Here is a 72,089-nt window from a genome sequence, read left to right as displayed (position 1 = left end):
GCAGTTTCAGGATGAAATGTCAAATCTACCTGGAACTTGCAGATCATTTTGTGCGGACCAAAGTAGTGTGGAGGGAGGGTTAAACTCTCTGTCTTGAGTTTATACAGAAAGACTGATGGGAGGGTTAAGGCTTTGTGCCGACTTTGAATACTTTTGATGTTGGATAGCAAACTCTAGGTTGGGCAGCAAATACTCTTCTCTTGCTTCACTTAGATTTTTATGTGTGTCCATGTGACTTGAAATATAGCTTTTTTTTTTTCGGTGAATTTATCCTTCTCTTTGTTCTCTTCCTTAATTAATCTGGCGTCACTTGCAAAATGTTCCCTTCTCAAGAAAAAAATGAATTCTTTAAATTCAGAATCTAATTCTGTCTTCTGACTCGCTTCAAGACTCTCTTCAAGAAATTTTGAAATTTGTTTCTTACAATCCGTTTCAGTGGTTTCAATCTTCCTCTTCAGAAGCTCCATGTAGCTTCTGAGCTTCTTTCTTTGACTAACTGCAGCTCTCTCAGCAGGGAGGAGGTAGTGATCCTGGTGGTAAGGGGCGGTCCTGCACTGGGGACACAAGAGCTCAGAGTCTTCCTCACAGAACATGTCCACGACCTCCTGGTGCTTCTCACATAGTTTCTGTTCCTGCCGTTTCCTTTTATTCCCTCTGATGGGGAGCTGATTAACGATGTCAGTGATGTGACACAATTGGTTGTTTCTCTTCAAGTTCCTGTCAGGGCAGTGGTGGAGGCAGACAGGACAGGGGAAGAGGTCCTGTAGATCAACCCAGCGCTGTTGAATGCAGGAGACACAGAAGTTGTGGCCACAGGCTAGAGTCACTGGGTCTCTCAGGTTATCTAGACAGAGAGGGCAGCTGGCTTCTGATTGGAGTTCGGCCAGGAATCAGAAAAAGCCATTCTTGGAAGAAGGATGTCTGGAGATAAGTCTTTTAAAATATAAGTATTCTGAAGATAGATCTTTTATAATGTTTTTTTTCTTTTCTTTTTGGCTTTTTCTTTTTGTTTGTTTTGGGTCACACCCGGCATTGCTCAGGGGTTACTTTTGGCTCTGCACTCAGGAATTACTCCTGGCAGTGCTGGGGGACCACATGAGATGCTGGGGGTCGGCTGTATGCAAGGCAAACGCTCTATCTGCTATACTATCACTCTGGCCCTAGAATATAAGTTTTCTGAAGATAAGTCTTTCAGAATATAGTTCAGTCCTCCAGTAACCGAGCTGTAAGAAGAAAATATGTGCTCATTACTCACTTCCCTTAAAGAATCTGAACACTCTTTCCAATTTTCTACCAAGCTCTGACAAATACTTGTTTAATTCATTTTCCTGATACAAATGCATTTATTCTGACAGAAAAAGTATTATAAGGCCATGTATCTTTGAGCATCTAATTGTTACAAGCCTTCGTTTTAATAATTATATTATGATTTATTGATATCAAAACAGGTTCTATCCATTAATTATCAAAAATTAGAATTTACACATGAACTAATGTGTGGTCTGAGTTTTGCTTGAAAAGGCTGAGAAAAAGAAAGCTAGAATTACATTTTTATTGGAAGATTTGTTATGGTTATCATAATAGTTTTGTTTCACCTGCCTAAAATGCTGTCTAGTAATATATTAGAGCTCACCATTATTGTGTTGCCCCTCTTCTAACCAAATCAAATTTTATCTTACTCTTTTCTGTCTTTTCTCCTACATCTCAAATATCTGAGATTTCTTTTCTTTTTTTCCCTACATTTCAAATACCTGAGGTATCAAAATTTCTGAGTCTACAATGTTACTTCAGGGATTACTCCAAACATCCCTAACCTCTTATCATTGTTTTCACTCTTTCCACTCATGATTCCTGCTTCTTAGACCCCATATCAAACTTCAAATGAAGAGGAATTCATTTTGGTTAGGACCATGAGGTGACAGTCAGGGCTGGACCTCTCTCTTACACATCACTGACTGCATTCTCCCCAGAATCTGCCTACATTCACCAATCTCTAAGATCTCTAAGATCAAAGATGCTTTTTATTTTTTTTAATTTTTAATTTTTTGCTTTTTGGGTCACACCAGGCAATGCACAGGGGTTACTCCTGGCTCATGTACTCAGGAATTAAAGATAGGGTGTACTGTCTATTCAGATTTTTTGTCTATGTGGAAATGTCTGCCACTAGTTAAATATCATACTTACATATTCTTCCAAAAAATTGGAAATCTTTTATCATTCTTCCTTTCATAAAAGTAATGTTTTTGGTGTTATTAAAATTAGTGAACATTGATTCTGTAACATCAAAATTGGTGAAAGTCAAATCTTCCAACCTCACAGATAATGTGTTATATTAAAACAATTATGAAGTTTTGCAATACTTTCAAAATACTTTACTGTTGCACAGAAGACCTGAAATATCTTTTACATTATAAAATTTTTTTGTTTTATTTACAACAAATAATGGTTCAATTATTTCTATATACGACTTATTACAAAAGAGAACGTTTCTCCTTCATTGTCCCTAAATATGAATATCTATGCAACCGTTTCATCATGTTTACATCAACAGTTTTCCACTTAGAGTGGGAAAATAAACACAAGGGATTATCCTTCCTTTAAACTCTCCCCACACCCACGGAGAGAGGGGCACAGTCGGGCCCCAGGAGGAAGTAGGGCTTGAGCTCTTGAGCAAAGGGCTCTGTGAAGGAGTGCAGGTGAGACCTGTGGCAGCGTTGTAGAAGGAAAGCTGGCCCAGCTCCCATACCAGGTAAACGCGGATGGCCGCGGGCTGGTCCCTGAGAGCCAGAGGCACGGCCCCCGCTCCCACGGCTAGGTAGTCGCCATCCTGCAGCTGCAGCATCCAGCATCTCTTGGGAGACGCCAGGGGACCCGTGGCCTGGGCCGAAGGCGCGACGCTGCACACCCCCACGGCCCACTTGGGCTTGGTGCCCACCTGCACCGCCCAGTAGTGGCGGCCAGAGGCAAAGCCCTCCCGGCCCAGGATCACCAACGGGGCAGTGTAGTCCCAGGGCCGGGGTCCCCATCCCCTTTGGGCCTCTCCCTCACGCAGGTCACTGACATGAGGTCCTGGAACACGCGCAGGCTGGGGTGTGCCATGTAGGGGTCCAGGCTGATGCGCTCTCGGAATCTCCGGATGATGCTGCTGAGCGCCGAGCACAGAGGAGGGAGGTTGTAGGCTACCAGCCTGAAGAGCAGGGGCTGCATGACCGGGGACTGCAGGCCCGCCCAGCGCTGCTGCAGGCCCCTCACGCCCCTCAGCACCATCTCCTCGGACATCACACCCCGCTCGGCCACCCCCCTTCTGAGTTCTTTCAGCATTGAGATATGGTCTGAATAAAGAGCGACATTGGCCCTGAACTGCTGCTGCAGGCGTTTGTCCTCTTCGGCCAACCTGCAGAGCGCCGCCTCTTGCTCACGCTCCACAAACTGGATGAGCTGCTCAAATTCTGAGGCCAACTGACTGTTATGCATTCTTACCTCCTCTCTCAGCTGCAGGAGCTTTTTCTCATGGATGACTAAGAGCTTCTCCACCGTTGCCCGCTGTGTCTTCAGGGACTCGATGAAGCCGCCAAGCCTCTGTCTGTACTGATGTGCAACCTCCTCCACGGGCCTGATGTTGGGTCCCTGGCGGACAGGGCCCTGAGGGTACAGGGGACACACCGGCTCCTGGTCATCTTCACAGAAGAGGCTCACCACCTGCCTGTGCTCCTCACACCTGCGCTCCTCTGCCTGCGCCATCTCGCTGCTCCCAGAGTTGTGCAGGAGCTTGACCAGGTCCACCAGCCTGCCCAGCTGGGCGTTGCTAGTGACGCGCATCTCCTGGCGGGCCGCTGTCACATGGGACAAGGGAATCTGTCCTGCAGGTACTTCCATGACGTGCGGATGCAGGAGGTGCAGAAGTTGTGGCTGCAGTCAATGGTGATGGGGTTATTGAGATAGTCCAGGCAGACGGGACAGATGAGCACTGGCTGCCTTTTGGCCAGGACTGCCGACACCTCCTCCATCATCGGGTGTGGGAAGGGCAGGTAAGGGTCAACGGGTAATCCTTATAGAAAGGGATCACAATAAAATAGAACAAAAAGAAATGGACATACTAAACTTAGACCTAAACTGACTGGTCATTCTCTCTCCAGGGATGGGAACCTAGTGTATCATTTTCTCCTTAGATTCTGCAGTGACATCATTTTTTCTCTAACATGTTAAAATTGTTCCCGACTGTCAGCTAATGTATGTGCTTTTTCAAAAATAGCACTGATTCGCCTCCACAGCTCAGTGATGATGCCACCATTTTTTTGTTTGTCTTTCTCACCACATCTGACAGTGCTCAAGACTTAGCTTCTGATTCTATGCTCAGGGATCATTCCTAGTGGACCCTGGGGACCATATGAGGTGTTCAGAATTGAAACCGGATCAGCCGCGTGCAAGGCAAGTGACCAACCCGCTTCAACCTTAGCCCTTCTCAGAGTCTGTCATACTTCCTGGACATTTTTTTTTCTTTAACATATAAAAGTTTCCTCCTGAGAGATCAAAGTTCAAATGCTTGTCTTGCATCCTGCTGACCCTGGTTCAATTGCCCAGAACCACTTACGGTTCTTCAAATTGCAGCTAGGGGTCACTCCTGAGTACAAAGGAATAACCTCTGAGCATAGCAGAATAAGGTCCAAAACCACTTCCCCTAATTATCTCCCGTTTGGTATCCAACAAATGATTGGATTATTAATAATTACTAAACATTAATAATTATTAATATTAATACACTAATGATTATTTTTCACTCGTCTGTAATGATACCACCACATATCTAATTAATTCTATATGCAGACATTCCTGGAATCATCTCAGAATTCCCATTCCAAAGCCCCAGCCATTTCACTCATGGCAAATTTTGGGTTTATTACTATGAAATGATGTTACTGCTTTCCCATAACCCTTGCCTGGGATAATCCTCCAAGCTAGAGAGTACATTATCATCATTTTGAGGGACAGGGAGGACGCCTGGTGATGTTCAGGGACTATTTCTGACTCAGCACTCAGGAATTGCTCCTGGAGGTGCTCAGAGAACCTTATGAGATGCCTTAGATTGAATCCAGGTTCCCAGCATGCAGAGCAAGCGCCTTACCCGCTGTACAATTTCTCTGGTCCCAAGCACATTATCGTTATTTTAACACAAGGCTGCCCTCTAGTGGTTGTTTTATTTGAGGGTCCAGGTCCCTCCCAGCCCTTCACCAGTATAAAATCATCTGTCTCTCTCTTTTTTTTTTTTTTTTTTTTTTTTTGCTTTTTGGGTTACACCCAACACATGCTCAGGGGTTACTCCTGGTTCTGCACGCAAGAATTACTCCTGGCGGTGCTTGGGGAACCATATGGGATGCTGGAAATCGAACCCGGGTCGGCCGCGTGCAAGGCAAACTCCCTACCCGCTGTGCTATTGCTCCAGCCCCAAATCATCTATCTCTTTATCCTGCATCAAACCCACCATAGACTGCTCAGTGTCAGTTCTACATTCACTTTCTCCAGTTTGACATCTATCAAACATCATGATATTTGAAAGCATTTTTAAATTTTTTTAATTGAATCACTATGAGATGCAGTTACAAAGTTGTTCATGATTGATTGGGTTTCAGTCATACAATGTTCCAACATCCCTCGCTTCACCATTGTACATTTCCCACCAGCAACGTCCCAGTTTCCCTCCTGCCCCTCCCTGCCCTGCCTCTATATTGCTTTATCTATAATTTCCAACGAACTCCCTCTGACATTCATCTCCTTCCTTAGGTCTTTCTCTTCTTTCTCTTCTTTCTTATCTTACACTTTCCATCACTATAATCTCTCTAAATTCAGACTTTCTCCCCTCTGTACACATCTGTGGGCTGGAGCGATAGCATGGTGGCTAGGGGCATTTGCCTTGCACGCAGCCAACATGACTGACCCAAGTTCGATTCCTCTGCCCCTCTCGGAGAGCCCGGCAAGCTACTGAGAGTATCTTGCCTGCACGGCAAAGCCTGACAAGCTACCCGTGACGTATTCAATATGCCAAACACAGTAACAAGTGTCACAATATTACTGGGCCCGCTCGAGCAAATCCATGAACAACGGGAGAACAGTGACAGTGACAGTGACACTCCGAGAGGGGTGGAGAAATCGAAGGTGGAGGAATCGAACTCAGGATGGCCCGGTCAGCCGCGTGCAAGGCAAACACCCCACCCACTGTGCTATGGATCCAGTCCTGTACACATCATCACAGTGAAAATTTTCTTTCATATCAATCACTTTCTGTACAATGAATTACAAACCAGGATATATATATATATATATATATGGCTGGAGTGATAGCACAGCAGTAGGGCGTTTGCCTTGCATGCAGCCAACATGGCCGACCTGAGTTCGATTTCTCCGCCCCTCTCGGAGAGCCCGGCAAGCTACCAAGAGTATCTTGCCCGCACGGCAGAGCCTGGCAAGCTACCCGTGATGTATTCGATATGCCAAACACAGTAACAACAAAATTCTCCAATGGAGACATTACTGGGCCCGCTCGAGCAAATCGATGAACAATGGGAGGACAGTGACAGTGACAGATATGTATATAATGAAGGAACACCTAATTTTAACCTGAAATAAATCTGCATGATATTGAAGTATGGCCAGATGTTTTCTCATGAGGTGGGAAAATCAGAGGCAGGATTTCTAGGTTGTAAATCAAACAGGTACAACAAGAATAGAGCAAGAGAGCAAGTTTGATCAGGTTGCTGGAGCAGTAATAGTATAGGGTCATAGAAGCAATTAGTAAATACCAATAGTAACTTTTTAAAAAATGCATTAACCACTGATTATACCAATCAATATAAATTTTAGAAGAAAAATATTTGTATCGAATCTATATATCCTGTATCTGGCCTATTTTTGTGAACTGTTTGCTGCCCACCAGGCCATGGAGAAGATGGGGAGATTGTGCAGAGGTCAGGGAGGGACCCTCTGTGCTGTGCTGTATGTCTGTCGTGCTGAAGGACACTATGGACCACCTGTGGTCTAGAGATCACTCAGGCTTTCTGTTCTCTTCGCTTCAAGAGCATCTTCCATACTGCTACAGGAACCGGCACATCTGTCCTCTCTTGCTTGATTTTCTGCCATTTCTCTATGCTCACTCTTACACCATCCTTTTCCATTCGGGAGAAGTTTCAGACGTTCCTACAATCTGGATTATCCAGGCATTTCCTACTGACTCTGAGCAGTTATTAGATCTAGATACAGGTTACTTCTGCTGCTCCCCCCAGATCTGGCTCCTCTCCCCCTCCAGTGTCTGGGTCCTGAGCATTCATATCTTTTTTATGACAAAGTGGAGCCAATTTCTCACTTCTAAGCATACTGGAACACATAGTCTCCCAAGAACTGCTCTGAGAACAGAAAAAGGAGAAGGGGGGAGGAGGACGAGGACGAGGACGAGGACGAGGACGAGGACGAGGACGAGGAGGAACAGGAGAAAAGAAGAAAACTGGATGGCTATTGTTAGATAACTTGATGTAACAGTAAGATCAAAGTAGGAATAAAATCAAATAAAACAACCAGTAGAGGGCAGCCTTGTGTTAAAATAACGATAATGAGCTTGGGACCAGAGAAATTGTACAGCGGGTAAGGTGCTTGCTCTGCATGTTGGGAACCTGGATTCGATCCAAGGCATCTCATAAGGTTCCAGGAGCAATTCCTGAGTGCTGAGTCAGAAATAGCCACTGAACATCACCAGGTGTCCTCCCTGCCCCTCAAACTGATGATAATGTACTTAAGCTGAGAAGAGAAACTCAATAAACTATTTCAAAGTTCCCGGTTCCCATATCCTACAATTTCACTTCATTATACTTTCACATTTTCAAAACTACTATACGGGCATGAGAAAAAGGACAGGCACATATTTTATATGCTCTTTCCATCATGTGGTTCCACAAACACCAACGATGGCCCCCCTTTCCCCCAACATCACCACTGGATGTGCATTAAAAGCCTGTGTCGGGGCTGGAGCCATAGCACAGCAGGTAGGGCATTTGCCTTGCACGCAGCCAACATGGCCAGCACAGGTTCGATTCCCAGCATCCCGTATGGTACCCCGAGCACCGCCAGGAGCAGTTCCTGAGTGCATGAGCCAGGAGTAACCCCTGAGCATCGCTGGGTGTGACCCAAAAAAGAAAAAAAAAGCCTGTGTCATATTGTACATAGCTGTGACTTTTTCCTTCACCCAAATTTTCCCTTCACATTTTTAAGTTATGTAAAAGAGTCTGCACACATATTTCCCTAGAAAGTGTGCAACTGTTCTCACAATCCTTTCTAAATAGATCTGAGGAGACTCTTTAATTTTCATTATTATTAGGAGGGAAATTTGTGATGAGTTAGTGATATCACCGGATTACTGCTGAGGGTAGTCACTGTATGTCTGCTCAGAAATTTGTATTTCTGTTGTGTGAAGAGCCTCGTGGTATATCATTAGCTTTTTTCAATCTATTAAATTGGGGGACAGAGGAGTGCTTTGGAATGCCATCTCACCATTGAAGACTGGCCATAGGAAATATTGCCTAGTGTTAGGAGCAGTGGTATTTGTTAAAATAGCTGGAACTTCAAAACAGTTCAACTCTTTTATAAAATTTCTGTCCAGGCTCAATGAAATTGGAGCTGTGTGTACATAGCACCCATCAGGGTTTTACACAGAAAATGAAAATAATCCGATTTGCTTCTGAAACTGATGATTCAGGAGCCGGGGGAAGGGGCTATGCAGGTGGTCAGGGCTTATACCCTAAACCAGATTCCCCCATCACTACAGCAGAGACTCTTGAGGAACTCCACGTCGCCCAAATAAACAAAGCAAAGGAAAATTAAAATAAGGGTTGGAATGTAGTTCATTTGGAAGAGCACTGGCTGTGCATGTGTGAGGCCTGCGTTTGATTCCAGGCTTGTTATCCCTATTGTTGAGCTGAACGTGGCTCATAAAGCAAAACACATATACACAAACACACACACACACACACACATATACACGCACACACACATATACATATATATGTATATATGATTATAGTGTGTACTGAGATGAGAAATAATGGAAAGGTGGCATGAAATGAGGAGCGAACTCTAATGAAGATGTTAAAAAACAATCAGAATTCTCTGATTGTTATGTTATGTGCTTAGAAGAGGAGATAGAACCACATAAACTGTATGTGTTTTTTTATTCTATACTTTATTACAGTGTTTTATTTCTGTACTCCTGGACCAATAAGAACATGCAGTTGGGCTGAACCATTGTAAGGCGTTTAAGGTGTTTGTTTTATATGTAAATGACCAAGGTTTACTCACTGGCATCACATATGGTCTCTGGAACACCACCAAGAGTATCCCTCAATACAGTCAGGAGTAAACCCTGACACACTGAGTGTAACCTCCCCCACTGCACCCCAAACTGCAATAACCAGTCTTAGTACCGCTCTGGTAAGGAAAACACATCTTGTCTGTATATTATTACTAAAAGGGATCCTAATGGTGCTTGTACAATTATTTTTACCCAGAATTAGTTTTTTTTACAGAACCTCTATTTTAATACAAAAATGTTAGTAACGTGCTCAGACTTCTTAACATCTCTTAGAAATACATCAAATTTATAAATTTATTTGGAGAAACCCAATCCCCTTCATATAAGTTTCCCTTTGCTGGGCAGTAAATGACCTGATTCCGTGCTTTGAGGCCTAGCGTAGGCTGCTGAGAGCAGCCATCTCCCAGCCCAGCTCCTGTGAGCAACAGTCAGCGCTGTGGGTCCAAAGAGCAAGCTGGACTGAGCACTGGCCCCATCTGAAGAACATGTTCTTCAGTAAAGTTACTGAATTTCCTCGAAGAGTCATTGTGCTTTAAGTAAGACTATCAGGAGATAAGACTACCAGGGGATACCAGCAATGCAAAGGATGGAGAAAGTTACTGGATTCTCACCCCCATGTTTTCAACTAAATGCTGAGTGAAATGCAGACCCTGAATAAGGATTGCATGGCTAGAGGAACAGCGCCTCACAGGGAGAGACAGGAGGGAGGTGATAGAGAGGGTTGGGCCCACTGTTAACAAGATCCCCTGGGGGCCCTACAGTCTGTAAGAGCATTTGCCTTGCACAAGGCACACTGGGTTCGATTCCCAGCATCCCATATGTTCTCCAGGGCATCTTTGAGAGTAATTCCTGAGTACAGAGCCAGGGGTAACCCCTGGCTTGTGCAAAAAACAGGAGCTTTTCCTCTATAGAAGAGTGGGACAGGGTTACATGGCCAAATGATGGAGAAGCAGGTGAGAGGTGGATGCTGGGTGTGTATAAAACAACTGGCTGTGTATCAAACTGAGGAGGGAAAAGTCTGTACCTGGTTCTTTCAGCCACCAGATACCCTGTGACTGGCTAAGGGGAGGACTGGCTGCTGAACCTCTGAGCACTGGAGTTCTAGCCACGGGAGATAGAATGTGGGACATGATGGTAACTGAACATGCACTACTTGTGCCAGAGTTTCCTCTCTGTGTTGCGGGGGATCCAGGAGATGTGTGTTCTACCCACACCTGCAAACATCCCTGGGATTCTGGAAACATCTGGAAATATCCCTGCATTCTGGCTGCCTCTAATCAGAGCAGGTTCCTTAAAATTTTTCTGTTCATCACAGGGGATTGCCATGCCACAGAGACAGGGGGGGATGGGGGGATGGGGGTGGGAGGGATATTATCCATGGTGGTGGAAAATGGGCACTGGTGGAGGGATGGGTATCTGATCATTGTATAATTGAAACCAAAGCACAAAAAATTGTAAATCTACAACTGTAAAAAAAAAATAAAATAAAATAAAGGGAAAAAAAATTTTTTCTGTTCATGACTCCCCTCCCCTTTTTCTTCTCTTTTTATTTTTCTTTAATTTTTATTTATTTATTTATTTATTTTGGTTCTTGGGGTCAGCCCGGCAATGCTCAGGGGTTACTCCTGGCTCTGCACTCAGGAATTACTTCTGGCAGTACTCAGGGAACCATAGGGGATGCCAGGGATCAAATCCAGGTCGGCCACGTGCAAGGCAAATGCCCAAGCTATATCTCCAGCCTTCCTTTTTTCCTTTTCAGTTTTGAGTTATACCCAGCTTTGCTCAGGGCTTATTCCTCTCGGTCTCAGAGATCATTCCTTGAAGTGCTGGAGGACCACAAATAGTGCTGGGGATTGAATCTAGTTCAGCCGTGGGCAAAGTAGATGCCTTACCTGCTGTACCAGTTGTCTGGCCTTCACCACCACCTTCACTCAATATGTTTTGGGGTATTTTGTTTTTACTTTTTGGCCACACTTGGCAGTGTTACTCTTGGTTCTGTGATCAGGGGTCACTCCTGCAGTGCTTGGGCACCATGGGGTGCCAGAAATTGAACCACCCAGGTCTGACATATGCAAGGCAAGCTTTTCAAAAAAAATTATTTTATAAAGTAGTTCACAATATCTTATTACATTTAATATTCAAACACCAGTCCCATCATCATTACATCTTCCCATCATCATATTTTGATGATCTTCCCATCATCCCATCCTGAACCCCAATCCCTGCCCCAAAGCAGAACCAAAATAATCTAATATTTCACTCTAAGGTTTTTAAGGCAAGCTTCAACTACCACTCTAGTCCCTCTATCCGATAAGTTTTTATGCAACTTGAGTAATATGTATATACAATTCAAGTATACAGGTGTACATGTATATGCATATGTACACAATTCAAACATTTCCAGAAAATAATCACAAATAATTTGGAATGGGTACATCCAGTGGTGCTCAGGGGTTATTCCTAGATCTGTGCTGGGCACTAATCTAACAGTGCTCAGGAACCATATGGTGCCACGAATCAACACTCAATTTTCCTCCGTGTAAAGCATCAATCCATTGATCTCCAGAACTAAGAAATGTATTTTAAAACAGTTTTTTATTTAATTTGCTGTAGGCAGGAGGGTTGAGCCGTACCTGGCTGTGCTTAGGGCTTGCTCCTGTCTTTGTGCTTGGGAATCACTCCCTAAGGTATTCCTGGAACCAAAATACAAGAACTGTCCCTGATGTACCGACTCTCTGATCCTAAAACAATTTTTTTAAAGATTTTTGGAGTGAAGCAATAGTACAGCAACTAAGGGATTTGCCTTGTCCCCACAGCCAGCCCCAGTTTGATCCACAGCACCCCACATGGTCCCTCAAGCGTGCCCGGTGTAATTCCTGAGTACAGACCCAGGCATAAATTCTGAGTACCACTGGATATAAAACCCAAAAACAAACGAGAAAAACAAATGCAAAAAGATTCTTTAGCACCACCTATTCAAATACGTGACTGCACATGGGGTCACAAGCTCCAGTTTAGTTATTCTTTTTCCCAGTAACAATTATTTCTAACAGTGTTAAAATTGGGATGGTATACAAAACCATCCCAAGGCCGTTGCCTCCCGGTCCTGGGAAGACCCCGGAAATCTGGCGGATGCGGTCTCCTGGGCCAGTTGCATCTGAACCCTCTGTTCAACTCCCGGGGAAGGAAGGACATGCTTTTGTTTCCCGCGGTCTGTTTGAGTTCTTTGGCTGCGATGAATTTCTTGCCAGCTACGATCTGCTTTCCGGGGTCAAACTGGGAGGCCGCTTGGGACTTGCTGTTTCCAGCAAACGCCTGGACGTTTGGCTTGCGGTAGTCAAAGGAAGTAGAAGCTTTCTCCCGCGCCTCCCTGGGTTCCTGGGGCTTCTCAGCCAGTTTGGACCATTTCTTCTCTTGTCTCTGTTCAGGGGCTCTGGGGTCACTTGTTCGCTCTCTCTTCTTGGCAGCGTTTTCCAGGGCGATCTGCTGGCTGAGCGACAGAGCCGGCTGGGCAGGGGTCTGCGACCCTTCCTTGGCCTCGTCTTGGGCGGCTGTCGCCTGGGCTGCCCTCTTCCTGGCGGTGTCCTTAGAGTCCTTCTGTCCCTGCGCCTGGCTGGCCAGCTCCCAGCGCTCGCTGATTTCATTGATGCTGGAGGAAGGGTCGGCCTTGGCTGCCTGGGCGTGGGCGTGGTGTTGGAGCATCTGCGGAAGCATCCCGAATGGGTTCTCCAAGTACTGCATCACTGGCTGGACTTTCTTCTGGGTTTTGTCCTTTTGCTCTGCACTTGCCTCATTAAACAAGGTGTCCGCGGCCGTGGCAACGAAGCGGCTGGTGGCCACCAGGGTCTTCTCTTCGTGCTGGGCTGGGAAGAGGCCGGCCTGCGTCTGGTCCGGGACAGGCCTATTGGTGGGGACGGCAGGGTAGTCACCAGACCAAGCGTGGGAGCGGTCGTGAGGTCCAACGAGAACATTTTCCAGCCTCTCGGGATGGGGCAGCAGTGCTCTCCTCACTCCGGTGGAAACTTCCGACTGGCACAGAGGGGTTCCTCGCGCCTTCTGGATGAGAAGATGCAGCTCATGAAGTTGTTGCCATACCAGAGGCGGGACGGGGGTGCAGCAGGCAATGATGCCCTGGGGCTCCTCGGGCAGCTCTTCTGAGATCTTCAGCATCATGCGGTTGGGCAAGACATAGCAGCAACTCTCATCCTCCCTCCTTGCCAGGTGATCCCTCCAGGCGAACAGCAGCCGGAAGGCTGTCAGCTGCTGTGCGTTAAGAGGCGTCTTCAGCTTCTCATACAGCTTCAGGTAGGACTCATCCGTGAAGAGCGGTTTGGCGAACTTCCGGAGGCAGATGTCCCTACTGCGCTGCCACACCACCCGGGCCTTCGTGGGCTGCTCGCTGGCAGCAGCCCACAGCTCCAGCCTCATGCAGTCGTAGATGTAGAGCAGGTAGTGGGTGTCCTCGCGGGCATAGTGGAGCATTTCCTCCGGCAAAGGGCGCATCCTCCAGTCGGCCAGCTGATACTGCTTGTTCGCCTGCACGTTGCAGTAGCGTTTCAGCAAGTGGTCCAGGGAGTGCCGGCCCAGCTGAAGAAGGCGCGCTGCCTGCTGCGTGTCGAACATGTTCACCACGTACAGCCCGAAGTCCTTCTGCAGCCATTCTATGTCTGAGTTAGCGCCGTGGAAGACCTTCACGATGGCAGGGTCTGTGAAGCTCTCGTTGAGGAGGTACATGTCACTGCGCAGCTCCAGCGTGTCGATGATGAAGTCTTCGGTGCGCGTGGAAATCTGCATCAGGCAGGTCAGGCCCAGGAAGCTCCGGTAAAAGTGATGCTCCAAGTCCACCGCAAATTCCCAACAGGCCAGGAGCGTCGCGTTGAGTTGCACGAGTTGGTCCAGCGAGGTCACCAAGTGGCAGGCAGTGTCCTCCAGGGGCTTGTAGGCTTGGGGCTGCGGTTTCTGAAGCGCCCACTCTGGGGGCGTAAAGTGATCCAGTTCGTACTGATAGGGGTGTGCGAACACGTCCTACTCTACCTGCTGGGTCCGCTGCTGGTGGAGGAAGTGGACCAGGGCCGGTGGCACATCCGGGTCCTCTGATTGGTTCTTGGTGTGCTCCCGACTCTCCTTAGACAGCGCCCGAGGGAGAGGTTTCAGGGCGTTGGGCTTGATGAAGATCTTTGGAACAAATGGAGTGTTGGAATTGTCGATCTTCTCTCGGAATTTAAGCTGCGGTCGGATGATGTTCTTCACGTGAAGCAACCGGAAGGGTTCCGATTTTGTTTTTTTGCCTGATTCTCCTACCTTCCGGTTCCAGCTGGACATGATCATTTGGCGGGCTTGTGATCCTATGGGGAGGACGGGCAGCTGATGCTTCTTCATGCCTGAAGCTTCATCCAGTAAAATGTCCACTCCGTCCAGAATAGCATCATTGGCGTCAACCAATAAATCAAATTTGTCTTCCAAGTCCGTCACTTTCCTGCAGTCCTTGATGTAGCTCTGACACCCGTAGTACTGCATCATTCTGCTCATGCCCTCACGTATTCTGTCTCCTTGAGTCTCACACAATGCTTGGAAGCCAGGAAAACTTTGGTAAAAATCATATTCTGGGCCAGATTGTGGCAGGCTCCCAGATGCCTTAATGACTGCCTCCACTGACCTGAGAGCAAACTTCATGAAGCTGTCGATGTCCGGGAAGCCAGGCAGCACCATCTCCTCCTCAGGCTGAGGAACGCTTGCAGCTGATGAGCCCTTGAGGCCTGGGAACTCGGAAATGGCCTGGGAGGTGCCATTTTTCCAGCCAGGATGGTCTCTTCTCCAAGATAGAATCCCAAGATAGAACCCAAGAGTTAGAGCACTTAAAGTTAAGGCTGCTTATATAGGAGAGGTCAATTTGTGTTTGTTTTTGTTTCAGGGCCACACCCTACTGTGCCTCAGCATCTGCCAGGGGTAATCCTAGACACACAGGGTAGGGTGTGGCCGAACACACCCACACTACAGCAGCTGCTGTACCAATTGTGTGGTACCAATCTGGATGTGACCCTCTGTCACACATTTGGCTTCCTGATCAGGATGACTGCCCTCCAACGTCCTGATGGATCCATCACATCCTCCAGAACGGCAATGGAGAAGATTATCCATGACTTCTACTCAAATCTCTTCGATAGCCATGTCCACTTGCCGACATATCAAATTCCACAGGATGGATATGTCGTTCCCAACGTTCTCCCTTCCGAAATCAGACACGCCATTTTGTCGGTAAAGAAACAAACAGCACCCGGCCCAGACAAGGTCAGACCTGAACACTCGAAGAACCTGCCGTCAGTACTCATCAATACACTGGCTCGGCTCTTCACTCGCTACCTGTCTGAATGCAAGGTTCCGTCCCAATGGAAAACCAGCAGGACCGTACTACTGTTCAAGAAGGGAGACATCCATGACATTGGCAACTATCGCCCGATCTGCCTATTGTCTGTCATCTACAAGTTGTTCACTCGAGTCATCCTAAATAGGATTGGCAGAACACTAGATGAAGGACAACCATGCGAGCAAGCCGGGTCCCACAAAGGATTCAGCACAATCGACCATATCCACACGGTAACCAAGCTCACTGAGGTTTCTCAGGAGTTCAAGATGCCGCTCTGTTTAACGTTCATTGATTTAAAGAAGGCCTTTGATTCTGTTGAGACGGAAGCGGTCATTGAAGCCCTAGCCAATCAGGGCATTCAAGCCCAATACATCAGGATCCTCCGTGAGCTGTATTGCGGATTCACTACCAGGATCTCACCATTCTACAAAGAAGTGATCATTGATCAAGAGAGGGGTGCGACAGGGTGATACCATTTCACCGAAACTCTTCAGTGCCACCCTCGAGAACATCATGCAACGACTGGAATGGGAAGGAATGGGAGTGAAGATAGATGGTCAGCAACTACACCACCTCCGCTTTGCTGATGACATTGTTTTAATAACACCAAACATCAGCCAAGCGGCACAAATGCTGGCCGACTTTGACCGTGAGTGTGGAAAGGTAGGACTACAGCTGAATCTTACGAAGACAATGTTTATGAGAAACAGCCTTGTTCCTGACGCCCCATTCGCTCTCAATGGAACGACCATCTCCGAATGCAACAGCTATGTGTACCTAGGTCGAGAGGTCAACATGACAAATGACCTGGCACCCGAGCTGCGCAGGAGGAAGAGAGCGGCTTGGAACGCCTTCAAGAACGTCGAAGAAATAGCTAAGAGGACGAAGAACCTCCGGCTCCGGGCACATCTCTTTGATTCCACTGTTCTTCCTGCATTAACATATATAAAGACGACCGTTGGACTAGAGCTGTTACTGATTGGATTCCACAGGATGTCAAAAGACCGCGTGGCCGCCCACCTACCAGATGGTCAGACATCTTCGTCAAGATCATGAACGATCGGTTTGAGGCCCTTCATGTTCCTGGAGCGAACAGATGCCATTGGGCTACACTAGCACGCGACAGGGACAAATGGAAACATTACTGGTGCCCGCTCGAGCAAATCGACGACTAACGGGAAGTTAAGTGATTAAGTGATTAAGTGATCATCAACAGGAGTGATCCCAGAGCACAGAACTAGGAGCATGCCCTAAGAACCTCTGGGTGTGATCCAAAGCAAAAAAAAAAAAAAAATCAATCATGAGCAGAGTTATAGTATAGTGGATAGCATGTTTTGTGGTACGAGGCTGACATGGTTTACCTGGTATAATCTCTGGCACCACAGATAGTCCCTCGATCACAGCAAGGAATGGCTTCTGAACACAAAGCCAGGAGAAGGTACTGAGCACTGCCAGTGTAGTCCAAAATCAAAACCAGAAACAGAAACCTAAACAAACAAAAAATAATTGTAAAATGTGAAAGCACTCTAACAGCCCTGATATATATATATATATATATATATATATATATACATATATATATTCAAGAAAAGAGTATCTGTCATATCTTTTATGATAAGGATACCCAGGAATGACTCAGGGATGATGCAGGGTAGCAGGGATAGAATCCAGATTGGCACCATGCAAGGCAAGTACCCTACCCACTGTACTATCGCTTTGGTCCCATCTTTGATTTTCTTTTACATTTGAGTTGCATGAATTCTTCATATACCATGGGTATTAAACTGTGGTATATATGCAAATATTTTTCCCAACCAGTACAAAAGCAATAGTAAGAAAGCCTTTTTGCTTTCTTACTATTCTCTTTTGTTGTGGGCTGGAGCAATAGCACAGTAGGTAGGGCATTAGGCTTGAACGCGGCCGACCCGGGTTCAATTCCTCCACCCCTCTTGGAGAGCCCGGCAAGCTACCGAGAGTATCTCGCCTGCACAGCAAAGCCTGGTAAGCTACCTGTGACATATTCGATATGCCCAAAACTATAACAACAAAGCTCACAATTTGTTTTGAGACATTACTGGTGCCCACTCGAGCAACTCGATAAACAACAGGAGGACAGTGCTACCATGCTACAGTGCTCTTTTGTTGTGTAAAGTCTTTAAAATTTGATGTAGAGGCAATTGTTTGCTTTTTCTTTTATTTCCTTTTCTTCTTTTGGCTTTTGGGTCACATCCAGTGGTGTTCAGGGGCTACCCCTGAATCTGCACTCAGGAATTACTCCTGGCAGGCTTGGAATGCCAGGAATCAAACCTGAGTCAGTTTTATGCAAGGCAAACACCCTACCCACTGTTCTATTTCTCTGGCCCTCTTTCATTTTTCTTGCTATTGGGGTGAAGTCCTCCAAGACTTGGATGTCAAGAAATAAATAACTAAGATGTTTTCTATTTATTTTATGGCCACTGGTTCTTCGGATTCTGAAAATAGAACTGAATTTGCCATGGGTAGTTGGTGTGGGCTAAGGTTCAATGGGCTCTGGTGGAGGATATTAGCATTTTTGTGGTTGACAGGGTATGGTAACATTATGCTCCTAAAGTATATAAACATTTGCATTGTGCAAACCAGTGTTTCAGCTTTGACTTAAAACAAAAACAAAAATCAAAGAAACCAATGAGGGGCTGGACCAGTAATACAGTGGGTAGGGCTTTTGCCTTGCACAATGCTGACCTGGGTTTGATTCCCAACATCCCATATGTCCCCTGATCCAGTAGTAATTCCTCAGAGCACGAGCCAGGAGTAATCCCTATACATTGCCGGATGTGACCCAAAAGGGGGAAAAAAAAGAAAAGAAAAAAGAACAATGAAATGAAAATATCATCAGTAAATCTGAATATACATTTCCCAAATAAGACTGACCAACAGGCCCCTGAAATATATACTCCTCATCATTTATTATGACAAAAACATAAACCAAGATAGGTATAAGTCAGCACCTCAAACCTGTTAGAGCTACTGCTTATAGTAGATCCAATAACACAATTTTGATATCTCCCCGATGAACAAAAATGTTATTATCCATCAGTATTTACTGTTGCATTCATTATTCACTATAGTTAACAGATGAAAGAAAATGGCATGCCCTTCCAGTGATCACTGTATGAAGAAAATGTGGCAGACTTTTGTAACTGATAGACAAACCAGTTAGCACTGTAGCACTGTCCTCCCATTGTTCATCGATTTGCTTGAGGGGGCACAAGTAATGTCTACATTGTGAGACTTGTTGTGACTGTTTTTGGCATATCGAATATGCCACAGGGAGCTTGCCAAACTCTGCTGTGCAGGCGGGATACCCTCAGTAGGGCTCTCCGAGAGGGACAGAAAAATCAAACCCAGGTCAGCTGCGTGCAAGGCAGACGCTCTAACCCCTTGTGGTATCACTCCAGCTCCTAATCTGTTGGGGGGGGGGGTGAAAGGGAAGGGGAAGGAGAGATAACTCAATGCACTGAGCTCAAGCTTTGCCTGTAGGAGACCCAGAAATTTTTGTTTGTTCATTATGGGGCTACACCTCGGTTCATTTATTTTGAAACAGAAGGTAAAAGTTTGTAATCCCCAAGAAAACTGAAGAAATTGAAAGTAAATATGTGAAGTGACCTAACTAAAAAGAAAAATACAAGCATTGGATGATATATATGAATGATATATATATATATTATACGTAGATACATGTGTGTACATATATGCAATATAGCACTGTAGCAGTGTCCTCTCATTGTTCATTGATTTGCGCAAGCAGACCCAGTAACATCTCACAACAAATTGTGAGACTTGTTGTTACTGTTTTTGGCATATTGAATACGTCACGGGGAGCTTGCCAGTCTTTGCTGTGCGGGTGAGATACTCTTGGTAGCTTGCTGGGCTCTCCGAGAAGGGTGAAGGAATCAAACCCAGGTCGGCCATGTCAGCCGTGTGCAAGGCAAATGTCTTACCCACTGTGCTATCGCTCCTAAGGATGTAAAATTGAAGAACAAGTGAAGCAAGCTGAAAGAACTGGACAATCAGGGGTCAAAGAGATAGTGCAGCAGATAAGGGCTTTTGTCTTGCAAGTGGCCCACCTGGGCCAATTGAATTGAATTGAGTTCAATTCTCAGCATCCTATATGGTATCTGAGTACAACCAGGAGTAATTTTTGAGTGCAGAGAGAGGAATAATACTTGCATATCACCCGCATGGCCCAAAAACAATCAAACAAAACTGTGGACAATCTTAATAGAGCTAAGTTCCCAGGAATGGAGAGATAGCTCAAAGGACTGAACTTATATCTTGCATGTGGAAGCTTGATCTCAATTTCAGGCATGGAATGGTTCCCAGAGCATGGCAAGAGAGAACCCCTATTATCTAGTGGTCTATGAGCATTGCTAAGTGTACCTCCCCTGAAAATAAAACCAAGAAACAACAGTGCAAAAACCCATTTCTTAGTAATTTATAGATCATAGCATAGAATAAAGTAATTTAAGATTTGCACTATACAGGACTGTTAATCTTGTCACGTGTCCCTTTCATTTTTTGGGCACAATGATTCAGGGAACCGGAACTACACAATTGTCTCAGTGGCTCCGACTCTCTGATTAACCTACCTGAATGACAAGCAGGTCCAGAGTAATTTCTAGGAACCGTGCCTCTTCAGTGAGAAATTCTATGATCACGGGGAATTTTACAGCCAGATGTAAACTTGCAGGGAACCAAAAATTTTTTTTTTAAATCTTTGGGTCACACCCAGCGATGCACAGGGGTTACTCCTGGCTCAACACTCAGGAGTTAACCCTTGAGGTTCTCAGGGGACCATATGGGGTGCTGGGAATCGAACCCGGGTCGGCCGTGTGCAAGGCAAACGCCCTACTCGCTGTGCTATTTCCCCACTCCCCCAGTTTCTCTTTCCTTCTGCACAGTACTGGAGACTAGAGACCACTGACCCGTTTGAAACCGGGTCCAAAGCCAGCATCACTGAGGAGAGATGACACCGCCCCAACCCATGCCCATATTCAGATTTGTTTCTTCCTCTGACAAAAATGGTATTAAGTGGCATTTAGAAATACAAGGGAGGATGATTAAGGTGCAAATGCATGTAAACATTGTTCCTAGTCTGCCTAGCTGGACTCGGGTTGGACCCTCTCCTTCTAAACCAGATAATCTCAGCATCCTCTTGGCTCCTCCCTAGTTCCACTAATCTTCTCCCTCCCAACCCCTCCCTGTCCCTTCCTGCCCCCTCTCTGCCCCTCCCCACCCCATCCTGCCCTTCCCTGCCTGCCCCTGCCCCCACTTCCTGCCTAGTGAAGAAGTCAGTAGTCTCTGCTGGGCGGGGCCTAATAGCCACAACCATCTAAGGTATATTATTTCACATTAGAGCTCTGCTGCTAGTTGACTTCGGCTACACTTGGCAGAGATCCTAATGCACAGACACAGACACACCTAGAGTCAACGGGCCAGGTAAACAGAGAGACAGCAAGATGTGGGTAATGGAGGTTGGAGCCTGGAAGAGCCTCAGTTTCATTCAAGGCTCCGGATTGCTGCTCCAAAGAGCATCTACTCTCAAATGGCTGGTGAGCCATGTCGGAGCACTGAGCTCCATCCTTGGTAATCCAGACTTAACCAGGGATTCTCTGGGAGTGTCCTGGATTAGAACTTGGTATACCTCTCTGAAAAAAAGGGGAAGTGACTTTTATTATAATTCCCAGTCCCTCAAGGAGTTTGTCCTACTAATTTACTTATATTATTTACTCTTCCTTTTGTGCGGGTCCACACCTGGTGGTGCTAAAGGGACCATACAGTGCTGGTATTCCCTATGCATGGAATCGATCAAGTCTTCTCTCCCACTCAACATTTGAGAGGCAGGGGATATTGGACCACATACGGTAGTACTCCAAGCTCTGCAGAGGATCAACCAGTCAGCTGCACACCAAATATGTACCGTTCCCTTGGTTCCTTTACTATCACAGGACTTTTCTAGTCTTGATAAAATGCCAGTTCCTACTCTCCCCTAAGGTCAGAAAAGATGGGAGTTAGAGACTAGAGAAATAGTACCTTACCAGACTTAAGAGCATGCTCACAGATGACACTTGATCAATCTAAAATACTGCATGTGGTCCCTTAAACTCTACCAGGTGTGATCCCCGAGCACAGAGTCAGGTGGGTAAGCCCTGAACAACATCTATTATGGCCAGCCCCTCCACTGCCCAACAATAAGAATGGGCTTTGGGATGGTGATGATAAAAATCTGAAAGGTTCAAATTTTCCAGATGTGCTATTCTGAATCCACATGTGAACATGTTGCACAATGTCTCCATGAGAAATGGTTGTAGACAAGTAGGGAGAACTAGTTAATTCAAACTATTGGCTAAGTGTTCCTGTTTCCTAAGAATACCAAATTTCATCTTGGCCTAATCCAAGCACCTACCTGCTTACAGACACAACTTAAATATGTTGTCCAAGGGAACCTAATCTTTATAGGGGCCATTTTTTAGTACTGGGGTCTGGGGTGGTGTGAGGAGCAGTCACTCACAGCCAGTGAAACTCAACTCTGATGTGCCAGTTCACTGCTTGGGTCATACCCAGCAGTATAAGGAGAGTAGTCACCAGGGCTACACTGGCAATGTGGTTGAGATTTATTGGGAGTTGGGAATGGAATCAGCTTATCAACTTATGGGCCTGGTCACAGTATTTTTTTTTTTTGAGAAATGGGCAGTTCTTGGAGCTTCTGGCTTTGTAGTCGTGGTATCATATGCATTGCTGGGAATCAGACCTGTGTCTGTCACTACTTAACCTCTGTATTATCTTTGATTGTTCACTCCACTTCATCCAAAGTAACTTAGTTTCAAGGGAAAAAACAGAAATCAAGCCAATATTTATATAAGGAATGAGGAGATATATGAGGATATAGTTTATATCAGGGATCATATGGAGATTAAACTTCTGTAGGATTTTCAGCATAACCTTTGTATAAATTTATAAGCACACAAATGAATAGATGGAGCCAGGAAGACATCTCAAAGGGCTGGAGCATATGCTGTGCCCTAAGAAGCCTAGGGCTTTGTCTCTAGTAGCAATGGCCCATGTACACCAGAGCAACATTCAGGGAGCAGTGTCAAACCCTGCACAATGACCCAAAACCAAAGAAGAGTTAAAATAATAATGCTGGCTTTACTGTTTATTGAGGACAAGATGAAGCCAAGGCAAGGACTTAATATCCCCATGGTGAGATACAATAACTTTTCAGAAATTTTCTTTTATGAATTTTTTTTATCATTCTATTAGCCATTTAGTGGTAACAAGCAATATAGCCCCCTAGCATTTCCTCCTGTTGTTCATTGATTTGCTCGAGCGGGTACCAGTAATGTCTCCATTGTGAGACTTGTTGTTAATGTTTTTGGCATATCAAATATGCCGCAGGGAGCTTGCCAGGCTCTGCTGTGTGGGTGGCATACTCTCAGTAGCTTGAGGAGCTCTCTGAGAGGGACAGAGGAATCGAACCTGGGTTGGCCGTGTGAAAGCTAAATACCCTACCTGCTGTGCTATTGCCCATCATGCAACAAAGTATATAAAATGAATAATTATGAGCCTGCTACTGGGAGAGGCTTCAGTGGGGAGTAGGACAATGGAGACAAAGGTGAACAGAAGGTGACAGTGGTGGAGGGATTGGTATTGGAATAGTGAATGCCTCTAATAAATCATCACAAACAACTTTATAAACTATCGTGTTTAAATAAAGTGGAGAGCCTGGGAGGAAATTGAGTTAGGGGCAGCTTAGATCTGGAGAAAATGACAACCAGACAATCAGTAGCAACAAGAAAGACAACGAAGCAATCTGCTTGCACAAAGACGTTGGAGCAAAGGGTGCTCCATCTGCTAGAAAATGAACAGAAAGGAGAGCTGCTAGCTGAGATGCTAAGCCATCCCAGAGCTGAAGGAAGGTCCCGGAAAAGGAGTAGGAGTTGTACTAGAGAGGATCAAGAAGAGACCAGAGATGTTAGAGGGTGTGTGAGAACAGACAGATAGATCAGAGGGCTGGATGGCATGCTTTGCATGAGGAGGCCCAGGGCACAGCTTGGTCACCTGAGCACTGCTTGGCGTGATCCCCATGCACAGAGATGACAATAGCCCCTAACACCTCCGGGTGGCCCAAAACAGAAAGGAAAAACTTGAAAGCTTAAGGGCATTGGAGAGGAGATGCAAGGTTGGAAGTAGGAGAATATTCAAGTGTCCTAAAAAGGAGTTGGATGGTTTGGCTTGAGTCAGTGTTGGTGACTACAAATAATGTGTTCTTTTGAAACGAGGATGTACCAAGTTCTGAACTTAATCCCTAGCATAGCATGTTGTGCTCCTTGAAGAAAATTTTAGAATCTTTAGAAAATAATGAGAGAAGAGAGATTGAGCAAGCTGTCTTAAGGAGAATAAAGGTTAGAAATAATATCCTCAACTTGATCTCATTGGAAACCAAGAACTTCATTAAATTATAGAACACAAAGTATGAGGGTGAGGTTCTATTTTATGTTTCTATAACTTAGAAACTCACTCAGAGGCATGATGCCTTATAATGTTCAGTTACTGACATAGAATAAACCTGAAGAAAAGTATGCTTTATCTTAACCATCAGAAGAATGTGTGCTATAACCGCTGAGAAATTCAGGTAACTTGTTACCTTGCCTAAATTGCCCATGGTCATAGAACACATTGTTTTTAAATGTCTGAGAAGGAAGGCATGGATATTTTTACTCAATCGGTAATAAAATTAAATCACTGGCACTTAAAAATTGTTTTTTAAAAATAGAATCCCTTAGACTCAGAGACTGAAAAATCCAGATCCCGGACGAGAACAGTGCAGTCTTTTGCCCCCGCGCCTGGGTGTCCCTCGCCGGGACCCCTTGGAGGGGAGCGGGTTGAGCTTTCCTCCCCGCCCCGACCGGGGCTCCGGCAGCCGAAGACCTCCAGGACCAGCCACCACCATGCTGAGACCACTCTCCGCACACATGAAGGTACTGGCAGAGGGACAAAGCCACGCGGGTTCCGGGGCTGAGACCTCCAAGCCTACTCAGATTGGAGTCGAGCATCTTCCATCCAGATCCTCCAAATTCCAGCAGGTGGGGGTCACACCCACCACCTGGCCCCTTGGCGCCGTGTAATCCCATCAGCGGCCAAGACTCAGAGACTATAAAATCCAGATCCCGGAACCACGCGGCCGCATTCGCGACATCTTATCAGAACTTTTTTTTATGACATCTTATTATCTCATTCCTACTTTGGACAAACTTGCAGGCTATCGAATGTAGCCTGCCCACAGGGCAGAGTCTGGCAAACTCCCCATGGCGTACCAAATATGCCAAATACCAGTAACAATGATGGCTCTCATTCTCCTAAAGAGCCGTGAATATAATCTCAGGGCTAGGATTAAAGAGACGTTACTGTTACTGGGGCCTGCTCGAGGCAATCGGAGATTAACAGGATGATGAAATGAAAATGAAATGAAAAGAATCCATTCCCAAGGATACTTCCCTCCCCCGAAGAAGCATAATATGATTAATTGTTCAGTAACTATAATATTCAAGAATTAAAATCCATTTTGTGTTATGGGGCTGTCATCCCAATTGTTTCCTTGGCTAAACTAAAGTTTGTTTTTCACTAGAAAAGATTGGGTGACATTTCAGGATAAATTTCTACAACCTTTAATATTATTGTCCTTTGCATTGGTAACACAGTCAATAATTCTATCCATGCAGACACTGCAAAACATCTGACTCTCAAAGATTTGACTAACATCTTTCAAAGTATTCTCAATATATTTTTTCTTCACCTCAAAAGAAAGTAAGGATGGAAGGAAGAAAAAGAAGGTATCATTGCAAGAAGTAAAATTAGAAGAATCAGGGAGACAAATGAAGAGTCTATTGAATAATTCAGGCGTGATGATTGATCCCTGAACAAGTGGTGGGAGGTGATAAAAGTGTGTAAGTTCTATGGACCAGAAAGAGAGCGTAAAGCTAGGAGGGCTTTTGCTTTGCAGGTGGTGTACCTGCATGTACCCCATGTGATGCCCTGACCCTACCAGGAGTGATCCTTGAGTATAGAGCCATGAGTAATCCTTAAGTTCAGCCAGTGTGGCACAAAAAAACAAGAATTAAAAAAATCTTTAAAAAGTGTGCAAAAAATAAATAAAATATACTTAAATTTTAATCTTAAGAGGAAAAATAAAAAACTGCCACTATATTGGGCTAGAGCGATAGCACAGTGGCAGGACATTTGCCTTGCACACAGCCAACATGCCCGACCCGAGTTCGGTTTCTCTGCCCCTCTCGGAGAGCCCGGCAAGCTACCGAGAGTATCTTGCCCGCACAGCAGAGCCTGGCAAGCTCCCCGTGATGTATTCGATATGCCAAACACAGTAACAACAAAGTCTCCAATGGAGATGTTACTGGACCCGCTCGATCAAATCAATGAACGACGGGAGGACAGTGACAGTGACAGATTTGTGTTTCACTACACCTCACAAGTGCCACCTTTTGGGGAAGTTCTAGGGATAAACCTGTAGATCACATGAAAATAATGCCCTCCAGACTCTTGAGATAATTTCCGCAATCCCATAACTAGCACGATTACAGTGAGCAACTGGAAAAGTCCAGAGTTTGAAATTAGAGCTAACCCCTCTCCCTTGTCTCCTATCTAAAATCCAACTCACTGGCTTCCTTAGCAAAAAAACAATCATAGACTTATTTTTGTTAGAAGCGTTTCCTGATTGAAAAATCGATGGTGTATTTCCAGCAGTCCTCTCCTACTCTTGCCAGTTTCCTGCTACTTAATATTCCTCCCCTGACCCTCCGTTTCTCTAATGAAGTCTCACCAAACTAGGCCACTGGGATAGTGGAACCAGCCTATATTTTAAAATCTGAATTGAGTTGATTTGTTTATACCAGTCACCAGTTTATTGCCTCAATGTTATCTGTGCAAAGAATCAATTTCAGGTTTGTTAATTTTCTTAATAATTTCTTTGCTGGTTTTGGTTTTCTTTGGGCGAAAGGCTGTAAATCCAACCTCTTGCCTGCACAGGCAAGGCAAATTCTGCTACAGCTGCTACATCCCAAGCCCTCTACTCATTTCTGATTTTCAGTTTTACTGATTGTACTACAATTTTGATTTTCTTCTACTTTTAGGTTTTATATGCTCTTATTTTTAGTTTCCTTTATTTAAAAAAAATTGTTTGAGAATGCACAACAGTGCTTAGGAGCACAGTCAGTGCTCAGGGGTCATTACTGATTTTGCCTGGGAACCTTATGCAGTGTTAGAAATCAAACAGAGACCTCCTGCTTACATAGTATGCACTCTAGTCCATAAAGCTATCTCTTCAGCCCCTTGTTTCCCCTTGTTTTTCACTCCATAAGGGAGGATCTTATATTATTAAATCCAGAACTCTTATTCCTTTTACATTTAATACTTCTAATTTTCTTTTTTTCTTTCTTATTTTTTTTTCCTTTTTGGATCAGACTCAGTGATGCTCAGGGGTTACTCCTGGCTCATGCACTCAGAAATTACTCCCAGCAGCGCTTGGGGGATCATGTGGGATGCTGAGGATTGAACCCAGGTTGGCCACCTGCAAAGCAAACACCCTACCCATTGTACTGTATCTCCGGCCCCTTTAATTTTTTTTAGAATACTATGTCCTCCTAATACCCAAGGACAATAGAAATGAGGACTAAGAGGACTGGTTCATAGTTGGAAACTTGCCACAGGTTAGGAGTATGTGCGGGTGGATAGAGAAGTGATCACTGTGACAATGATAGCTGGAAATTCCAACACTCTGAACAAGAACTGAGTGCTGAAAGGAAAAAAGAATGCGGGAGTGAGAGGGAAAGAGAGAGAGAGAGAGAGAGAGAGAGAGAGGCAGAGAGAGAGGCAGAGACAGAGACAGAGACAGAGACAGGGACAAGGAAAATGAGAGACATACAGAGAGAAAGAAAAGTGTCTGCCCCACAGCACCCAAAGGGAGAGATAGAACAAAGGGGGGTGCCCTGCCACAGAAGCAGGGTGGGATGGGGGATGAGGGTATGAGGGATACTGGGATTGGTGGGGGTGGGGAATGGGCACTGGTGGTGGGATGGGTACTCGATCATTGTATAACTGAAACCCAAGCACAACAACTTGTAAGTCTACAACTGTACCTCATGATGTTTCACTAATAAAACAAAACAAAACAAAAAAAACAAATACAAATACAAAACAAAACAAAACCACACTAAAATAAAATAAAGTCAAGACATCTATAAAAAAAATAAGAAAAGAAAAGTGTCTGCCAGTGAGGGAAGTAGGATGGGAAGGAGGGTGACGTGAGGGAAACTAGGTAGTGGGAAATATACACTGGTGAAAGGATGTGTGTTGGAACACTGTATGTCTGAAACCCAATCATGAACAAATTTGTAACTGTGTATCTTGTGTCCTCCTTTGTTCATCGATTTTGCTCAAGCGGACCAAGGGACATCTCCATTTTTTTGACACTTGTTGTTACTGTGTTTGGCATATTGATTATGCCGTGGGTAGCTTTCCAGGCTTTGCCGAGCAGGCGAGATACTCTCGGTAGCTTGCAGGGTTCTCCAAGAGGGGCAGAGCAATCAAACCCAGCTGGGCCGGGCTGGCTGCACGCAAGGCAAACGTCCTACCTGTATATCTTGTGATGATTCAATAAGTATATTCGTTAATTAATTAGATTTCCAGGATACTCTGGGAGTTGAAGCTAAAAAATGAATGTGGGAATGTGAGAGAATATAAATATTAGAAACATATGACTAAAATAAAATTATAAAAACTATAAAAACCAGTTCCCGGAAGAGAATAGTGCAGTCGCCTGACCCCACACCTGGCTGCCCTTGCCGGGGCCCCTTGGAGGAGAGCGGGTTGAGCTTCCCTCCCCGCCCCGACCAGAGCTCGGCAGCCGAAGACCTCCAGGACCAGTCACCACCATGCTGAGACCTCCAGGACCAGCCACCACTATGCTGAGTACACATGAAGGTACTGGCAGAGGGACAAAGCCACGCAGGTTCTGGGGCCAAGATCGCCAAGCCTACTCGGATTGGGGCTGAGCATCCTCCACCCTGATCCTCCAAATTCCAGTAGGCGGGGGTCACACCCACCAACTGGCACCTTGGCGCCGTATAATCCCATCAAAGGCCAAGACTCAGAGACTATATAAACGAGTTCCTGGAACCGCGCGGCCGCATTCATAGCTGCACGACATCTTATTATGACATCTTATTATCTCATTCCTACTTTGGACAAACTGGCAGGCTACTGAATGTAGCCTGCCCACATGGCAGAGTCTGACAAACTCCCCACGGCATACCCAATATGCCAAATACCAGTAACAATGATGGGTCTCATTCTCCTAAAGAGCCTTGAATATAATCTCAGGGCTAGGATGAAGGAGACGTTACTGGGGCCTGCTCGAGGCAATCGATGAAAAATAATTAAAAATTTTAAAAATACCTTGCATTCTTTTTGGTAAATCCATTTTTATTTTAAAAGTACTTAAAGATTTCCTGATACAGGGACTGGAAACATGGTACATGAAGTAAGGTTCTTGTGTTTCATACGGTTGAATGGATTTGAATCCCCAGCACTATAAATGCTCACTCAAGTACCTCTGGATGTCACTACAAAACTAGGCCTATTAAGCACTACCCTCTTTCCCAAATAGTTCTCTGAAATATTTGACCAATGGGTTGTTTAGAAGTATATAATTTTAAAATATTTATGAATTCAAAAAAAAGTACGTATTCTACAATATTGTTCTTTTGTTGATTTCTGTTTTTATTTCTGCAAGGTACATGAATATTATTTACATGGGGTCTATCTTACAGTGATTCAGTAAAAAATAAGAAAAATAACAACAAAAAAAGAACGGAAAAGGAGAGAGAGAGCAAAAGAGAATGCCCTGCCACAGAGGCGGGGTGGGGTGGAGCGGATGGGATGAGGGTGGTGGGAGTGATACAGGGACCACTGGTGGTGGAAAATGGGCTTTGGTGGAGGGATGGGTACTCAATCATTGTATGACTGAAACACAAGCACAAAAATTTTGTAAGTCTATAACTGTACCTCCTGGTGATTCACTAACTAAAAAAAAAAAAAAAAAGAACTGAACTGATCTCTGACATGGGGCCTGCTTGGGCCCCTCCATATGGGCCTTGATAGAGGTGAATTCTGAGCACGGAGGCCCAGAGACACTGCAGGTGCCATCACAATTCATGGTGTGGAGGTCCCGGTAGTCCTGGATGTAGTGGGTAATGCAGCCCAGCTTCCCCTGGACATGGGATTCTCTGAGTTCATCTGGACTTCTGTCCGAACACGTCCTCTTTTACATTGTAAAGGGGGTAAATGGGTTTCTGGCTGGAAAGGATTTGCCCCCAGCCCTCCAATGTCTCTAGACCAATACCTGCACTCCCCCTCCTTTTTCCCACGCCACAGGGACCATGTTAACCTTCTTCAAGTATCAATTGATGGCCTTATCTGAGATCCAGCCTCCAATAATAGAAAACTAGGAGCTATTGGAAAAGGGGTTAAACTGCGGTTATGGAGTATGGGCATTCCAGGAAAGGCCTTAATGGTTACTACCCCAACCCCAGTTGTCATCCAACTAAGCAAAACTTGTGGAAACTTTCCAGCACTGCCTCCTTAGCAGCCATGGAAGCTGCACCTTCTAGCCCTTTGGCTATTCCCAATTCTCCCTACCAGTTGTGAAAGTTGCCAGCTCCCTCCCTCAGTGTGAGGCAAAAGTGGAAATGGTAAGTATCACTGTCTTGGGTTTACAATTATCCATCTTTATTGTAATCAGCTGTCTGGATACTAATAGACTCCTTCTGGACATATTGCCAGGCCAGATGTGCCAGGTGTGGAGTTCAGCGTGGGGCTTGGCAAACATGGGTGATGTTCTATCGGCTTATAGGACCTCTTTGCCCTGGGGGGAGGTACATCTGGTTGTGCTCAGGGGTCACTCCTGGCAGGACTCAGGGAACCATATGGAGTGCCAAGGATCAAACCTGAGTTGTCCATATGCAACACAGGAGTCCTACCTGCTCTGGCCCCCTAATCTGTCTTTATGCCTTTGGGAGAATCAGGCCTGGTCTCTATCCCAGCATCCAATCTCCCAACCCCCACCAGCAGTGATACCTGAGCACAGAGCATGAAGGAAGCCCTGAGCACTGCCAGGTATGGTTCCCAAATGTAAAAGGAACAGAGGAAAGGTTAAGTAAAAGTAAAGTAAAGGCCCTCCCGTTGATCATCGATTTGCTCGAGCGGGCCCAGTAACGTCTCCATTGGAGACTTTGTTGTTACTGTGTCTGGCATATCGAATACTCTCAGTAGCTTGCCGGGCTCTCCGAGAGAGGCGGAGGAATCGAACTCGGGTCGGCCATGTTGGCTGTGTGCAAGACAAACGCCCTACCCACTGTGCAAGGTATCAGTAGATAACAGTAGATATCACACACGTACACACACACACACACACACACACACTCACACACACACTCAAAAAGAATGTGTATATGCATTTACCAACTTGAGACTGAGGAAGACACACAGTGTATTACTGAAAATTGAGGTAACCTTGATAAAAATTAAAATTCATGGCCTCTAGAGCATACGCACTGTCCACTACTGAAAAAAAGTTTCAAATTACAAGTCTTACAATAGTTTCTTTTTTAAGCAAGATAGCTTTTATTGAATGAAACTTGCTTAGAAAGAGGTGAGAGGAGAGAAAGAGGGGAAATGTGCTCGAGAGAGAACACAAGCTGCTCCAGAGTGGAAGAAGCAAGCAAAGAGACACACAAGCAAGCAAGCAGGATACTTGTTCAAGGGAGAACATGGGCTTGAAGAGCAAGCCTACAAATCATTTTTATTATTCAGAATCTCTTGCTGGACATATCCTCAGAGGTTGGGGGTCAGTTCCAGTATAGAAATAAGGCCAAACTGCATCCAGAAAACAAACTTTAAAGGTATACAGATGAGATTTGTCACTCAAATTGTAAAAGGAAACTTCACCCAAATCACAGTCTAAAAAAATACCAATCTTTGTAGGCATTACGACTGGGAAGAGATCGATTTTTTGAGGCCCTAACGCAACATAATCATCCACATCCCGTCGTCCAATACCCCATAATCCATCTTGTACTGAAAAAGCTTGATTCGGTGCTTGATTCCTCCCGAGAAAAGTCTCTTTACAGACACCTACGATCCATCCAACTTTGTCCTTCACTTCCACCTGCCAGTAGTGCCTGCCAGCATTATAACCCTTGGAACCCAGAACAGCTGGGAAGAGGTAGAATCTCCATGGGCTATGAGTTGACTTTTGCCGTGTTCTTCCATATCGAACCGTTTTCCTATCTTCTGAGACAGTCAGATCATGATGTGCTGTTTCTGGATCTAGAAACACATCTACCTCAAATCGCTCGATGACTCTGTTTAGACCAGAATACTGGGGTGGCAAATGGTAACTGTATTCCTTTAACTGGAATGAAAAAGGCTCAGGGGACTTTAAGTTTTGATAGGCATGATAGATCCAGTTAATGTCTGTCAGTAATGCCAGGGCTGATTTGCTCTTTATGCCCTGTAACAGACGTTTTAATGTCGAGGTATACTCGGAACACTGTGTTCGGGTTTCACGCAGTTTGGTCTCAAAAGCCATTTCCTCCTCTTCTAACTGCTGAAGAAGAGTTTCTCGCTCATTTTGAAGACAGAATTTAAGCCGCTCACATTCAGACTCTATTTCGTCTCTTGCATGTTCTACCTGTTTTTTCAACTCCAAGGCTCTTCTGGTTTGTATAATCCTGACTTTTTCTAGTCGTCTCACTTTTTTCTTCCATGACTCAATGCACTGCTCCAATCTTTTCTTATAATAGGGAGCAGCCCTCTCGACAGGCCAGATGTGATGTTTCTTGTGGTCGGAGGAGAAGCTGCACTGTGAGCATAAAACCTCCAGGTCTTGCTGGCAGAAAAAGGCCAACACTAGATTATGCTTTTTACAAACAACCTTTTCTTTCTGCTTCCTCCTCTTGCTTCTTCTTTTCTGGAGCAGCCTAGCAGCTTCAGTCAAATTACCCAGTTGGGTGTTCCTCCTGAATTTCTTTCCTGGAAAGCACATTCGACAAATAGGGCAGGGAAAAATATCCTTTAGGTCCTCCCAGAACTTGTTGATGCAAGAGAAACAGAAGTTGTGGCCACAGTTAATGGTCACTGGGTTCTTCAAGTAGTCGTTACAGAGGAAACAGCTAGCTCCTGCCTGGAGGTCTTCCAAGGCCGTCTCCATCTCCACTGACATAAAGACCAAAGTGGGAAGGTGGTATGACCTTTTGCTCTCTAGAAGACAAAACCCAGTGAACAGTGAATATCCTCCTATAGATATCGCGAAATGACCAGTTTTCAGTTTAACTGGCTTGACATGTTAATGGCAGCCTCTACACATCTGTTTTATCCTTTAGCCTGTTACCTTTAGAGCGTTTGTTGTCAAGAATACTCCCACAGGCTATATATAGTCGATGGAACACTGGACTGTGTCAGCTGAGCTGCTGGCCTTAGCACTGGATGATGTGAATGATGGCTTTCTTATTCAGGAAAATAGCCTCAAGTCCAAGACTAAATCCTCCTAAATCCTCCTAAAGAGTGAGAAAAACATTATGTTAAAATACCGTTCAATAAGTACTGAAGTTTTAAAATGTTCACATAAGAATCGAATACAAACACTAAGATTGTTGAGCAGAAATTCTTTTTAAAAATACATAAGATATTCATGATTGTAGCAATTCACTTCACATATTTTTATAGTTTGAGGGTCACAATTTGTGGTGTGGAGTCAGAGAGACAATACAGTGAGTAGGGTGCTTGCCTTGTATGCAGCAAACCTGACCAGATCCTATCTCCAGCATCCCATAGGGTCCCCAGAGCCCTACGAGAAATGCTGCCTGAGCACAGAACTAGGAGTCAGCCCCAAAGACTTCCAGGTGTGGTCCAAAACCATGCAAAATTAGAAAAACAAAAAAGAAAACCCAAACAATTGGTGGTGCTCTGAAGGTCATACCCACCCTGGGGTCAGCCTCTCTGCCCACTGTACTATCACCTCCTGCACTTTCTCTGCCTAGGATCTAGGGATGGACAGTGCAGGACTCCTAGCTGTGCTGGGGCTGGGAGAACCCTGAACACCAGGTCTATGTGGGTCTGACAGTTCTGAGCTCGCCTAGTACCACCAGTGCAGATCATTTGGGTCCAGCTCCTGACATAGTCCACCCACCCCGCCCTTAGAATATCTAGCTGTTGGTCCCTCCTACGCTGTATGGAAGAGCCGGCTTGCAGAACTCGGAAAATGAGCATTTTTGATAAAATGTAAACTTAAATAAAGGTAAAGGTAAAGGCCCTCCCGTTGATCCTCGATTTGCTCGAGCGGGCCCAGTAACGTCTCCATTGGAGACTTTGTTGTTACTGTGTCTGGCATATCGAATACTCTCGGTAGCTTGCAGGGCTCTCCGAGAGGGGCGGAGGAATCGAACTCGGGTCGGCCATGTTGGCCGCTAGTAAGGCGAACGCCCTACCCGCTGTGCTATCGCTCCAGCCTTAAACTTAAATATTTTCTGTAAATTTAACACACCGAGACCTTTTTTAACCTCACACAACTGTCCATCTAATGCGCGGAGCCTGCGATGTGACTTTGCCCTTATTACAATATTTTGGTGGGACCTTCCAATACCCATAATAGATTGTCAAATGCCTGAAGTGGAAATGGCCTCCAGCTTGCTTATTTTTTTTCACCCGGGCAAATGATTAAAAAGCATTTCAGCAAAGAATTAAGGAAAGAAAGAGAGCCTGGGGTAGAGAACTTACACCCCAAAGGACCCACCACAGACTGCTCATCTATCAAGCTGAAACCATCACTCAGATTTTTGTGAGCATTAATAATAGCATAAACTGACACTGGACATAGCCAACAAGCGAGACTGGGGGGAGGGGTATCTCAAAGGTCCACATGGGGGCTACTTCGTGTGCCACACTCTTCCTTCTTACCTATCACCACAGGCCCATGCCCTATCTCCTACCCCCACCCCCCACCCCTGTCTCCCGCCCCGCCACCCTGCCTCATTGAGTCTAATCTTTTCAAGCCCATGTGTACCAATATCTCCAGACTGTCTTGTTTTGGGAACACATCCTGCTGTGTCCAGGGCTTACTCTTGACCATATAATCAGAGATGGGAGACCATAAGAGGTTCGGGGTATAGAACCCATGTTGACTGTGTGCTCTGTTCACTGATAGTACTCAGTTCACTGTACTATTACTCCAGACATGGGCTCACATTGGCTCTCTCTTCATCCTTAACACGCCTACCCTCAGATCTGTCCAACTCAAAATCATGTTCCAGTTTGCACCTCTACCATCTCTTCAAGAGACCTCACTAAGACTGAGTTTCGTTTCAATAACAACTCCCCACATTCTGGATCAGATCAAAATCTTGCTTAATTAAGGTACCCAGCATCCCGACCTAATGCTCCCAAGAGCCACCCCAGACACAAGAGACCCAGCGGGATCAACGTGAAGCTAGCTCCAGCACACCCAAGAACACTCACCACAGTGGACCTGCAAGAAGGGTCGGTGCAGCCCCTGTCCGGCAAGAAGCAGCAGGAACCTCAGATTCAGGTCCAGAGGTGGATCTGAAATCAAAATCCCAGGAGACTAAATATGCGAGAGCTATAAGCCCATGACACAGTCTGGACCAAGATTGGCTGTAACTCCGGAAAAGGGTGAGTCAATGACCCACCCTAGAGCTATAAGCCCATGACACAGTCTGGACCACGATTGGCTGTAACTCCGGAAAAGGGTGAGTCAATGACCCACCCTACCAGCCAGTGAGGGAGGGAAGAGATCCTGGCACACCTAGAGGCATTTTCTCCTCTGCTATCATTTTGTTGTTAATTGCATTCAATCTCTTGAGGTGCAGTTTTTAGGTTTCTTCCTATTTTTCAGCCCCGTGAGCAATTTGGGATTAAAAGGAAGGTTGAAGGTTGGGTTGGTCTTTCTCTTCCTTCCTTCCTTCCTTCCTTCCTTCCTTCCTTCCTTCCTTCCTTCCTTCCTTCCTCTGTCTGTGTCTCTCTTTTTTTTTCTGTTTATTTTTTTTGGTTTGTTTTTCTTTGAATCCCCTGAAGGTGAATTTTTCAAAATTACATTGCCACACCCTCATTTCATACACTGAAGGATTACATTTTGGAATGAAAGAGGTACATTTCCAGCAAGGAACTCTTCACATCTTAATAGACAGAACTGCCAGACCCAGTAAATTCTGCCCCGCTCTGGCTCTCTGAAATCTTCTGAGAAACTGTCACAGTAAAATTTTACTTAGTTGAATAAACCAGAGGTTAAAACATCTTTAAGACTCAAGAAATCAGCACAGGTCGAACTTAAAAGTTATTGGTTTGGTTTGCATCTCAACGGGGAGGGTCTGGATGTATAAAAGATGAAAAACTCTTTGTTGAGACTGAACAATAGGCAATAATCTTGCTGCCCCAAGAACTTGCAACCTTGAGAATTTCGGTTTAGACTTGTTCTGTTTTGTTTGGGGGTCACACCCCTCTGTGCTTTTTTACCCTCCACTTGCTAGGATAGAACCAAATAGTCTCCCAAATGAAAGCATCTCTGCAGCCCTTTGAGCCACCTCCAGACCCAGGAGTTTTTAATAGGGATAAAAGCCAATGAACAAGATATGATAACCTTTGTGGCTGGAGCAGTAGCATAAAGGTTAGGGCGTTTGACTTGCACGCGGCCAACCCAGATTGGATTCCCAGCATCCCATATGGTCCCCTGAGCACCACCATGGCTAATTCCTGAGTGCAAGCCAGGAGTAGCCCCTGTGCATCGCTGGGTGTGACCCAAAAAGAGAAAAAAAAGATATGATAACCTTGAGTTTTGCATGGATGACAGGATACATCAGGAAATAGACCTTTATTGCCATTAAGAGATCTAGGATGAGCGGTTGAACACGAGTGTAAGTGAGCGTACACTCAACTATTAAAGACGTGACTTCCAAAGTAAAATATGGCCATGGCCACATAACAGATTAGTGAAATATCTGACATTTTTCTCAAAATTCAATCTGGAAATCTGAAGATACCCTAATTCAGTCGGGCAACTACCATCTACCATAAAGTAGTGGTCCAAGCTAGGACTACTAGGAAGAGAATCTATGAAACTGAGTCACCAACCTTCCCATTGTGCTCTCTCTGATGGCCCTCCCATTCAAGCATCCTTCCTGTCTCTACTCTCAATAAACTGTTACTTCTTGGCAACTTTTCTTTCTTGTATTCAATTTTTGGTGGGCCTGGAAAATCCAGGATTACTGGACATCTCATTCACACCAAACTTTATGGGCAACAATGTTCTCAAAATAGCTCTTTTGCCTGAAAGGTTACAACAAGAGATTTTTATTTATTTATTTATTTGGGAATTTGGACCACACCAACTGGTGCTCAAAAGAGTGTCACTTCTAGCTTTGTGCTCAGTGTTTGAGGAAGCATGGGGTACCTGTGGTTGAACCTTGACCTCCTGCATGCAAAGCATGTGCTCAACGCTTTGAGCTGTCTTTTCAGATCCTCAAAAGAAAATTGTATTGAAGTGATGCATGCTGAAAGCAGACTATAGCGTGAACACAATGACTGCTCAATACCTCTATTGCAAACTACAACACCCTTGAGGAAAGTGAGCAAAAGGGAATGCCCTACCACAGAGGCAGGGTGGGGTTGGGGGGAGGGGGGTGGGCTACTGGGATCATTGGTGGTGGAGAATGGGCACTGGTGGAAGGATGGGTACTGATCATTGTATAACTGAAACCCAAGCAGGAAAGTTTGTAAGTCTACAGCTGTACCTCATGGTGTTTCACTAATTAAAAAAAAAAAAAGAAAGAAAAGTGTGTGTAGGGTTGAGGAGGGTCAATAAAAAAATAGTGTATCAGATAAAATTTCTTGTTTCGAACACCATCAGCAGAGGTTCAATCTCTATTTACACATAGGGTCCCTCAACACTGCCAGGGAATTACTGAGCACAGCTGGGTGTGGTCCAAAAACCAAAAAGAAAAGGGAACAGGGAGCACAGTTTTAGAAAGGGTGGGTTGCAGGCTGTGTGCCTGGGGTGATCAGTTAATTCTTTAAAGTGATGATTTCCCAAGAGAATTTCTTTTTTAACTTTTTTAAATTGATTGTAAATTACAATATGTTAAAGATGGTTTCTCATGCACATAATTCCGATACAGTGTACCCACCCCCTCCTCCAAAGAACCCCAGCACCCTTCCATTTCAAACCCCCACCAACACTGAACTTTGTGGATTAATTTTTTAGTTGTGTTGCCTTAGGCCCTTTTTTTACCACTTTTCTGTATATCTTTAAGCCCCACACCTGAGATCTATCTGTATCAATTCTTTTTCCCTCTGATTGACTTCACTCAGCATGAAATCCTCTATTTCTATCCATGTTGTTGCAAATTGTATGATTTTGTTCTTTCTTTGAGCTATGTAGTATTCCATTGTGTAAATATACCACAATTTCTTAATCCAGTCATCTGTAGTTGAACATCTGTGTTGTTTCAATATCTTGGCTATTGCATTAAGTGAGGTAATGAACATAGGTGGGCATATATCCGCTCAGAGTAAGGTTTCTGTGTTTTGGGGATAGATGCCAAAAAGTGGCATTGCTGGTAGTTCTATTCTTATTTATTGCATTGACCTCCATTTTTTTCCATAAAGACTAAAACAGGTCACATTCCCACCAACAGTGAATGAAGGGTATTTTCTGACCACAACTCCACCGACATTGGCTTTTGTCAGACTTTCACTGTAATGGCAAAACAGATTTCTGATTATGTTTTACACCCTCTTTTCCTTTAGAACAAGAAAACAGGTCTTTTTAATATCTGAAACCCTACCTAAAGTGATTTTGTTTTCTAACATTGAACTTACTTCTTAAATTAAGCTTGTGTAGAGGTGGTTTCCAGGTTCATTAGATGTCAAAAAGAATTGCGTTGCTTTTGTTTTTTAATGCTACATATTTTGAAAATTGTTTTGGAAATTTTAAAATGCATTTTATTATAGAAAGTTCTTAATAGTCTGCCCACAATAGTCCCTCAGCATGAAGTTCCCTTTATTTTAAAGACAAAGCAATTTAGTACATCTTGTTTTCAAAAAACTGCCTTGCGATGTTGGGCTGCATCTTCCAAGTCAGTCCAACATGGATGGTGCCCTCAGTTTTCATCTTCTAGAAGGAAGCCTTTGCACGACGCAGCAAACTGCAGACTCGAGATGACATTTCCTTTTGCTGTTCTGGACCTCCTTTTACTAATAGTACAACCTAAAAAAATGCAAACACTAACAAAACCTGAACACAGCAGCACAGAACAGCACGTGATCATTCCGAGAACAACCAAGTTCTGAAGTCAAGGCTAAGAGACTTTCCTTGCTTCTGTGGTTCTAGTAGAAAAACCTCTGTATCCTCCCTGTCAAGATATTGTCTGTCATTCATCCTACAGCCTGGAAGAAGTTAGACTTTTTATTATTTTCTGACTCATTTGCATGTTTATATTTTTTGTGTTTCGTTGTTTGGAGGGCCTACCTTATGTGCTCAGGTCCTGACTCTGTGCTCAGAGGTCATTCCTGGCAGGGCTCAGGAGACCATAGAGAGTGCTGGGAATTGAACCCAGGTCAACTGAGTAAAAGGCAAGCACCTACCTGTTGTACTATTTCTTTGGCCTGACTTTGTTTTATCTTTATTACAGTTCAGGTCCATTGTTTACAATAGTATTAACATTTATTATACAAAGTCACTGTATCCTACCACCCCAAAAATGCCCAAGGTAACTGTCCCTATGTAATTTTTTCTCTTCTCTCTCCTTCAACCATTTAGTAGTCTGAGTTTTGCAATCCAAAGCCAAGGACTTGTTGTTCCTTGATGCTGTATCTAACTTTGTTTTTTCCTTCCTGTATGCCACAGCTGAGTGATGCCATCTGGGAATTCCCTTCTCTCTCTGATTTATTTTGCTTAAGTATCAGTGAGTGGTGGCCGACCCGAGTTCGATTCCTCCGCCCCTCTCGGAGAGCCCGGCAAGCTACCGAGAGTATTCGATATGCCAGACACAGTAACAACAAAGTCTCCAATGGAGACGTTACTGGGCCCGCTCGAGCAAATCGACGATCAACGGGAGGGCCTTTACCTTACCTTTACCTATCAGTGAGGGGCTGCTGCAGACTCTGTGCTCAGGGTCACTCATGCTGGTTTAGGGGACTATGCAGTTCCAGGAATTAAAACCAGGCCTCCCACAGGCCACTTCACTCTATTGGTTGACCTCTCTAGCCCTCTGTCTGCAATCTTCATAACCATTTACTCCGTGACCGAGCAAATTCATAGGTTCTGCAATTGGGACATAGACATCACTGGTGTACTATTATTCCATCTACCATGTACAGAAAGGTACTTTTCTTTCTTTCCCCTCGAGATATTTCTAAGTTAGTTTTCAGTCAGAAGTATAGCTTCTCTCCCCCGCCCCCCATGCAATTGTACAGACAGGGAGAAAAGAGGTGAGGCAGATTTAAGTAAGGTAAGACAGACCTGTGTTTTTATGTGAGAAGTCAGAAGCTCACTGCAAAATTTTTAGGTGGGGTCGTCTTACTTTTTTTTTTTTTTTTTTTTGCGGCAGGGAGGGTGCACACCTGGTTGTGCTCATGGCTTACTCCTGGCTCCATGCTCAGGGATCTTTCCTGGTGGTATAGTGCAAGAGATACAACCACGGTTGGCCACATGCAGGACAAATGCCTTAACTCCTCTCCTGTCTCTCAGGCTATAAGCAGTGTTTTGGTTGGAAAGGGACAGTGAGAAGGAAAGGAAATGCTGGAGGCAGAGAGAAGTCTTCTGATAGATAGCAGGAAGCTAGCATAGCACTTGGGGTGGAATGATCCTGGTTAGATGTAGCTAACCATCTAGGCACTCCCCTGCCCTAGAGAAGGGCCTGGAGCAGTACGTAAATGCTGAGGATTTCCTGAACAAGAGTGAAGGACTGACAGGAAGGAAAGCAAGTAGTGGTTTTGATTCCCTTTACTAGGAGGTAAGACAGGGGAAAGGGTTTTTCCCTGACTCTTCAAGTATCAGTTTAACAGGAAGATCTAATATATATATATATATATATATATATATATATATATATATTGTGTATATATATATATATAGTGGACAATAATACTTCAGAAGTAGAGTAGACAGAAAAATCTTGCTTACTCTTTTGATCTCTAAAAAAAAAGGTGCTGGGGATTAAACATGCAAAGCATATGCTTTCCCATTGAGTCACAGTGCCCTATTCCCTTAAGAATTGGCTTATTCTAATAAAATAGGAAACTAATACCCAAGAGAGGCAAGATTAGTACAAGGATGTTTGCTCTATGGCTTGGAGGCCAGCCACACATGCTAGGGGGAAAGGGAGCTCAGATAGAGAAGGGAGCATCAAATAAAGGGTGTTGAGAGGATCCTCCCAGGATGGGAGATGCATGCTGAAAATAGACTATAGACCCAACATGATTGCCACTCAATGCCTCTTTTGCAAACCACACCACCCAGAAGGAGAGAGAGAACAAAAGGGAATACCCTGCCACAGAGGAAGGGTGGGATGGGGGTAAGGGGGGTGGGAGGGATACTGGGACCCGTGGTGGTGGAAAATAGGCGCTGGTGGAGGGATGGGTACTTGATCATTGTATAACTGAAATCCAAGCACAAAAATTTGTAAGTCTACAACTGTACCACATGGTGTTTCACTAATAAAAATTAAAAAAAAGAAAAAAGAAAATGTCATGAGATAACGTAATAAAATGATCCCAATGAAATAATTGAAGTAGGACGTTATCACCTATGGACAAAATGCATGTTTATGAAGTATTTGAAGACTTCATTTCACCTAGCCTATTTTCTAACCTCTATATATTAAAGCTACTATAAAACAAGAATAAGAAATATAAATTCTCATATACAATACCAAATTATTTTTTTAACTAGTATATAGGGAAAATATCCCTCAGAAGTAGGCCAATTAGTTTCATTCTCTCTGGATTTTTAATTACATAATATTAGGAAACCAAAAGATACATTATGGTTACATTATTAAAGATTATAAATTTACTCAAAATTTTAAAATAAGCAATTACTGTTCATTTTAAAACATTCATACCAATTTAACACTTATTGGGATTTTTACTTTTAAAGTTTGTGAATCTTACAGTGTTTTAATGTCTCTATTACCTATATGGTGAAAAATTAAAAACTATTTGAAGTTTAAAAAAGAAAGAATTGGCTTATTCTGGGGCTCGAGAGAAAAATGCAATAATGGGCTAAAGCACAAGCTTTGAGTGCAAGTATGCTGCCCCTCCCCCCCCCAAAAAAAACCCGAAACAAATAATCATCTTAATTCAGAAACCTAATCCAAGTTGCCAGCATTAAGTGGTTAAATTGGGTTTTATGTGCTCCTAAATTAGAAATTGGAGGGGTGGGGGATGGGGGTACGGTAGAGCTTCGTGCTTGGCTTGCATGAAGTTTGGTTTGGTGCTTGGCTTGCATGGCTTGATCCCTGACACCCTGTATGGTTCCCCAATCCTGCCATGTGTATTGATCCCAGAGCGCAGAGCCTGGAATAAACCCTGAGCATAGCCAGCTGTGATTCAAAAACAGCAACAAAATTTCTGGTTTAAGGTAAATCTCTTCGATAGCCATGTCCACTTGCCGACATACCAAATTCCACAGGATGGATATGTCGTTCCCAACGTTCTCCCTTCCGAAATCCGACACGCCATTTCGTCAGTAAAGAAGCAAACAGCACCCGGCCCAGACAAGGTCAGACCTGAACACCTGAAGAACCTGCCGTCAGTACTCATCAATACACTGGCTCGGCTCTTCACTCGCTACCTGTCTGAATGCAAGGTTCCATCTCAATGGAAAACCAGCAGGACCGTACTACTGTTCAAGAAGGGAGACATCCATGACATTGGCAACTATCGCCCGATCTGCCTATTGTCTGTCATCTACAAGTTGTTCACTCGAGTCATCCTGAATAGGATTGGCAGAACACTAGATGAAGGACAACCATGTGAGCAAGCAGGGTTCCGCAAAGGATTCAGCACCATCGACCATATCCACACAATAACCAAACTCATTGAGGTTTCTCGGGAGTTCAAGATGCCGCTCTGCTTAACGTTCATTGATTTAAAGAAGGCCTTTGATTCTGTTGAGACGGAAGCGGTCATTGAAGCCCTAGCCAATCAGGGCATTCAAACCCAATACATCAGGATCCTCCGTGAGCTGTATTGCGGATTCACTACCAGGATCTCACCATTCTACAAAGAAGTGATCGTTGATGTCAAGAGAGGGGTGCGGCAGGGTGATACCATTTCACCAAAACTCTTCAGTGCCACCCTCGAGAACATCATGCGACGACTGGAATGGGAAGGAATGGGAGTGAAGATAGATGGTCGGCAACTACACCACCTCCGCTTTGCTGATGACATTGTTTTAATAACACCAAACATCAGCCAAGCGGCACAAATGCTGGCCGACTTTGACCGTGAGTGTGGAAAGGTAGGACTACAGCTGAATCTTACGAAGACAATGTTTATGAGAAACAGCCTTGTTCCTGACGCCCCATTCGCTCTCAATGGAACGACCATCTCCGAATGCAACAGCTATGTGTACCTAGGTCGAGAGGTCAACATGACAAATGACCTGGCACCCGAGCTGCGCAGGAGGAAGAGAGCGGCTTGGAACGCCTTCAAGAACATCGAAGAAATAGCTAAGAGGACGAAGAACCTCCGGCTCCGGGCACATCTCTTTGATTCCACTGTTCTTCCTGCATTAACATATGCCTCAGAGACCTGGGCCCTATGCAAACAAGATGAGAACGCCATTCAGGTCTCCCAAAGAAGAATAGAAAGAGCTATGCTTGGAATATCACGTTTCACTCAAATGAGAGAACGAATCCGGAGTTCTGACATCCGTCGACGATCAAGGATCAGGGACGCTGTCTCATTTGCCAAGGTGTCGAAAATCAGATGGGCTGGTCACGTAATGAGATTTAAAGACGACCGTTGGACTAGAGCTGTTACTGATTGGATTCCACGGGATGTCAAGAGACCGCGTGGCCGCCCACCTACCAGATGGTCAGACTTCTTTGTCAAGGTCATGAACGATCGGTTTGATGCCCTCCATGTTCCCGGAGCGAAGAGATGCCATTGGGCTACACTAGCACGCGACAGGGACAAATGGAGACGTTACTGGCGCCCGCTCGAGCAAATCGACGACTAACGGGAAGTTAAGTGATTTTAAGTGATTAAGAAGGTAAAGTTAAAATATACACAAAAGTAGAATGACCCTCATGTAAATGGTTACAAATGTTTCCATCTCAAACACAGTCTTCCCCTACTTCTAATGTCAGGCACATTTCTGAGTACCTCAGTATGTAACTCTAAAGCATAAAAAGAGCACAGGTTCCACAAAGATAGGTTAAGTGTGTAATAAATCCCTAATTAGCTAGTGTCCACAGTTCAAATTCTCACTTTTCCTTTCAGCTGATTTTCTTGAATCATAGAGAGAATGACAAATTTGTGACTGTCCAAAAATTGGGATTTATAAAGTTTAGCATAGAATTTCGGGCCGGATCGATAGCACAGCAGGTAGGGCATTTGCCTTGCACATAGCTGACCCAGTTTTGAGTCCTCCGCTGCTATCTGAGAGTCAGGCAAGCTGCCAAGAGTATCCCACCCACATGGAAGTGGCTGGCAAGCTCCCCCGTGGCGTATTCTATATGCCAAGAACAGTAACAAAAAGTCCCACAATGGAGACTTTACTGGTGCCCGCTCGAGCAATTCAATGAACAATTGGAGGACAGTACTACAGTGCTACAAGTATCAATGAACTGGGTTCTGGGGAGCATGTAAACTTGCTGCTCTTCCTTTGACTCTGGGTGAAAATGTCAAGTGACCATTATAGATCTAGAGTTTAAGACCAGGTTTCTAAGCAGGAAGTAGAAAAGCACATAAATGTGGGCCTCGGAAGTAATACAGTGGTACCATACATGTCTGGACTATGTGAAGACTTAGGATCTAAGGTGACTAGAAAGAATATTTGGAATGTAGTGTTGGGTCATTACTGGTGGCGTCACTGTCACTGTCATCCCATTGTTCATCAATTTTCTCGAGCGGGCTTCGTAACGACTCCATTTTGAGACTTTGTTGTTACTGTGTTTGGCATATTGAATAAATCACGGGTAGCTTTCCAGGCGTTGCTGTGAGAGCAAGATACTCTTGGTAGCTTGTCGGGCTCTCCGAGATTGGCAGAGGAATTGAACCGGGCTTAGTCAGGCCAGCTGCGCATAAGGCAAATGCCCTACCGCTGTGCTATCGCTCCAGCCCACTGGTGGTGGTAAGTGTTTTATTTTTAACTTATTTATTTTTAAATCCAGACACAGCTGTGCTCAGGGCTTACTTCTGGCTTATACTCAAGCGTGACTTCCGGACCCTTTGTGATGCTGGGGATCAAATCCCACTAGGCTGTAGTACTCCAGCACTGTCCTCCCGTTGTTCATAGATTTGCTCGAGCGGGCACCAGTAACATCTCACAACAAATCGTGAGACTTGCTGTTACTGTTTTTGGCATATCGAATATGTCACAGGTAGCTTGCCAGGCTTGCCGTGCGGGCCAGATACTCTCAGTAGCTTGCCAGGCTCTCCGAGAGAGGCGGAGGAATCAAACTCGGGTTGGCCATGTTGGCTGCATGCAAGGCGAACACCCTACCCGCTGTGCTATCACTCCAGCCCTAATTGGCTGTATAAAAACAAATTCCTTACTATGTAGCTTAGTCCTGGATCTGCACTCAGGGATTATTCCTTGCAGGCTCAGGCAGGAGACCATAGTGGGTGACAGGATCAAACCTGGGTCAGCGACATGGAAGGCAAGCACCTTACCTACTCTCCAGCCCCCGTTACATAGATTTGAAAGGAAACTACTGTTACAGTTCTTGACTCTAAGTATTAATAAATATATACTTATCAGTGCTGGATATAATCATTTAGCATAGATATTGATAACTATTTTTTCTTGTTGTTACTGTGTCTGGCATATCGAATACTCTTGGTAGCTTGCCGGGCTCTCCGAGAGGGGCGGAGGAATCGAACTCGGGTCGGCCATGTTGGCCGCGTGCAAGGCAGACGCCCTACCCGCTGTGCTATCTGGAGGAAAGCTGTGAATATTGATTGAGGGAAGTTCACATTGGTGATGGGATTGGTTGTTGGAACACTGTATTGCTGAAACTCAACTACGAATGACTTTTTTAAATCACGGTACCTTAATGAAATTTTTTTAACGAAGATAAAAGTTGTTTTAAAGTGTGGACGAACGGAACTGGAGAGATAATACAGTGATTAGGGCATTTGCCTTGCATGAGGCTGCCTCGGGTTTGAGTCCTCACTATACCATATAGTCCTCAAGCACATCAGGAGTAATCCTTGAGTGAAGAGCCAGGAGAAACACCTGGAGAAGAATCAGTGCTATTTTTGAAAAAGCACATATATTAGCTGACAGTCGGGAACAATTTTAACATGTTAGAGAAAAAATGATGCCACTGCAGAATCTAAGGAGAAAATGATATACCTAGGTTCCCATCCCTGGAGAGAGAATGACCATTCAGCTTAGGTCTAAGTTTAGTCTGTTCGTTCCTTTTTCTTCTATTTTATTGTGATCCCATGGCTTACCCCGTTTCTTCCTCAACAAGGACAAAATTAGGAGGATTAAGAAAGATTTAGGGAAGAATTTACAGACTGAAATTAGATTATGCATATTAACAAAGATCCCACAACTCACCTTGATCGATTTATTAGGAAAGTATATCCCAGTCCAATCAAAGCTCTGAAAGTCCACCAAAAGTCCCGCCCCCCACTTTCTCCCTCCCTCCCTATCCATCTTTCCTGGGTGGGTCTCTAAAGAAGAGAGACCCAGTCAGTGAACAGTACATAAATGCTGTGGATGCTGTCATGAGCAGACAGTGTGTGACCTCCACGACCCTGCAAGGAGAGTCAGATCACGCCATCATCTAAGACTGCCAGCTGAGGTCCCCCTCGTGTGAGTAGAAATCAATGAGGGGATTTGCAGTTATTTGGGGCTAAAGCTTAACTCCTATGGCTTCTTTATGGTGCACAGAGTCTAGACAGTACCTCACAGAGGATCTGATATTAATGTACCTTATACTAAGCCCCAGATGTTAGTTTTCATCGCTGTGATCTAGCTGGAGTTTCCCACTCCACATTATGGAGGTGGAATACTCCAGAAGCTCTAGTCCGTGAGTCTCTTCAAGGTTGGTGAGACTGGAGGTAGTCTGGGAGAAAGCAGGCAAATAGGATAATCAGAGGCTCATTAGAATGGGAGGAAGCTGGCTCTGGAATGGAATGATCCCATCCCTTCTTAGGAAGCGTTAGGAATGCCCTCATCTAATCATCCCCAGCAGAACTTATTAGCACTGCACAGTAATGACAGATTTTGAGTCCAGAGAGATATTGAGATTGACTTCTCTTCAGACCCCCCAACCATCTACACTCAATTGCTCAAGGTATGTGAATATCGTTTGAGAACCCAACCCTGAGACCAGAGATGTGCTGGGTCATCAGAGGGCAACCCTCATTGAGAGAAAAACATAGTCCAGGACATAGGTCTAACTGTGTGACTCTTTTCTGGTAGGAGAGAATCCAAGGAGCCCCTATCTATAAGGATTGCCTGTTGACCCATACCTGCCCTTCCCACACCCGAGGATGGAGGAGGTGTCCGCTGTCCTGGTCAAAATTCAGCCAGAGTTCATCTGTCCTGTCTGCCTGGACTACCTCAATGACCCCGTCACCATCGACTGCAACCACAACTTCTGTGACTCCTGCATCCGCATGTCATGGAAGGACCTGCAGGACACATTCCCTTGTCCCGTGTGCCGGCGGACCCACCAGGAGATGCGTATCACTGGCAACGCCCAGCTGGGCAGGCTTGTGGACCTGGTCAAGCTCCTGCACAGCTCTGGGAGCAGCGATATGGCGCGGGCAGAGGAGAGAAGATGTGAGGAGCACAGGCAGGGAGTGAGCCTCTTCTGCGAGGACGACCGGGAGCCGGTGTGCCCCCTGTGCGCCCAGGGCCCTGTCCACCAGGGCCACCACGTCAGGCCCCTGGAGGAGGTTGCACATCAGTACAGACAGAGGCTCAGTGGCTACATCGAGTCCCTGAAGACACAGCTGGCAAAGGTGGAGAAGCTCTTAGTCATCCAAGAGAGAAAGCTCCTGCAGCTGAGAGAGGAGGTGAGAATGCATAACAGTCAGTTGGCCTCGGAATTTGAGCAGCTCACCAAGTTTGTGGAGCGTGATCAAGAGGCAGCGCTCTGCAGGCTGGCCAAAGAGGACAAACACCTGCAGCAGCAGTTCAGGGCCAACGTCGCTCTTTACTCAGACCATATTTCAATGTTGAAAGACCTCAGAAAGGAGGTGGCCGAGCGGAGCGTGATGTCCGATGAGATGGTGCTGAGGAGGGTGAAGGTCCTGAAGCAGCGCTGGGAGGGCCTGGAGCCACCGGTCATGCAGCCCCTGCGCTTCAGGCCTGTGGCCTACAGCCTCCCTCTTCTGTGCTCAGTGCTCAGCAGCATCATCCGGAGATTCCGAGAGCGCATCAGCCTGGACCCCCACACGGCACACCCCAGCCTGCGCGTGTCCCAGGACCTCCAGTCGTTGACCTGCGTGAGGAAGAGGTCCAAAGGGGATGGGGACCCCAAATCCTGTGATGGGACCGCCCAGCTGGTGGTCCTGGGCTGGGAGGGCTTCGCCTCTGGCGGCAACTACTGGGAGGTGCAGGTGGGCGCCAAGCCCGAGTGGGCCATGGGCGTGTGCAGCGTCCCCGCTTCAGCCCAGGCCCCGCGGCCCTTTCCAGCTCCCAAGAGATGCTGGACGCTGCAGCTGCTGGACGGCAACTACTTGGCTGTGGGCGTGGGGGCCGTGCCTCTGGCTCTCAGGGACCAGCCAGGGGCCATCAGCGTTTACCTGGACTGGGAGCTGGGCCAGCTTTCCTTCTACAATGCAGCCAACAGATGTCACCTGCACTCATTCACAGAGCCCTTTGCTCAAGAGCTCAAGCCCTACTTCAGCGTGGGGAACGATTGCGCCCCTCTCTCCGTGGGCGTGGGGAGAGTTTAAAGGGAGGATAATCCCTTGGGTTTATTTTCCCACTCTAAGTGGAAAACTGTTGATGTAACCATGATGAAACGGTTGCATAGATACTCATATTTAGGGGCAATGAAGGAGCAACGTTCTCTTTTTTAGTAAGTCCTTGTATATAGAAATAATTGTACCCTTATTTGTTGTAAATAAAACAAAAAATTTTTAAAATGTAAAAGATAATTCAGGTCTTCTGTGCAACAGTAAAGTATTTTGAAAGCATTGCAAAAGTTCACAATTGTTATTATATAATACATTATCTGTGAGGTTGGAAGATTTGACTTTCATCAATTTTGATGTTACAGAATCAATGTTCACTAATTTTAATGATACCAAAAACATTACTTTTATGAAAGGAAGAATGATAAAAGATTTCCAATTTTTTGGAAGAATATGTAAGTATGATATTTAACTAGTGGCTGACATTTCCACATAGACAAAAAATCTGAATAGACAGTACACCCTATCTTTAATTCTGTGTGGTGGAACTGTGATTGCCTATTTTGTATGTTTTGAGGGTTTTATATCTAATATTATTTTATTCATATTGCATATACATGCATATAATGAGGTTAGTTATAAAACTTTTTTTTTCTTTCCATTATGTTTTCTGCTTTGTTTTGTTTTGGTTTGGTTTGGTTTGTTTTTTCACAAGCAGGTTAGGGCTGACTTCCAACTTCATGCCTAAGCAAGGATCACTCAGGGGACCAAATTAGTTTCAAATAGTGTATTCCTCATCTCCTTATGAGCCCACACTATAGGCACCTTTAACGTTCATGTTTGTACTAACATCCTCTTGAGTACAATATCACTGTCACTGTTCTCCCATTGTTCATCGATTTGCTCGAGTGGGCCCAGCAACGTTTCCATTGTGAGACTTGTTACTGTGTATAGGTAAAGGTAAAGGTAAAGGCCCTCCAGTTGTTCCTCGATTTGCTGGAGCAGGCCCAACGTCTCCATTGGAGACTTTGTTGTTACTGTGCGCTGGGAGCTTGCCAGGCTCTGCTGTGCAGGCGAGATACTCTCGGGAGCTTGCTAGGCTCTCTGAGAGGGAGAGAGGAATCGAACTCAGGTCAGTGATGTTGGCTGCATGCAAGGCAAACGTGCTACCCGCTATGCTATTGCTCCATCCAAATATTCAAAGTATAAATTTTAATTCTCTCCTATGTTACTGTGTGCAGAAACTGACATAGCATTTTTTTTTTTATGAAGCAATGGAGCCACCATGCGGAAGCTGAATAGGCGGAAGCAGAGAGAAATGTTAGGCAAAAAAGGGCCAAGGGACTCTTGCTGACATAGAAATGAAAACTGAGGGGCTGGAGATACAGTACAGTGTTCCAACACACTTGTCTTGAACATGGATCCCAAGGCTTCTCCAGAAGTGATTCCTGAGCCCAGAGCCAGGAGTAACGCCTGAGCTTTGCTGGGTGCGGCCTCCCAAAAATTCAAACTGATTCCTGGTCTTGCCGTTGGATTCATTTCTTAAACATTATAAAAGAGAGAACTCAAAAAGTCTTCCAGAGATTTCTAAATTTTCTCTTCAGCAAAATGACTATCAAAGATGTAGAGACTAGAAAATCAAGATTTTCGGTATAGCAGCTGAAGTTCTTTAATTTATTAATCTATTTATTCTGGTTTTGGGGCCACACCCAGCGATGTTCAGAGTTTAATCCTGTCTCTGCACTCATGAATTACTCCTGGTAGTGCTTGGCAACCATACGGGATGCCAGGATCAAAACTTGGGTGGCAGTGTGCAAGGAAAGCTCTCTACCCATCGTACTATTTCCTCAGCCTTTGGTGAGATTATTTTTAAATCAACTAATATCTTTCACCTATTAGGTGGAAAGCAATTTTTCAAAGACCTCTAGGCAACAGGAAACTGCTGGTTGTGAAGAGAGATAAAAGCTGTGTCCAATTAATAATTCAATGGGGGCAAAATGAACCTCCTGACATATACTTTCAGATTTCACTTTCTTCCTTAGCAATAGAATTCAGTGCAAATGAAAACATGCATTTTAGCACAGCACAATGACACCCGGTACTGGTTCAATCCTGAGAGATTCTTCTGTGCCTCACCACTAATCAGAAACTCAGAATATCCTTTTAGCTCCTGTTGGTTCTGTCCTCCTACCTGGGGGAGGATCCGCCACACCTTAAAGAGTGTCAACAATGTCCTAGACCCACCTAGTTGCCTATAAATGCCCTGCTCACAACAGAAGAGCACAAACTGCTATCAGCCTGGTGTCCTGCTGTCTTCGAAGAGATCTGTCAGAGACCAGCCCTGAAGAAACGCAGAGCAAAGGTCCTTGAACTGTTCTAGGTAAGCAGGAAGACGTGATCACCTTGGAAGTGGATTGATCAAGGGATTATAGTTATGGTAGATGGTCTGTATGGATTCACAGATGGGTCTTGTACAATAAGGTTGGGTGGTACGGGTGGGGGTGCTAATCTGGTCAGAAGAGACTGAAAGTAATGTTAAGTTGTCACAGGTCAGGAACCAAAAAGGGATTGGAAGTGGAACAATAATAACAATAATAATAATAATAACCTTTCCATAGGACCCTCAAGAAATTGGAGTTAGCTCAGAAGTGTTCATAGAATGCTTTTAAAAAGCATCTTTGAGTGTCTGGAGCGATAGCACAGTGGGTAGGGCATTTGCCTTACACGCAGCCAACATGGCCGACCCGAGTTCGATTCCTCCGCCCCTCTTGGAGAGCCCGGCAAGCTACCGAGAGTATTCGATATGCCAGACACAGTAACAACAAAGTCTCCAATGGAGACGTTACTGGGCCCACTCGAGCAAATCGATGATCAACGGGAGGGCCTTTACTTTTACTTTTACTTTATTATGATTTATTGACATTAAAACGGGTTCTATCCATTAATTATCAAAAAATTAGAATTTACGCATGAACTAATGTGTGGTCTGAGTTTTGCTTGAAAAGGCTGAGAAATAGAAAGCTGGAGTTACATTTGTATTGGAGGATTTGTTGTGGTTATCATAATAGTTTTGTTTCATCTGCCTAAAATGCTGTCTAGTAATATATTAGAGCTCACCATTATTGTGTTGCCCCTCTTCTCATTTCATTTCATTTCATCATCCTGTTAATCGTCGATTGCCTCGAGCAGGCCCCAGTAACGTCCCTTTCATCCTAGCCCTGACATTACATTCACGGCTCTTTAGGAGAATGAGCCCCATCATTGTTACTGGTATTTGGCATATTTGGTACGCCATGGGGAGTTTGCCAGACTCTGCCCTGTGGGCAGGCTACATTCCATAGCCTGCAAGTTTGTCCAAAGTAGGAATGAGATAATAAGATGTCATAAAGAAAAGTTCTGATAAGATGTCGCGCGGGCCGCTTTGTCCCTCTGCCAGTACCTTCATGTGTGCGGAGACTGGTCTCAGCATGGTGGTGGCTGGTCCTGGAGGTCTTCGGCTGCCGGAGCCCCGGTCGGGGTGGGGAGGAAAGCTCGACCCGCTCCCCTCCAAGGGGTCCCGGCGAGGGACACCCAGGCGCGGGGGCAAAAGACTGCACTGTTCTCATCCGGGATCTGGATTTTATAGTCTCTGAGTCTTGGCCGCTGATGGGATTACACGGCGCCAGGGGGCCAGGTGGTGGGTGTGACCCCACGCAGTCTTTTGCCCCCGCGCCTGGGTGTCCCTCGCCGGGACCCCTTGGAGGGGAGCGGGTCGAGCTTTCCTCCCCACCCCGACCGGGGCTCCGGCAGCCGAAGACCTCCAGGACCAGCCACCACCATGCTGAGACCAGTCTCCGCACACATGAAGGTACTGGCAGAGGGACAAAGCCACGCGGGTTCCGGGGCCGAGACCTCCAAGCCTACTCGAATTGGAGTCGAGCATCTTCCACCCAGATCCTCCAAATTCCAGTAGGCGGGGATCACACCCACCACCTGGCCCCCTGGCGCCGTGTAATCCCATCAGCGGCCAAGACTCAGAGACTATAAAATCCAGATCCCGGACAAGAACAGTGCAGTCTTTTGCCCCCGCGCCTGGGTGTCCCTCGCCGGGACCCCTTGGAGGGGAGCGGGTCGAGCTTTCCTCCCCACCCCGACCGGGGCTCCAGCAGCCGAAGACCTCCACGACCAGCCACCACCATGCTGAGACCAGTCTCCGCACACATGAAGGTACTGGCAGAGGGACAAAGCCACGCGGGTTCCGGGGCCGAGACCTCCAAGCCTACTCGAATTGGAGTCGAGCATCTTCCACCCAGATCCTCCAAATTCCAGTAGGCGGGGGTCACACCCACCACCTGGGGTCACACCCACCACCTGGCCCCTCTTCTAACCAAATCAAATTTTATCTTACTCTTTTCTGTCTTTTCCCTTACATTTCAAATATCTGAGATTTCTTATCTTTTTCTTTCCTACATTTCAAATACCTGAGTTATCAAAATTTCTGAGTCTACAATGTTACTTCAGGGATTACTCCAAATATCCCTAACCTCTTATCATTGTTTTCACTCTACGTTCTTTCCACTCATGGATCCTGCTTCTTAGACCCCATATCAAACTTCAAATGGAGAGGAATTCATTTTGGTTAGGACCATAGGGTGACAGTCAGGGCTAGACCTCTCTCTTACACATCACTGACTGCGTTCTCCCCAGAATCTGCCTACATTCACCAATCTCTAAGATCCAAGATGCTTTTTATATTTTCTTAATTTTTAATTTTTTTCTTTTTGGGTCACACCAGGCAATGCACAGGGGTGACTCCTGGCTCATGTACTCAGGACTTGCTCTTGGCGGTGCTCGGGGGACCATATGGGATGCTGGGAATTGAACCCGCGTCGGCTACGTGCAATGCAAACACCCTACCCGCTGTGCTATTGCTCCAGACCCTCAAAGATGCTTTTTAAAAGCATTCTATGAACACTTCTGAGCTAACTCCAATTTCTTGTGGGTCCTATGGAAAGGTTATTATTATTATTATTATTGTTATTATTAAAAGGAAGGCTCGTAGCAATTAGATGCTCAATGCTACATTATCTTATATTACTTTTTCTGTCAGAATAAATGCATTTGTATGAGAAAAATGAATTAAATGAGTATTTGTTAGAGCTTGCAAGAAAATTGGAAAAAGTGTTCAGTTTACTTAAGGAAAGTGAGTAATGAGCATATATTTTCTTCTTACAGCTCGGTTACTGGAGGATTGAACTATATTCTGAGAGACTTATCTTCAGAAGACTTATATTCCAGGGCCAGAGTGATAGTACAGCGGATAGAGCATTTGCCTTGCATACAGCCGACCCCCAGCATCCCATGTGGTCCCCCAGCACTGCCAGGAGTAATTCCTGAGTGCAGAGCCAAAAGTAACCCCTGAGCATTGCCGGGTGTGACCCAAAACAAACAAAAAGAAAGAGCCAAAAAGAAAAGAAAAAAACATTCTAAAAGATCTATCTTCAGAATACTTATATTTTAAAAGACTTATTTCCAGACATCCTTCTTCCAAGAATGGCTTTTTCCGCTTCCCTGGCCGAACTCCAATCAGAAGCCAGCTGCCCTCTCTGTCTAGATAACCTGAGAGACCCAGTGACTCTAGCCTGTGGCCACAACTTCTGTGTCTCCTGCATTCAACAGCGCTGGGTTGACCTACAGGACATCTTCCCCTGTCCTGTCTGCCTTCACCACTGCCCTGACAGGAACTTGAAGAGAAACAAACAATTGTATCACATCACTGACATCGTTAATCAGCTCCCCATCAGAGAGAATAAAAGGAAACGGCAGGAACAGAAACTATGTGAGAAGCACCAGGAGGTCTTGGACATGTTCTGTGAGGAGGACTCTGAGCTCTTGTGTCTCCAGTGCAGGACCGCCCCTGACCACCAGGATCACTACCTTATCCCTGCTGAGAGAGCTGCAGTGAGTCAAAGAAAGAAGCTCAGAAGCTACATGGAGCTCCTGAAGAGGAAGATTGAAACCACTGAAACGGATTGTAAGAAACAAATTTCAAAATTTCTTGAAGAGAGTCGGAAGGTGGAACACCAGAAGACAGAATTAGATTCTGAATTTAAAGAATTCATATTTTTCTTGAGAAGGGAACATTTTGCAAGTGATGCCAGATTAATTAAGGAAGAGAACAAAGAGAAGGATAAACTCACCGAAAACAAAAGCTATATTTCAAGTCACATGGACACACATAAAAATCTTCTAAGTGACGTAAGAAAAAAGTATTTGCTGCCCAACCTAGAGTTGCTATCCAGCATCAAAAGTATTCAAAGTCGGCACAAAGACTTAACCCTCCCAGCAGTCTTTTTGTATAAACTCAAGACAGAGAGTTTAACCCTCCCTCCACATTATTTTGGTCTGCACACAATGATCAGCAAGTTCCAGGTAGATTTGACACTTGATCCTGAAACTGCACATCCAAGTCTGATTATCTCCAAAGACAGGAAAAGTATATCTACAACAAGTCTACCGCAATTTCTTGACAACTCCCAGACATTTACTCCTTACCCAGCTGTGCTCAGCTGTGAGGGCTTTGATGGGGGCAGGCATTTTTGGCAAGTAGAAGTCACAGGGGTTGGTGAATGGTCCATAGGTGTTTGTAAAAAATCATTCTGCAGAAATTCTGGGATACTACCAACCCCTGAAAATGGCTATTGGGCATTTTTACAGACTGCAAAGAACACTGAACAGGACATGGACATTAAACAAGCAGACCCAGGTATGCAATTTGGTGTATTTCTAGACTATGAACTGGGAGAACTTTCCATTTATCGTTTGAATAACAGATTATATTTGTGTAAAATCACTGATAAATTCACAGGGAAACTGATGCCATATTTTGCTATTGGACCCTCTTCAAAATCAATTTCAATATGTTTGACCACAAAGGAATGGCGAACTACTATGAAAATTATTTGTATTTGAGTGTGTTTGAGTGATTTTTTTTAGAAAGACTGTTTATAAGGTTTATAAATAAAGTTTAGAAGATTTATAAGTTCCTGGTTCATATTTGTTGTCTGCCTACTGAAATTCTATATGGCTCACATTTTTTTCTTCCCCTTGAGCCAAACCTTCCTGGACTACTTAGCAAGATTTTGGGAGAGGAGAAAAGCTTCATGTCACTCTTCTCCCATTTTTCATCGATTTGCTCCAGCGGGCCCAGTAATGTCTCCATTTTGACACTTTTTACTGTGTTTGGCATACTGGGTACGTCACAGGTAGCTTGCCAGGCTTTGCCGTGAGGGCAAGATACTCTTGGTAGCTTGCCAGGCTCTCCGAGAAGGGTGGAGGAATTGAACTTGGGTCGGCCAGGTCGGCCTCATGCAAGGCATACACCTTGCCTGCTTAGGGATAGAAAATCTTGAGTTGTGCTACCCCCTTCTCAAAGGCTGGAGCGATAGCACAGCGGTAGGGCATTTTCCTTGTGTGCAGCTGGCCTGGCTGAGCCAAGTTTGATTCCTCTGCCCCTCCCCGAGAACCTGGCAGGCTACCAATAGTATCTCACTGGCACCGCAAAGCCTGGCAAGCTACCCGTGACGTATTCAATATGACAAACAAAGTAACAGCAAAGTCTCAAGATTGAGACGTTACTGAGCCTACTCGAGAAAATCGATGAAAATGGTAGGACAGTGACAGTGACCCTCTTCTCATATAAACCAGTAACCACCAACATCTTAGCTACTTGCTTTTCCAAGAACTCATTTATTTGGGGATACCTATTCTGATCATTCCTGCACTCACAAAGGAACAAGATAGGGAACTAGAGAAACTTGCGGACACAGATAGGAATGACTTCCTACTCAAGGCCCGGTATCAGATTTCTCTCCAGGATCCTCCATGGCCCAGTGGTCCCCATCTCCACCCACCCCAACCTGTGCCAGGCTCCAGTTTGCTTTCTCTCTTTCCCAATGGTTGGGGACCCAGACAACCTGGATGTGCTCATTTCATCTCCTGCCCTAGTAGGCCTGACCTAAGATTCTGTAAGCTGCCCATCCCTGACTTGCATGAACTGGTAAGCGCCCCTCACCCCCACAAGCCAGAGTCAGTCCCTATTCTGCTCTCCAGTTGTTCTAGACAAGCCCCCAAACCAGAGTCCCCTATCTGCAGCTCCTCTGGTTTGCAGGAGGGCAAGAAATGTGACAGGGAAGAGTCCAATTTCATAGGAGCAAAAAGCAGGAGAATCTCCCTCTCCCACTTACTTATGGGGTGTTTAAGGAGTAGCAGGTGTTGATAATCCTTTAACAGCCCCAGAAGAAAGATCTGTCGCCAGAATCATAAGTCCAGTCCTCAAGATGAAGGGCCAGCCCTGGGTCTTACTGCCATGAGGAGGAAAACATGAAATGGGGCAAAATAAAGAGAGGTTCTCTAGCATGGCATTAGTCCTTGTACTACACACTATCCCCGGGTTCTTTCTGTGTGATCTGTTGTGTGTTTTTTTAAAAGACTTTGTATTGTTTTTCAAAAGATTGCTGCATCTGACCTTCAGTTTTCCTTTTGGTGGTTAACAGTTGTAAAGGAATCACTTTATAATTTTGTAACATATTAACACTAATGCCTTCCTAATTTGAACAGAAAAATGGAGGCTATCACTTCCACCCAAAATCTTTGATATCCAAGCAACCACACCATACACAGATGAATAAAGATTTTTGTCCTTCAATGGAGGGAGGGAACTGTACCTGCCGCAGAAGCTGGCTGGGGGTGGGAGGAAAATCAGAGAGATTGGTGGAACGTAGTGAGTACTGGTGAAGGCATTGTTGGAACAATATATGCCTGAAACTCAATCTCAAATGGCTGTCATTTTGTAAGTTTTGGTAATTCGATTTTAAAAAAAGAAAAGAAAAAATATTTTTTACTTTCCTTCACTGCACCCCATTCCTCCAAAAAAGATAGGTGACTTCATCATTATTGATGCTTCAAAATAATTTGGGCATAGATTCCCCCTGACTGGCTTGACAAAAGCTGGCACCACGCAGAAAGGCTGAGCTGTGGAGGACCAGCACTGGGAACTTGAAGGCATATGTGTGTCCAGGCAGTTGGCACTTTCAACTGTGCTGATTGTGCTTCTTTGGCCAACTTCTATCAATGCTGGTGGAGGCCCATCTGATTTCTATAACACAAGTACTCATGACAGTGATTCTTGTTTAAGAATAAAGGCCTCCTTTGAAGTCTCTTTAAGTGTTTCTCTCATGGTCTTCTACATACCTGCTTGTACTCCACACCAATTTTGGAGGTCTCCAGGCATTGTTCTCTTATGTCTGGCTTTATCGTCATCTTCCGGCCAACCATGACAAAAGATGAGTTCTCAGGATATTAAAATCCCAAACGTTTGAGTTAGTGCCTATTAAAATCTTGAAGTAGAGACTCGAGAGATATGGGCGCATATGGGATGCTGGGAATCGAACTTGGGTCGGCCCCGTGCAAGGCAAATGCCCTACCCACTGTCCTATCACTCCAGGTTTTATAAGAAAAGCTTTTTAACAGGTTATCAAACCACTGAAAGATATTTTCTCTTGCTTCTTTTGACCTCTCTTTCCCCAGCTATGTCCTGTAAAAAAGCAAATAATAACAGAACCAGAACATGGTGGGGATTTCCTTTAACGCCCCACCAATCCACAGTGATTAGGAAATGATCAAGAAAATTTTGAGGTCAAGACAGAGACATTCACAGTTCTGTGGATGATATAGGAGAAAACTTTGACATGCCAACCATCATGCATCCCATAGCTTGAACAAAGCCAGAATGTTTTATTTATTTATTTGTTTGCCTGTTAGAGGAAAAATAATTCCAAGCCTTCCAGGGAGCCTAAAGATTCTGAGAATGTGCAACATTTGTTCTGATTTTAGCTGTACCTGGTGTTACTCAATGCTCTGTGCTCAGGGGTCACTCATAGCAGTGCTTGGGGGACCATATGCAGTGGAATTGAATCTCAGTTGAGAAGTAGAAACTTAAAAATTCAGTTGCACTTTCAGAATGGAAGATTGAACTTGAAACACAGCATGGTACTACTGTTTCTTTCTCAACCAGTATAAAGGTAAAGGTAAAGGCCCTCCCGTTGATCGTCGATTTGCTCGAGCGGGCCCAGTAACGTCTCCATTGGAGACTTTGTTGTTACTGTGTCTGGCATATCCAATACTCTCAGTAGCTTGCCGGGCTCTCCGAGAGGGGCGGAGGAATCGAACTCGGGTCGGCCATGTTGGCCGCGTGTAAGGCAGATGCCCTACCAGCTGTGCTATCACTCCAGCCCAGTATAGGATTAAGAAACATGAGAAGGTGGGGCTGCAGTGATAGCATGGCGGGAAGGGCGTTTGCCTTGCACGCGACTGACCCGGGTTCAATTTCCAGCATCCCATATGGTCCCCTGAGCACAGCCAGGGGTAATTCCTGAGGGCACAGAGAGGAGTAACCCCTGTGCATCACCAGGTGTGACCCAAAAAGCAAAAAAAAAAAAAAAAAAAAAACATGAGAAGGATAAAGGTAGGAAATTAGGAAATTCACTGTGGAGATTGGATTTTCAGGATTAGTGGCCTACCCCTTCCACCTGGCTAAGTACTACTTAATTCCTTCTTTCAGAGTATCCTATCAGGATTAATGCAGCTCCCTTCCTTCTGACTGGTCTTTTTTCTAAAGCCCCACCCATCCAACAGAATATAAAAACGCAGGTCAATCACAGGACAGCGCCAGGCCGACTTCCACAGTCCTTCAGGGAGAGTCAGCTCAACACTACCAAGGACTCAGCCAGACCCGGGTCACCGATCCAGGTAATAACCAATAAGGACTCTGGGTTTATGGGAGGCAGAGGGAGAGCATAATTTCCATTCCTAGTGTCTGTTCTATGGAGAACACTATTTTTATTGGAGGAAATACTTCATAGAGGATCTGATATCTGTTTGCTTATATGAAATACTATACTTAGCACCTATCATCCTGGATTACGTTGAGTCACTTCCCCATCTCCAGGACTTTGGTCACAGCTGGGGATTGTCACTAAATATTCAGGGTTCTATTCCATGAAGCCTTACAGAGTTGGCATCTTTGAGTGATTATGGAGAAGGAGAATCTGGTTGCCTTGAGGACGGTGAGCAGGGCCCTGGAAAGCTCATTCTCCTACTTCCTTGGGAGGGTCTTCTCTTCCTCAGAACACATCAGCTCTTAAAGCTGTAGATATTGCTGGCCAAGACAGTTGTTGAGCTCGATTTCTCTTCATATCCACATTTATTCAGGACGGGCTGCTCCTTGTGACTTGAGTCACTGGACAATAGTGGATCAGGCAGTATGATAAGTCATCAGAGAGGGACCCTCACTGAGAAAGACATTGAGTATACGATAGAGGTCTGAAGGTGTAACTTATTTTGACAGGAAACCACCTGAGGAGTCCCACATTCAGACAACCCACACTACCCCAGTCCTGCCCTTCCCACACCTGAGTATGGTGGAGGTGTCAGCAATCCTGGCCAAAATGCAGTCAAAATGCTTCTGTCCAGTCTGCTTGGATTACCTCAATGACCCCGTCACCACCAACTGCGGCCACAACTTCTGCGACTCCTGCATCCGTATGTCATGGAAGGACCTGCAGGACACATTCCCTTGTCCTGTGTGCCAGCTGGCCCGCCAGGAGATGCGTATCAGTGCCAATGCCCAGCTGGGCAGGCTGGTGGACCTGCCCAAGCGCCTGCACAGCTCTGGGAGCAGCAAGATGGCACGGGGAGAGTAGCGCAGGCATGAAGACCACAGGCAGGGGATGAGCCTCTTCTGTGAGGATGACCATGAGCTGCTGTGTCCCCTGTGTGCCCGGTGTCTTGATCTTCAGTGTTCTGTGGAGGAGGCCACATCCTATCACAGACAAATGCTCAAGTACATCAAGTCACTGGAGAAGCGGTTGGCAAAGGTGCAGAAGCTAGAAGTCACCCATGATAGAAAGATCCTTCAACTGACCGAGGAGGCCGGAATGCTTAAGAGTCAGCTGTCCTCGGAGTTTGAGCAGCTCACCCAGTTTGTGGAGAGTGAGCAAGAGGCAGCTCTCTGAAGGCTGTCAGAAGAGGAGAATCGCCTGCAGCAGCAGCTCAGGGCCAACCTGGAGGCCTACTCGGACCACATCTGGGCGCTGAAAGACCTCAGATGGGAGGTGGCGGAGCGGAGCGTGATGTCCGAGGAGATGGTACTGAGGGGCGTGAGGGGCCTGCAGCAGCGCTGGGCGGGCCTGCAGCCCCCTGCAGTGCAGCCCCTGTGCTTCAGGCTGGTGGCCTACAGCCTCCCTCCTCTGTGCTCAGTGCTCAAAGCATCATCCGGAGATTCCGGGAGAGCATCAGCCTGGACCCCGACACGGCACACCCCAGCCTGCGCGTGTCTAAAGATTAAAAAGTCTGTGACCTGGGTGAGGAAAAATCCCAACCTTGCTGGGGATCCAGGGCCACCGGAAGATGCTGCCGAGCTGGCGGTCCTGGGCCGGGAGGGCTTCGTCTCTGGCCGCCACTACTGGGAGGTGCAGGTGGGCGCCAAGCCCGAGTGGGCCGTGGGCGTATGCAGCGTAGCCCCTTCGACCCAGGCCTCGCGTCCCCTGGCGGCTCTTAAGAGATGATGGACGCTGCAGCTGCAGGACGGCATCTACCTGGCCGTGGGTGCGTGGGCTGTGCCTCTGGCTCTCAGGGACCAGCCATCAGCGTTTACCTGGACTGGGAGCTGGGACATTTCCTTCTACAAAGCCGCCTCTGACAGGTCTCACCTGCACTCGTTTACCGAGCCCTTTGCTCAAGAGCTCAAGCCCTATTTCCGCGTGGGGCGTGACTGCGCCCCTCTCTCCGTGGGCGTGGGGAGGGCTTAGGAGCTTGATCCCTGTTTCTGTTTTCCTCCTGTAATTACTTTATAGAGTAGGTTGTGGATTTTGCAATAATCACTGTGTTTTATTTAATTCAGTTGTCATCGAATCTGGCGTGATTTTTTTGAAAAGTATTCATTTCACTTTCAGGGAAGAATAGCATTGTTTTTTTCTCTGTATATTGCCTCTTGTTCCTTTTTTTTTTTTTTTTTTTGGTGGGATGGTGGTATGGGTGGGCGGTAGATCCCAGCCCTGAGTGTTCAGACGTACTACCTGGAGATGGTCTTAAGACTTCTTTTGTTATGTCCCATGCAGGATTATATACATTTATTTTTCTGTAGCTCAACCATGCGTGCTCACCTCTCACCCTCACAAAAACCGGTGACTTTTCAGGAAATTCCTCACTGTGGAAATAAGTTGTCCTGGTTACACTGGGCTTGAAGCACATGCCCTTCCCTACTGCCTGGGATGGCAGACAGGCATCTCCTTTGTATACCACATTTCCAATAAAGGTGTTTTTTATTCAGTTGCTTGTGTTTTCTATTGTTTCTTTCTTAGACTTGATCACTTGACTTCCGATTAATGGTCGATTTGCTCCAGCGGGTGCCAGTAACGTCTCCATTTCTCCCTGTCGCGTGCTAGCATAGCCCAATGGTGTCTGTTCGTTCTAGGAACACAAAGAGCCTCAAACCAATCATTTAGGGTCTTAATGAAGAAGTCCCGTGGAATCCATTCAGTAAACTGGCTCTAGTCCAGTGGTCATCTCCAAATCTCATTACGTGCGTGCCCAGACCTTCTGATTTTTGACGCCTTGGCAAATGAGACAGTGTCCTTGATTCTTGATCGTCAAAGGAGGTCGGAACTCCAGATTCTTTCTCTCATTTGAGTGAAACATGGTATTCCAAGCATAACTCTTTCAATGCCTCCTTTCTTATACTCCATTTGCTCGAGCGGGCCCAGTAACGTCTCCATTGGAGACTTTGTTGTTACTGTGTCTGGCATATCGAATACTCTCAGTAGCTTGCCGGGCTCTCTGAGAGGGGCAGAGGAATCGAACTCTGGTCGGCCATGTTGGCCGCTTGTAAGGCGAACGCCCTACCCGCTGTGCTATCGCTCCAGCCCTTCTAGTCTATAAAATTTCCTGTCTGAGTCCCAATAGTTTTCATATATGTATTTGAAATCCTTTAAAGTCTCCTTTTTTTGGATGACCTCTTTCAAAGTGTTTCAGGTGGGAACAAGAAGAGTGATTAGTGGCCCATATTTTCCCATGAATTGGGATAGAGTCATTGAGCCCTTTAGAGAAACTATGCATTTGCGGGGGGTGGGGGCGGGAGGCAATGATATGGGGATGATCTCTCCACACTGAGGAAAGGGCAGTTTGGTTTCCTGTCTCCTTCCAAAGCAAATGTCAGGGAGGTTCACTTTTTATTTCATTTATTTATTTATTTTTCCTTTTGGGGGTCACACACGGCGATGCTCAGGGGTTGCTCCTGGCTATACACTCAGGAATTACTCCTGGCATTGCTCAGGGGACCATATTGGATGCTGGGATTTGAACCCTGGTTGGCTGCATGCAAGGCAAACTCCCTACCTGCTAGGCTATCACTCCAGCCCCAAGGTTCACTTTTTAAGGGAAACGTGATTCCTAGATTCCATTTCACACAAAATTAAAGTAAGTTTATCCAGCTCAAGGATCTTTGTAAACTTGAGTTTCCTGGACACAAAGAGGAAAGTCTGTTGGCATTGCCATGAGTATGGCCTTTGAAGCAGACCTCAGCTGCATTTCCCCAGGGGGCAGGGGCTGACTCCTTGCTTAACTTCTGATCAAGCAGTTTTACTTCCCCTGTCAGTAAGAGAGGTATTTCCAGATTTAGTTTTTGCCTCTTGTTTTCTGGGTCCCAAACACATTTTGTGCTTTTCAGCATTCACACAGCCACCAGCTCTAGTTGTGGGCACCGAGCTCAGCCTGTGGTACTAGGTGTCCATCATCAGAGCTTGCCCCGAGGTGCTGTGCCTTTACGGTCTAGTCAGTGGGAACCCTGACTCTAGACTGGATTGAGACATGTCTCTTCAGGAGGGTCTCCTTCTTCAAAAATTATATTTCCTATTGTGATTGAGTGATGAACACAGATGTTAAAGGAACTTCCAGAACGGTTCGTGTTATCCTTTGCAAGATGTAGGGAACACATGTTAAAAGAATAGTATTCTCCGGAGTCTCAGAGTCATAACTAAATCTCCAAGGAGATGTAAGCCAACCCACTAAAATTCATGAATACACCAAATTCCCAGCTAAAATCCCTGGGGGTGTCTTTGGGGGGAGATGCTGAGTCCTCACCCTCCCAAAGTCTTTGTAGCTGTATCCTAAAGGTGCCAAAGGCCCAACTCCACTGCTTCATGACAAATCTCTGCAGAGACACCAAACAGACACAAATTCAAGTACACTGGTTTTCAGGCTGAAAACTCTGGGTCTTTTCAGAGTTGAAAATTCAAGTACAATGGTTTTCAGGCTGAAAACTCTGGGTCTTTTCAGAGTCGCGGTGGGCAACCTCCCCTTCCTGACCCTGAACTTTAGGAAGCCCTGGAAGTCATCAATTCCCACATGCCAGAGTCTCTGCCATGTAAACTCATTCATTAGCTCAGGTCTACAATTTCTGGACTTCCTTGGGTGGGGGGGCGGGGGTGTAGGAGGGCGTGTGTTGTCTGGTAACACCTCCAAATCGTACAATACTGACATTCCAGTAGAAGCACACCAAATTATATGGGAAAGTGACATAGAAGCCAACTAAACTCAATGAACAAAAACAAATACAAGGCTCAACTAGCAACAAAAGGACTTAATGACCCCATGGCAAGATATAAGACCCTTCACAAATTTTCTTTTAGTGATTATTTCTTGTAATTCCTTTAGTCATTTAGACTAATGGATATTCCATTTGTCTATTACTCATTGAAACAGGCAATAAAAATAAATTATTTAGGGCCTACACTAATGAGGCAATTTAGGGAGTGGTTAGGAAAATGGGGGAAATGGGGACAACGGTGGAGGGAAGGTCACACTGGTGGTGGGTTTGGTGTAGGAACATTGAGTGCCCATAACAAATATATTATGAACATCTTGGTAGCATTGTAGCACTGTCCTACCGTTATTCATCAATTTGCTCGAGTGGGCACCAGTCATGCCTCCACTGTGAGACTTGTTACTGTTTTTGGCATATCAAATATGTCACGGGGAGCTTGCCAGGCTTTGCCGTGCGGGCAGATAGTCTCGGTAGCTTGCTGGGCTCTCTGAGAGGGAAGGAGCAATTGATCCCGGGTCACTGGCATGCAAGACAAACTCACTGTGCTTTCGCCCCAGCCCAACACCTTGGTAAACCATAGGACTTAAGTGAAGTTTCTTTAAAAAAAGAACTGCACTTCTTAAATCAAGGTATGGACAGAGCTGTCAGATGCCTCACAACACTTCAGACATTCTGTACAGTGAGTCAGCTCTCTCTCCTCTATACCATCCTGTTCTCAAACTGCCTAGAGAAACATCTCAAGTTTTCTACCCACTGGTGTTTGTGTGCCTATATTTTTGCCCAATTCTCAGGTAACTTGTTATTTCTTTCTGCTTGGACTAATGGGGGCTGGAGTGATAGCACAGTGGTAGGGCATTTGCCTTGCGCGCAGCCAGCCTGGTCGATCACCCTCACCATCACGATCATGCTGTTGCTCATGGATTGCCTCGAACAGGCACCAGTAACGTCTCCTTCGGTCCTAGCCCTGAGATTTTAAAAAGTGCCATGTTCAAGGCTCTTTCAGGGATAGGAGAATGAGACCCATCATTGTTACTGGTATTTGGCATATTGGGTACACCTGGGGTATTTGCCAGACTCTGCCGTGTGGGCAGGTTACATTCGGTAGCTTGCCAGGTTGTCCAAAGCAAAAATGAAATAATAAGATGTCCCACATTCGTGGCCATGCGCTTCAGGAAGCTGGCTTTTATAGTCTCTGGGTCTTCGCCATTGATGGGATTACACAGCACCAGGGGGCAGTTGGTGGGCGTGACCGCTGCCTACTGGAAGATGGAGGATCTGGGTGGAGGATACTCAGCCCCGATCCGAGCAGGATTGGAGATCTCAGCCCCGGGACCCTCATACCTGTGTTCCTCGACCAGTTCCTTCATGCGTGTGGAGAGTGGTCTCAGCATGGTTGTGGCTGGTTCTGGAGGTCTTCGGCTGCCAGATCTCTGCTCGGGGCGGGGAGGGGAACTCAAACTGTCCCCCTCCAAGGGGTTCCAGCAAGGACAGCCAGGCAAGGGCGCAGAAGACTCTGTGTTGCTCTCTTGACAGCCAGCCCAGCTGAGCCAGGTTTGATTCCTCTGCCCCTCTAGGAGAGCCAGGCAAGTTACTGAGAGTATCTCGCCTGCATAGCAAAGCCTGGCAAGCTACCCATGATGTCTTCAGTATGCTAAACACAGTAACAAGAAATCTCAAAATGGAGATGTTATTTTGCCTGCTGGAGCAAATCGATGATCAATGAGAGGGCAGTGTTTTGGACTAATATGTTTACACATTCTTGTTCCCAGTCAGGTGAAATCTCCAGAGAAACTTAAACAAATGGAACACCAAGTCCTTCATTGACAAAGTACAGATGTGTGGAAACATTTCTGAGACTAATTAACATTTATCATATAAACTGTACACAAATAATATGACAAACATCAGGATCCAGAGATTATCACAACAAGCTCCCGGGAGCGTGTGGCCGCATTCGCAGCCGCGCGACTATTTATTTACTTTTCTCTAAGTTTTCAGGATACCTTAAATATCCAACCCGCACGGCAGAGCCTGGCAAGCTATCCGTGGTCTATGCCAAATAGACCAAATTGATATGCCAAATCCAGTAATAAATGGATCTCATTTCCCTAACCCTGAATATGCAGAGTCGAGAAGGATATGGAAGGAGAGGCTGAAAAAAAACCAAGCCAGACATAGGCTGCCAAAACACAGAAAAACAAAAATGATTGTCTGTACTTTTAATGCTCGTAAGCTGGCATCTGCTGCATCCATTGAAGACCTTATGGTACAAGCGCGAAAGATCAAGTACGACATCATTGGTCTGACCGAAACGAGAAGACATCAATCCCATCATGCTGTTTTCAACACTGGAGAAGAACTGTTCCTTGGAACATATGATAAAAGAGGCGTTGGTGGTGTCGGTATCCTTGTCAACAGAAACTTAGTCACGAGCATTGATTCATTCGAATGCCTAACAACCCGAATCGAACGATTACACTTGAATAAATGTGGCTCACTACCGGCAGTTTCTATCTTTGTTGTCTATGCACCAACATCCAGTTATGGTGAAAGAGAAACTGAGGAATTCTACATGGAGCTGGAGAAGTTCTCTAAAGAAGATCACACCTTCTACAAGTTCATTGTCGGTGATTTTAATGCCAAGATAAGACCAAGAAGATCAGTCGATGAACTCCACATCGGAACCCATGGCCTGGAATGGAACGAACAGGGTGACAGACTGTCTGAGTTCATCATGTCAACCAAAACCTTCCATGGTAACTCACAATTCCAAAAGGCTGAATCTAAACGTTGGACATGGGAGTCTCCCGATGGACGGTTCCACAATGAAATAGACCACATCATATTCAATCGGCGGTTTTGCCTAACCGATGTTGCTGTTGTCCCAAAATTCCAAATGGGATCAGACCACCGTCTTCTTCGTGCAAAATTCCACCTCACAGAATGAGGAGAAAAGAATGCAAGATTTAAGAAGAGGACTCCCAGAACAACCACCAACTGGGAGCTCTTTGGCTCTATTGCGGCAACATGGGAAGATGCTGTCATTGACAACATTGATGAGGAATACGATCGAATGATTCAGCACCTCCATGATTGGGCAAGGAATGCCAAGAGAGAGATAACCACAAAAAACCGTCTTTCTTCGAACACTCTTCAACTTATTCACCAACGTGGCTTGGCACATGCCTCAGGCAACCACAAGCGAACATCCGAACTGGCAAAACAGTGCAGAGAAGCCATCAAGAATGACCTCAAAAACAGGAGAGCAGCAGTACTGGTAGATGCAGCAGAAGCTGGGAAAAACATTCGTAATGCCCGCCTGTCCTTCACCAACTACAAAACCAAGATGACTGCCCTCCGACATCATGATGGATCTATCACATCTTCCAGAAGGGCAATGGAGAAGATTATTCATGACTTCTACTCAGATCTCTTTAATAGCCACATCCACTTGCCCACATACCACATACCACATGATGGATATGTCGTTCCCAATGTTCTCCCTTCCGAAATCCAACATGCCATCTCGTCGGTAAAGAAACAAAGAGCACCTGGCCCAGACAAGATCAGACCTGAACACCTGAAGAACTTACCATCAGTACTTATCAATACATTGGCTCAACTCTTCACACGCGACCTGTCTGAATGCAAGGTTCCATCCCAATGGAAAACCAGCAGGACTGTATTACTATACAAGAAAGGAGACATCCACGACATTGGCAACTATCGCCCAATCTGCCTATTGTCTGTCATCTACAAACTATTCACTCGAGTCATCCTGAATAGGATTAGCAGAACACTAGATGAAGGACAACCATGTGAACAAGCTGGATTCTGAAAAGGATTCAGTACCATCGACCATATCCACACAATAACCAAGCTCATTGAGGTATCTCGGGAATTCAAGATGCCGCTCTGTCTAACGTTCATTGATTTAAAGAAGGCCTTTGATTCTGTTGAGATGGAAGCGGTCATGGAAGCCCTAGCCAATCAGGGCATACAAACTCAATACATCAGGATCCTTCGTGAGCTCTATTGCAGATTCACTACCAAGATCTCACCATTCTACAAAGAAGTAATCATCCATATCAAGAGAGGGGTTCGGCAGGGTGATACCATTTCACCAAAGCTCTTCAGTGCCACACTCGAGAACATCATGCGACGACTGGAATGGGAAAACATGGGAGTGAAGTAGATGGTCGGCAACTACACCACCTCCGCTTTGCTGATGACATCGTTCTAATAACACCAAACATCAGCCAAGCGGCACAAATGCTGAACGACTTTGACCGTGAATGTGGAAAGGTCGGACTACAGCTGAATCTTACGAAGACAATGTTTATGAGAAACAGCCTTGTTCCTGATGCTCCATTCGCTCTCAACAGAACCACCATCTCTGAATGCAACAGTTATATATACCTAGGTCGAGAAATCAACATGATGAATGACCTGGCACCTGAGTTGCGCAGGAGGAAGAGAGCGGCTTGGAATGCCTTCAAGAGCATTGAAGAAATAACTAAAAGGACAAAGAACCTCCAGCTACGAGCACATCTCTTTGATTCGATTCCACTATTCTTCCTGCATTAACATATGCCTCAGAGACCTGGATCCTACGAAAACAGGATGAGAACGCTATTCGGGTCTCTCAAAGAGGAATCGAAAGAACTATGCTTGGAATATCACGATTCACTCAAATGAGAGATAGAATCCGGAGTTCTGATCTTCGTCAACGCTCAAGAATCAGGGACGCTGTCTCATTTGCCAAGACATCAAAAATCAGATGGGCTGGACACCTAATGAGGTTTACAGACAACCGCTGGGCTAGAGCCATTACTGATTGAATTCCACGGGACATCAAAAGATCACATCGACGCCCACCTATAAGATGGTCAGACTTCTTCCTCAAGAACCAAAATGATCAGTTTGAGGCTCTGCATGTTCCTAGAACGAACAGATACCATTGGGCTACGCTAGCACGCAACTGGGATGAATGGAGACGTTACTGGCACCCACTCGAATAAATCGATGAATAACAGGAATTAAGTGATTAAGTGATTAAGTGATCAGTTATGAACTCCAATTCATGGTTTGTTACCTCAGAACCATCCTAAAACTTCTTTTGTTTTGTTTTGTTTTGTTTTGTTTTGGGGCCACACCCAGCAATGCTCAGTGCATTCTTCTGGTTCTGAACTCAGGATTACTCTTAGCAATTCTCCATGGAGACCATATGGGATGCTGGCAATGGAACCTGGATAAGTTGTTTAGTTTAACTAACAGTACTGAAAATTTCAATAAAAGTGAAAAGATTAATTAACAGCACTGTATATCCCAACAAAAGAGAAGAAAAGATGATCTCACATATACATGTTGATGCAAGTAAATCTAGAAGACTACCAGATGACTAATCCCTTCATCTGAACATATAAATGATCTCGTCTGCATTTATGCAAATAAGCCTATCCACTGACCAATCTGGTTGCATATGCAAGTTAGGGTGTGTGAGATGATGCATAATCTGGCCTCTCCCTCTGGGATCACTACCTCTGAAGAGCATCACAGATCCTTGCCCCCAATCTGCTTTTGAAAATCTGCCAAACCCCATACACCACAGAGGTCGAACAACAACCTTCCTAACATTTAGCCTGGTTTGACGAGTATTACTGGAAATAGCTCCATGCCCCCAGATTATTCCCTGAGACTCCATCCCCTCCCCAACTATTGCTCCCCCCCACTCTCCCACTAAACAATAAAGGATCCTATTTCTCATCCAGTGTGCACGAGTGAGTCAAACTTGTGTTCACATCTTGCCAGATGAAAGAGAAGTTTACACTTAACATAACAAATCCATTACTAAGCTTAAAAAAATTCTTCAAAATATATCCAAATTTCTCTTCACAAAGTTCTGGTGAGGGAGCAATGGATCTGAACTAGCATACAAACGTTCAGGTTTTGGCTCTTCCCTGAGGGGGAATAGCCCCTGTTATGGCTAAGAGATAGTTGATTCTGCTAAGGGTAGTAACAGTGCTTGTTTCAGAGGATGGATAACTTGTTACAGAAGGAGTGGGGAGACTCCATTTAAGTAAGGAGGGGGACATGTGCCACTCTGTAAACGTCCTAACTTCACGTTCATGGCTAATCTCAAAAGAGATATTGAGGCAAGCCAATGAAACTATATGGTCTTCAGGCTAAAATCTCTGAGGAGAACCGGAGAATCCTGGACTATGCAAGTGTGTTCCATAGGATTGCAAGGGTCTTATTAGTAAGGAAGCAGGAATCAGTAAGGAAGTAGGTGCTGGGAGCCTGAAGCTAAGAGAGATGTGAAGATGCGATGTTCTTGCCTCTGACTACAGAAAAGGCTCACGGTCTAGGATGGCAGCCCCAGAATGTGGAGGCAGGCGAGGGAAGAGTGTCTGTTTCTCCCCAGAACTGAGGCCAGCTAGCATGCTGGGGGGAAGCCAGTGAGAACCATTTTAAACTTCTGACCTCCAGAACGACAAAAGAATCATGAGTGCTACGTTTTGGGTTCATTTGTTAATCCATCCCTGTGGAGAGAGGTCACTCCAGGCAACACTCAGGATACCATGCAATGCCAGGGATCAAACTCAGGTCTCATGTGGGCAAAACTTGTGCTCCAGTCCTCTGAGCATCTCTCCAGTCAAAACTATTTTCTGCATAGATAGATCCCAGTTTGTCCTTTCATCCTGAAGTAGGGCAAATGTCCATATTAGTGATGATGGCTGAGTTTGCCATTTTCCTACACTCGCGGAACTGGGCGGCTCACCTCTTTGAAGGATAGCTGGTAACATGGTCATTTGCCTAAGAACTTCATGCACTCATGGTTCCAGCTCTCGGCGCAGGCCATGTCTGAGGTCATCACTGGGCATCCCCTTGTGCAACCGGTCAGTGCCTGGGATACCCTGTTCTGCTACCCTCATTCTGTGGCAGGGCACACAGAGGTGTGCGTCACGGAGGCCCCAGCGGGCAGCTGATACGGTAGTGCATGTAGCCATGGTCAGCACTGATGGGCAGTTGCTTGCCCAGTCACTTTGAATCTGGTGCCTCTGTGTTGTTTTGTTTCTGGGCCTCAATGGAAGTACTCAGGATTTATTCCTGGCTCTATGTTCGGGGATCACTGCAGATGGGTCTCAGGGGACCATAGGGGGTTCCAGGAATTAAATCAAGGTCAGCTGTGCTCACCACAAATGCCATTACCCGCTGCACTATCTCTAGAGTCTCTACTTCAAGATTTTAATAGGCACTAACTCAAATGTTTGGGATTTTAATATCCTGAGAACTCATCTTTAGTCATGGTTGACCAGAAGATGAAGACACAATCAGACATAAGAGCACAATGCCTGGAGACCACCAAATCTGGTGTGGAGTATAAACAGGTGTGTAGAAAACCATGAGAGAAACACTTAAAGAAAGACTTCAAAGGAGGCCTTTATTCTTGAACAAGAATCACTGTCATGAGTACTTGTGTTATATAAATCAGATGG

General features: G+C 45.4%; 3 protein-coding genes across 3 annotated transcripts; 1 reads left to right on the top strand and 2 right to left on the bottom strand.

Moving 5' to 3' along the window:
- Positions 1-12,367: 12,367 nt before the first annotated feature.
- LOC130020423 (exosome component 10-like) lies at positions 12,368-30,207 on the bottom strand. Its single transcript, XM_056111035.1, is given in 3 exon segments — positions 12,368-15,105; positions 29,889-30,087; positions 30,169-30,207. Coding segments are annotated over 3 exon segments (2,976 nt in total).
- Positions 30,208-31,629: 1,422 nt separating this feature from the next.
- LOC130020422 (tripartite motif-containing protein 60-like) lies at positions 31,630-33,048 on the bottom strand. The gene has a single exon (XM_056111034.1). The coding sequence runs from the start codon at positions 33,046-33,048 to the stop codon at positions 31,630-31,632; it is 1,419 nt and encodes a 472-aa protein (XP_055967009.1).
- Positions 33,049-47,576: 14,528 nt separating this feature from the next.
- Positions 47,577-48,989, top strand: LOC130020421 (tripartite motif-containing protein 75-like). The gene has a single exon (XM_056111033.1). It carries the CDS (start codon positions 47,577-47,579, stop codon positions 48,987-48,989), a length of 1,413 nt encoding a protein of 470 aa, XP_055967008.1.
- The last annotated feature ends 23,100 nt before the right edge of the window (positions 48,990-72,089 follow it).

The sequence above is a fragment of the Sorex fumeus genome, unplaced genomic scaffold, assembly GCF_029834395.1.
Source record: "Sorex fumeus unplaced genomic scaffold, SorFum_2.1 ptg000012l, whole genome shotgun sequence".
Lineage (NCBI taxonomy): Eukaryota > Metazoa > Chordata > Mammalia > Eulipotyphla > Soricidae > Sorex > Sorex fumeus.
The sequence above is the reverse complement of the archived record's forward strand: the minus strand, read 5'-3'. Positions and strand labels throughout refer to the sequence as shown.

Excerpts from the sequence above, each read along its gene's own strand:
- LOC130020422 (XM_056111034.1), bottom strand. The coding sequence starts at position 33,048 with ATGTCAGTGGAGATGGAGACGGCCTTGGAAGACCTCCAGGCAGGAGCT.
- LOC130020421 (XM_056111033.1), top strand. The coding sequence starts at position 47,577 with ATGGAGGAGGTGTCCGCTGTCCTGGTCAAAATTCAGCCAGAGTTCATC.